Here is a 72089-nt window from a genome sequence, read left to right as displayed (position 1 = left end):
TCCGCAAGTAGAACAGAAACGCTCCGATTTTCTTTCCTTCTTTGCTGGACAAATATAGCAGCGCTTTCTTTTTTTTTCTCTTTGCTCTGGATGTTCCAGAAAGCGTATTCCACATCAGATCATTGCCTCTGTAATTTGCCTTGATAACATATCACGCTGCTTCTCTCCATCATAGTAGGCATCAAAAGTTCATAACAAAGTTCTGTCAAAAATAGACGTCTCTTGTCTTTCCTGTTGGCATGGAATTCTGGATTAGTTTGACAATAAACAATGTAGCTATTGAGGGCTGACACATCAAGGATATTGGAAAAAAGGGCAACAGGCCAACGTTTAGTCTGCCTTTTGCACGAATACTCTCCAATCATTTCGTCCATCTTGTCGACACCTCCTTTTGTCTTATTATAATGCAGTATGATTTCAGGTTTTTTTTCCTGTCATTGGTGTCAATACTTCCATCATGATGCCATTGTACTCAGTAATATCACGGATTTTTCTTTCTTGGCTTTATAAGACACCATTGTTGCTTGATTGCAGAAACCGAATACACTCTCGTAGATTGTTCGCTGTGCATTGTGCTTCATGATTGGAGGAAATTCGCGGCGGTTTGGCCTCATAGTACCAACAAGTGTAAGTTGCTTTTGAAGCAAAAAGTTGGCCATTTCAAAATTGGTAAAGTAATTATCCATTGTAATATTTTTATTCTTTTTTTTTCTTATTTTTCTTATTTTTATTATTTTTATGTTGTCATGCAGAATCCACACTCTTCCCTGCAATAGCAGAGTCATAAAAGTTCTTCCCCAGCAACAATACAGACAAAAAGACTGAGTATCACATGTAAACCTAGTACAGGCCTAAATGGCCCCAGGTGCGTGAATATGGGGTAGTCCCAAAAAAAGGTTGTTATACCGAAATGTCTGTAACATAAAAATATATGAATACCGTAACTGGAAATTACTAACAACTATATACCTGAGGATTACCTAGATTTTCAAAATTCTAACTAAAGTACTTTTACAGAAAAAAGAAAACAAGTAACCTGGCAGGCCTGCGAGGCCCCAGGTATGCGTTCTAGGGTTATAAGGAATCTGTCACCTCATTTTCACCCTATAAACTGTGGCCACTGCCATCAGGGGCTTATCTACAGCATTCTGCAATGCTGTAGATAAGCCCCCAATGTAACCTGAAAGATAAGAAAAGCAAGTTATATTATACTCACCCAGGGGCGGTCCCGGTTCAGTTCGGGTCCGATGGGTGTCGCAGGTCTGGGTCCGGCGCCTCCCATCTTCATATGATGTCGTCATTCTCCTTTCTTCTGTTGCGGCTCCTGCGCAGGTGTACTGATTTGCCCTGTTGAGGGCAGCGTAAAGCACTGCAGTGCGCAGGCGCCGGGCCTCTCTGACCTTTCCCAGCTCCTGCGCACTGCAGTACTTTGCTCTGCTCTCAACAGGGCAAATAACACATCACACGAAGATGGGAGGTGCCGGACCCGGACAGCGACACCCATTGGAACGGACCGCACCGGACCGCCCCCTGGGTGAGTATAATGTAACTTGCTTTTCTTATCTTTCAGGTTACATCAGAGGCTTATCTACAGCATTACAGAATGCTGTAGATAAGCCCCTGATGGTGGTGGCCTCAGTTTATAGGGGCAAAATGAGATGACAGTTTCCCTTTAATCTGTTTTCCCCTAGTCCAACAGCAGCACAAGACTCCCACCCTGAAAATTATGTGTTCTTCATGTCGTGCTATTATACTGATGGCTTCTGGGATGCTTCCCCCTTTATCCTGGGGGAGCTGAGGGGGTGGGACTACTAAAAATCATTAAATATTCCACTTTGTCCCTTAGCGCGCAGGGGCATGGTAACCCCATATTGTGCTGCTGTTGGACTAGGGGAAAACAGATTAACACAATAATCCAATCTTTCAATATGGCAATAAAAATGATTAAACTATTTTCAATCAAAATAACAAGATGTACCAAGTTTTTGTGAGCAGAAAACAGCAGGTGTGTGTATGGGAGTTGTAATTAAAATAATTGCATGTTTGCATTTTTAAATTATGCATCTAATCCTGCGCAATCTAGAATACCTACCTTCACTTTTGAAAGAGAATCTGTCAGCAGGATTTCATCCTCCATACTGTATGTGCATGCAGCTTTATTAAAGATAAGTCCAGCAATACTTAAACATGGCCGGTCCGTCCCTCTGATAGTGAGAAAATCTTGTGTGAATTGATATGTAAATGAGGGTGTAGATTTGAAGCCTCTGTCACTCAGACTCTATTTCCCACCAAGCGCTGCTTCCTACTGCTTCACTGACAGATCCTTGGCCTACAGTTACATAGCACATAAGTCAACCAGGAGGAGGCGGCACTGGGCAGGAAATTGAGCTGGCGTGTCACAGGCTTCAGATCTTTCACCCATTAACGTCCAATGATGGACATAGTCTTCATGGCCGGGTGGCAGTTCCCACACCAGGACGTGCTATGTCAGTCATGCATTTTATCTGTCACTGCGTGTTGGAAGAGGAAGAGGTGCAGGGACCCATGCCGACAGTCCCTTGACTGACCGATCACAGCATGATCGCGCAGGAGATGCTGGAATATCAGCGCTTCCTGCCCAATCAGTGCAGGAGCTCAGCGCTGCCCGTGGCCAAGCTTCTGTATTAACAGCCAGGAACAGTGTCAGCACCACCCCTCACTGTTAATCCCCTAAATGATGTGATCGTAACATTCAGGAGGCAGGTAGAGGGACAGGAACTCCCTCTGGCTTCAGATCGGTGCCCCTGAGACATCAACCCGGGGGCCCGATCGTTGCCCTAGTGACCCAGGGTCAACATGATGATTCCCGGGTCACCAAGCTATGGTATCACCAAGCTACAGTATCAAAAGCTTTCAGTACAGTTATAATGCATTGCAATGCATTATACCTGCAATCAAATTTTTTTAAAAAAAAGTATAAGTCCCATATAGAAACTAAGTAAAAAGTTGAAAAAATAGATAAAAAAATTACAAAATAATAAAAATAACCCAAAAATATTATACCAATAAATACACATTTTTATGCAATTTTTTTTTAACTAAACAAAAAAAGTACATATTTGTTATTGCAATCCAATCTATAAAAAGTGTCACACTAATTAACCCATTCAGTCAACACTGTAAAAAAAGAAACACACAAAAAAAGTGCTGCTTTATCATGATACCACTGGAAAAAAAGGGGAATAGAACGTGCTAAAAAACATGAATGTAAATAAATATGGTATTGCTGAAAACACCATTGTGTCCAGCAAAAAAACAAGCTGCCATACAGTTCAATTTGCAGAAAAATAAAAGTTATAGCTCTCAAAATAAAGCAATGCAAAATAATTATTTTTTCCATAAAAACTATATACGTAAATTGGGTATTGCTGTAATTGTACTGACCCAAAGAATAAAGCTGTCTTATCAATTTTGCCACATGCAGAACAGGGAGAAAAAAACTATTCCTGAATTGCTTGTTTTAGTTCATTCTGCATCTACAAAAATCGGAATAGAAAGCGATCAATAAATGTCATGTGGCCAAAAATAGTACCAATAAAAATGTCAAGTCAGCCTGCAAAAAACAAGCTGTCACATGGCTCTGTCAGTAGAAATATAGAAAACTAGATGTTTCCAGCCAGCTAACGCTCGGCACGCTCATTGCTATCTAATTAACGCTGCTGGTGATTAAACAAAAGTAAATAATGAGAACATTCACTAGCGCTTACGCAGGTGGTAAATTAACTTAAAATGAAGATAATAACAATAGTGTGGTGATGTGGTGGGGGTGGGATTATGTGTGGTAATGTGGTGGGGGCGGGATTATCTCTAGTAATGTGGTGGGGGGCGGGATTATGTGTGGTGATATTGTGGGGAGGGCGGGATTATGTGTGGTAAAGGGGTGGGGGGCGGGACTATGTGTGGTGATGTGGGGGGTGGGATTATGTGTGGTAATAGGGTGGAGGGGCGGGATTATGTGTGTGTGGTGGGGGGGCGGGATTATGTGTGGTAATGTGGTGGGGGGCTGGATTATGTGTGAAAATGTGGTGGGGGGGTGGGATTATCTGTAGTAATGTGGTGGGGGCGGGATTATGTGTGGTAATGTGGTGGGGGGCGGGATTATGTGTGGTAATGTGGTGGGGGCGGGATTATGTGTGGTAATGTGGTGGGGGCACGGGATTATCTGTGGTAATGTGGTGGGGGGCGGGATTATTTGTGGTAATGTGGTGGGGGGGCGGGATTATGTGTGGTAATGTGGGAGGCGGGATTATCTCTGGTAATATGGTGGGGGGCGGGATTATGTGTGGTAATGTGGTGGGGGCGGGATTATCTCTAGTAATGTGGTTGGGGGCGAGGTTATGTGTGGTAATGTTGAGGGGGGCGGGGTAATGTGTAGTAATGTTGTGGGGGGCAGGATTATCTGTAGTAATGTGGTGGGGGGCGGGATTATCTGTAGAAATGTGGGGGGCTGGATTATGTGTGGTAATGTGGTAGGGGCAGGATTATGTGTGGTAATGTAGTGGGGGCACGGGGTTATCTGTGGTAATGTGGTGGGGGGCGGGATTATCTGTGGTAATGTGGTGGGGGGCGGGATTATGTGTGGTAATGTGATGGGGGCAGGATTATGTGTGGTAATGTGGTGGGGGGCGGGATTATGTGTGGTAATGTGATGGGGGCAGGATTATGTGTGGTAATGTGGTGGGGGGCGGGATTATGTGTGGCAATGTGGTGGGGGTGGGATTATCTGTAGTAATGTGGTGGGGGGGCGGGATTATGTGTGGTAATTTGGTGGGGGCAGGATTATGCGTGGTAATGTGGTGGGGGGCGGGATTATTTGTGGTAATGTGGTGGGGGCCGGATTATCTGTGGTAATGTGGTGGGGGGCGGGATTATGTGTGGTAATGTGATGGGGGCGGGATTATTTGTGGTAATGTGGTGGGGGCCGGATAATGTGTGGTAATGTGGTGGGGGGTATAATTTAGTGTGATGATGTGGAGGGAGGCGGGATTATCTCTGCTAATATGGTGGGGGGCGGGATAATGTGTGGTAATGTGGTGGGGGCGGGATTATCTCTAGTAATGTGGTTGGGGGCGAGGTTATGTGTGGTAATGTTGTGGGGGGCAGGGTTATGTGTAGTAATGTTGTGGGGGGCAGGATTATCTGTAGTAATGTGGTGGGGGGTGGGATTATCTGTAGAAATGTGGGGGGCTGGATTATGTGTGGTAATGTGGTAGGGGCAGGATTATGTGTGGTAATGTGGTGGGGGGCGGGATTATCTGTGGTAATGTGGTGGGGGGGCGGGATTATGTGTGGTAATGTGATGGGGGCAGGATTATGTGTGGTAATGTGGTGGGGGGCGGGATTATGTGTGGTAATGTGATGGGGGCAGGATTATGTGTGGTAATGTGGTGGGGGGTGGGATTATGTGTGGTAATGTGGTGGGGGTGGGATTATCTGTAGTAATGTGGTGGGGGACGGGATTATGTGTGGTAATTTGGTGGGGGCAGGATTATGCGTGGTAATGTGGTGGGGGGCGGGATTATTTGTGGTAATGTGGTGGGGGCCGGATTATCTGTGGTAATGTGGTGGGGGGCGGGATTATGTGTGGTAATGTGATGGGGGCGGGATTATTTGTGGTAATGTGGTGGGGGCGGGATTATCTCTAGTAATGTGGTTGGGGGCGAGGTTATGTGTGGTAATGTTGAGGGGGGCGGGGTAATGTGTAGTAATGTTGTGGGGGGCAGGATTATCTGTAGTAATGTGGTGGGGGACGGGATTATCTGTAGAAATGTGGGGGGCTGGATTATGTGTGGTAATGTGGTAGGGGCAGAATTATGTGTGGTAATGTAGTGGGGGCACGGGATTATCTGTGGTAATGTGGTGGGGGGCGGGATTATCTGTGGTAATGTGGTGGGGGGCGGGATTATGTGTGGTAATGTGATGGGGGCAGGATTATGTGTGGTAATGTGGTGGGGGGCGGGATTATGTGTGGTAATGTGATGGGGGCAGGATTATGTGTGGTAATGTGGTGGGGGGCGGGATTATGTGTGGCAATGTGGTGGGGGTGGGATTATCTGTAGTAATGTGGTGGGGGGGCGGGATTATGTGTGGTAATTTGGTGGGGGCAGGATTATGCGTGGTAATGTGGTGGGGGGCGGGATTATTTGTGGTAATGTGGTGGGGGCCGGATTATCTGTGGTAATGTGGTGGGGGGCGGGATTATGTGTGGTAATGTGATGGGGGCGGGATTATTTGTGGTAATGTGGTGGGGGCCGGATAATGTGTGGTAATGTGGTGGGGGGTATAATTAAGTGTGATGATGTGGAGGGAGGCGGGATTATCTCTGGTAATATGGTGGGGGGCGGGATAATGTGTGGTAATGTGGTGGGGGCGGGATTATCTCTAGTAATGTGGTTGGGGGCGAGGTTATGTGTGGTAATGTTGTGGGGGGCAGGGTTATGTGTAGTAATGTTGTGGGGGGCAGGATTATCTGTAGTAATGTGGTGGGGGGCGGGATTATCTGTAGAAATGTGGGGGGCTGGATTATGTGTGGTAATGTGGTAGGGGCAGGATTATGTGTGGTAATGTAGTGGGGGCACGGGATTATCTGTGGTAATGTGGTGGGGGGCGGAATTATCTGTGGTAATGTGGTGGGGGGGCGGGATTATGTGTGGTAATGTGATGGGGGCAGGATTATGTGTGGTAATGTGGTGGGGGGCGGGATTATGTGTGGTAATGTGATGGGGGCAGGATTATGTGTGGTAATGTGGTGGGGGGTGGGATTATGTGTGGTAATGTGGTGGGGGTGGGATTATCTGTAGTAATGTGGTGGGGGGCGGGATTATGTGTGGTAAATTGGTGGGGGCAGGATTATGCGTGGTAATGTGGTGGGGGGCGGGATTATTTGTGGTAATGTGGTGGGGGCCGGATTATCTGTGGTAATGTGGTGGGGGGCGGGATTATGTGTGGTAATGTGATGGGGGCGGGATTATTTGTGGTAATGTGGTGGGGGCCGGATTATGTGTGGTAATGTGGTGGGGGGTATAATTTAGTGTGATGATGTGGTGGGGGGCAGGATTATGTGTGGTGATGTGGTGGGGGCGTGGGATTATGTGTGGTGGTGTGGTGGCGGGATTATGTGTGGTGATGTGGTGGCAGGATTATGTGTGGTAATGTGGTGGGGGGGCTGGATTATGTGTGGTAATGTGGTGGGGGGTGGAATTATGTGTGGTAATGTGGTGGGGGGCGGGATTATGTGTGGTAATGTGGTGGGGGGCGGGATTATGTGTGGTAATGTGGTGGGGGGCTGGATTATGTGTGGTAATGTGGTGGGGGGCGGGATTATGTGTGGTAATGTGGTGGGGGGGCGGGATTATGTGTGGTAATGTGATGGGGGGCAGGATTATGTGTGGCAATGTGGTGGGGGCAGGATTGTGTGTGATAATGGGGTGGGGGGCAGGATTATGTGTGGTGATGTGGTGGGGGCGGAGCTACTGTGCAGGGGGCAGGATTAGCGAGTAATCACGATGCCTCTATATAGATGTATAGCTCTCAAAATATGGGGATGCAAAAACGATGTTTTGCAATAAAAAGCGTCTTTTTAGTGTGTGACAGCTGCCAAACATAAAAACCTGATATAAATATGGTATTGCTGTAATTGCACTAACCCAAAGAATAAAGTCACCTAATCCCTTATACCACATGAGGAATGGTGTAAAAAAATAAATAAAACCAATTCTTCACCTGCTGTTGATTTGCTCATTCTGCCTCTCAAAGATCGCAGTAAGGCACGGCGCACAGTTATCCTGCTCTCTGAGAGCTTACACTGGGGTTTCCGTGTAAATCTCTGAAATATGTGATTCAGACTTTTTTCCTGTACTTTTGAAAAGAAGGACTCTGCTGAACAGAGGCCAGTCAGAGTCCAGTGTAACTCTGCTGCCTCATTATAGTGATTGGATCCCTTAGGGGTTTCATCTGTCACTTCACTCACAGATTTAGACGAAAGACACAAGGTAAGAGCTCAGCATAGAGCGCAGGATAAATATGATACCAAACATTATATAAAATGTTCCCAATAAAAGCTTCAACTCAAGCCCCAAAAAAGCAAGTCCCCACTCAGATCTGTCATCTGTCAATGGACATATAGGGGACTTCCATGTTACTGGTAGCACAAAGGCTCTGGAAAAGTGAAATGGCTTCTCGCCTCCCAAAAGATGTGCAGCAAATTCCAAATGCCCCATTCCCTTTTGAGCCCCAGTGTGCATAACCCACCTTTAGTGTCCACATGTTTGGCATAGGTATAATTTCCAAAATGGGGACACTTAAGAGGAGGATTCTCGCCCTGTGGCTAATCAGTACTCTATAGCCATATGTGGTATTTCTACATTCAGTAAAAATTGTCGGACAAATTTTGGTGCTACGTTTACCCATTTTCCTATATAAAAATGTAAAATCTGGGGCAAAAAGAAAACTTTTGTGGTTTAAATGCAATTATTTTTTCTACGCTGCCCAATGATATAAAATTCTGCGGTGTCAATATGATCACTGCATCCCTAGATGAATTCATTGAGAGGCTTAATTTGTAAAATGGGGTCACTTATGGGGGTTTCTGCTGTTCTGGAACCACAGGGGCTCTGCCAATGTGTTATGGCACCCTCAAACCATAACAATTGAATCTGTTCTATATTATGTCACTCCTTCCCTTTTGAGCATTGCACTGTGCTTCAAAAGTAGTTCCCGATCACATGCAGGGTATTGGCGCACTCATGAGAAATTGTGCAACAAACTGAGGGGTCCATTTTTCCTATTAGCCCTGTTCTGGCACCACAGAGGCTCTGCTAATGTGACAAGGCACCCACAGACCATTCCAGCAAAATCTGAACTCCAATATGGCGCTTCTTCCTTTCTGAGCTTTGCACTGTGACTCAAAATTAGTTTTCACCCACACATGGGGCATTGGCACCCTCAGAGGAGTTTGCACAACAAATTTTGCTGTCTATTTTCTACTGTAATCCTTGAGAAAAATAAGAAAAAAACTTCCAAACAAGAACAAAAAAATCTGTTTCAAAAATTGTGCTGATGTGAAGAAGACATGTGGAAAATATTATTTAATAACTATCTTGTGTGACCTATCTTTCTGATTTAAGGGCATAAGAATTAAAAGTTTCAATAATACTAATAATAATAATAATAATAATATAATGAGTATATGCCTCTATGGTTTAATAACAATTATGGAGAGTTTTAGAAATTAGAGGGATTCCAGAGTTGGGTGGAAAAAGGAATATATACAATACGTCATATACTATCTGAAGGGATACTTAAGTCCTTTGCTCAATTGAAGGTGGAATTTGGGTTGGTAAATTAACAATTCTATATGTATCTGCAGCTTAGGCATTCATTTACTGCACAATCAAAATAGACCCGTTTAAGAATAGATAATAACAATAAGCCTTTATTGATTTGATATTGTAAAAGGGAAACACTAATGGTCGTATTTCTGATATTTACAAACTCCTTCTCAATACTTATTTAACAACATTCCCTTCACCGGCCGAACAAAAATGGGAGGAGGATGTGGGCCGATCCCAGGGAATCAACGGAAATCGGTATTAGAGTTGGTGCCCCAGTATCATTAAATCAGACACAGAGATATTCCCAGATTATATTAATACATTGGACATATAAGACTCCTAGGTTCCTATGTGATATAGGATATTGAGCCTATGCTGAGTGTCCACAATATAAAATGGATGATGCAGGTCTACTGCATATGCTATGGGAGTGCCGAGAGTTGGGAAAATACTGGAAGGGAGTGCAGTCTATCATAAAAAGACATATACAGTTGATATACAACCAGATCCCCAAAAATATTTCTTGTGAATATTAGAAGATAACATGGAATTTCATGCGGTTATAATATGGATTTCAGGTATTTTATTCTAAACAGGGAAACATATTGCATCCAATTTAATGTATCCCTCACCTCCATCAATTAGTGAATTGAAAAATAGGATAAATAACAACCTGGAAAAGGGTATATACAAAAAGCAAAACACAATGAATACATTTGAGAGATTATGGGGTCCCTGGTTGGATACACCTGGAATGCCATCAAGAGGGCTATTGTTTGAGAGGCAATTTGGCCTACTGGGAGGGGTGAGGTCGATATTGAGGCCTGATACATCACTATAATGTGTATAGGATTCTTCAACATGTGTTGTGGGTGTTGTAATATGCCTATATATAGGATCAAAATGTTTATTATTATAATATTGTTTTGTAAGGGAAGTCAGGATCATAGATTTCTGCTTGTATGATATACTGCCTGCAAAGTATTAAATGGTACACAGCTAGCTTGAACGGTACAGTGTCTGGTGAAAGTATTCGGCCCCAAGGAGCTTTTCAACCTTTTCCCACATATCATGCTTCAAGCATAAAGATACCAAATGTAAATTTTTGGTGAAGAATCAACAACAAGTGGAACACAATTGTAAAGTTGAATGAAATGTATTGGTTATTTTAAATTTTTGTGGAAATTCAAAAACTGAAAAGTGGGGTGTGCAATATTATTTGGCCCCTTTACTTTCAGTGCAGCAAACTCACTCCAGAAGTTCATTGTGGATCTCTGAATGATCCAAAGTTGTCCTAAATGCCTAATGATGATAAATATATCCCCTGGTGTGTAATCAAGTCTCTGTATAAATGCACCTGCTCTGTGATATTCTCAGGGTTCTGTTTTGAAGCACAGAGCGCATTATGAAGACCAAGGAACATAACAGGCAGGTCCATGATACTGTTGTGGAGAAGTTAAAAGCCGGATTTGGATGCAAAATGATTTCCAAAACTTTAGACATCCCAAGGAGCACTGTGCAAGCAATCATATTGAAATGGAAGGAGTATCATACCACTGCAAATCTACCAAGACCCGGCCATCCCTCTAAACTTTCATCTCAAACAAGGAGAAGACTGATCAGAGATGCAGCCCAGAGGCCCATGATCACTCTGGATGAACTGCAGAGATCTACAGCTGAGGTGGGACAGTCTGTCCACAAGACAACAATCAGTCGTACACTGCACAAATCTGGCCTTTATGGAAGAGTGGCAAGAAAAAAGCCATTCCTCAACTATATCCTTAAAAAGTGTTGTAGTTTGCAACAAGCCACCTGGGAGACACACCAAACATGTGGAAGAAGGTGCTCTGGTCAGATGAAACCAAAATCAAACTTTTTGGCAACAATGCCAAACGATATGTTTGGCGTAAAGGCAACACAGCTCATCACCCTGAACACACCATCCCCACTGTCAAACATGGTGGTGGCAGCATCATGGTTTGGGCCTGCTTTTCTTCAGCAGGGACAGGGAAGATGGTTAAATTTCATGGGAAATAGGATGGAGCCAAATACAAGACCATTCTTGAAGAAAACTTGTTGGAGTCTGCAAAAGACCTGAGACTGGGACAGAGATTTGTCTTCCAACAAGACAATGATCCAAAACATAAAGCAAAATCTACAATGGAATGGTTCACAAATAAATGTATCCAGGTGTTAGAATGGCCAAGTCAAAGTCCAGACCTCAATCCAATCGAGAATCTGTGGAAAGAGCTGAAAACTGCTGTTCACAAATGATCTCCATCAAACCTCACTGAGCTCGAGCTGTTTGCCAAGGAAGAATGGGCAAGAATTTCATCCTCTCGATGTACAAAACTGATAGAGACATACCCCAAGAGACTTGCAGCTGTAATCGCAGCAAAAGGTTTCACAACAAAGTATTAAGTTAAAGGGTCCGAATAATATTGCACGCCCCACTTTTCAGTTTTTGATTTTCCACAAAAATGTAAAATGAGCAATTAATTTCGTTCAACTTCACAATTGTGTTCCACTTGTTGTTGGTTCTTCACCAAAAATTTACATTTGGTATCTTTATATTTAAAGCATGATATGTGGGAAAAGGTTCAAAAGTTCCAGGGGGCCGAATACTTTCACAAGGCACTGTATACTGGATTAATGTGTTTGTAGCCCCTATGTTAGGTTTTTTTGTTTTGTTTCTACCTGTTTATATAAAGAGAAGTTTTAATTATGATGATATATGTTGTAAAGAATTGAAAGGAAAAAAACCTTTTCAGTAAAAAAGTAAAAAATGATTTGATTAAAGAATATAGAGTTGCAACTTAAGTCAAATTTATGTATTAGATAGCCAATCAGTCTGGCTGCTCTTATGTCTCTTACAAGTTCTAAGATAACTTTACGTAGAAATTATATTGTTGGTACAATAGGAAATGTGACACGTGGTCCTTCCCGTACAGTTTTAGTGACACAGCCCTTTTCCAAGGCTGCATCTGCAGCGCCCCAGAGTCCTGGTCATTGCAGTAATGTTGTTCTTACACCAGGGGGAGCGATATTATGTCTGAAGGCAATAAAGGAGATCTTCTGTCCAGGTATCACAACCACACACAACACACTTCACACTCCAGCCACCAGGGGGAGCAAAGGTTCTATCTACTAGGCCACTCCTCACAGTTAGGTAAAACTGGTAGTTGGAGGGAAAGTTAGAAAGTTCCTGGCTGGAGACTGAGAGAGAAGGGTCTCCAGACCGAGCTGGCTGGAGCAAGGTCAAGTCAGATCCAGACTGCGGTCTGAGGAGGACGAGGGTCCACGGAGCTGCGCCTGCCCCACGTGCGGCAGCATCTTAGGAAAGAGACATTGAAAGGAAGTGTGTTGCTGTGAGTGAGAAATGAAGGCATAGCAACAAGTGGATACCAGAGAGGAGAGTAGCCGAGAGAAGCTGCATCCTTCTGGTGCGCGATCCGGTGGCCAGAATACCGAGGGAGTAAGGAGCTCTATGCTTTACTTCAGAGACTGGCAGGACAATCAATTCCAAGTTGGCTGCCCAACCTTTATACACAGGAGACACGGTGGCAACTTGTGGGGGCCGGGGCGTCTCTAGGGTCCCTATAAAAAGCCTCAGGCCATCAGTCATACTTGTTTTGTTCTATCCGACCATGGGGAACAGTGAGAGGAGTAATAACAGTGAGGACCTTATTAGAGCTTATGCAAGTGAGGACCTACTGTGTTACTGTGCGCATAGGAAGGCTATTGCATTCCACCTGGACAAGGGGACTCTGGATTTGCCTTCAGACCGGCCGGACTCTGCCTACCCTGTGATCGGTGCTCTGGACTGTGGATGCTGAAGCCCTCAGTAAAGGTAAAGAGACTGCAACCTTGTGTCCTCGTTATTCACTGCGCCTTGCACCATCCACCATCTACACTCTGGGAAGCCCTGGGGATACACTTCACCTGTGGGAAGGTATACCATCAAGCTGCCATAAACATCACCCCAGCGGACCCCTAAGCAGCGTCGGTCACACTGACCGAATACCACAGGTGGAGTCACAAACACTTCCCCCTTTTAAACGTTCGTCCCTAGGGCCACGGGCCGGGTCAGCCACCGTGACATCCCCCTTGAGAACTGAAGGGCCCGGCTCCGAGTGCCCCACTGCCCTACTGGGGGCGTTCCACATCCAGAATATCAAACAGCTGTCTTTAGAAGGGTCGCGTTCACCGGTAGTCGAGACCGTGGAGATATTCCTACACTGGGGGAGCTACACTGTAACCTTATTTCTCAGGGTTGTTAAAAAGCGGCACTGAGGAATAAGGACTAGTGTTGAGCATTCCGATACCGCAAGTATCGGGTATCGGCCGATACTTGCGGGTATCGGAATTCCGATACCGAGATCCAATACTTTTGTGGTATCGGGTATCGGTATCGAAACAACATTAATGTAAAAATGTGTAAAAGAGAGAATTAAAATAAAAAATATTGCTATACTCACCTCTCCGACGCAGCCTGCACCTTACCGAGGGAAGCGGCAGTGTTCTTTGTTTAAAATTCGCGCTTTTCTTTCCTTTACGTGAAGTCCCGGCTTGTGATTGGTTGCGTCGCAGTCACATGGGCGACGCAACCAATCACAGCAAGCCGTGACGTAATTTCAGGTCCTTAAGGATTTTAAAATTACGTCCCAGCTTTGTGATTGGTTGTGTCGCAGTCACATGGGCGACGCAACCAATCACAAGCCGTGACGTCACGGGAGGCTGGACACGCTCGCATTTTAAAATGCGCGCGTGTCCAGCCTCCCGGCTTGTGATTGGTTGACCGCGACGCAACCAATCACAAGCCGGGACGTCACGGGAGGCTGGACACGCGCGCATTTTAAAATGCGCGCGTGTCCAGCCTCCCGGCTTGTGATTGGTTGACCGCGACGCAACCAATCACAAGCCGGGACGTCACGGGAGGCTGGACAAGCGCGCATTTTAAAATGCGCGCGTGTCCAGCCTCCCGTGACGTCACGGCTTGTGATTGGTCGCGTCGCCCATGTGACTGCGACGCAACCAATCACAAAGCCGGGACGTAATTTTAAAATCCTTAAGGGCCTGAAATTACGTCACGGCTTGCTGTGATTGGTTGCGTCGCCCATGTGACTGCGACGCAACCAATCACAAAGCCGGGACGTAATTTTAAAATCCTTAAGGACCTGAAATTACGTCACGGCTTGCTGTGATTGGTTGCGTCGCCCATGTGACTGCAACGCAACCAATCACAAAGCCGGGACTTCACGTAAGGAAAGAAAAGCGCAAATTTTAAGCAAACAACGCTGCCGGTTCCCTCGGAGAGGTGAGTATAGCAATATTTTTTATTTTAATTCTTTCTTTTACACATTAATATGGTTCCCAGGGCCTGAAGGAGAGTTTCCTCTCCTTCAGACCCTGGGAACCATCAGGAATACCGTCCGATACTTGAGTCCCATTGACTTGTATTGGTATCGGGTATCGGTATCGGATTGGATCCGATACTTTGCCGGTATCGGCCGATACTTTCCGATACCGATACTTTCAAGTATCGGACGGTATCGCTCAACACTAATAAGGACCCTTAACTTCTGCCATTAAAAGGCATATCCGCGGTCGTTAAGGGGTTAACCACATCTTTTTTGGTGTCTCTAATAAAACCTTATTAATATTGATACACACTAGTCGTATTTATATTTTTGCTTATCTTTGTGCTCAAGTAGTTTATAGTTTCTGCTGTCTACTTGCACCTTATATAATACAATATGACTTTATATTGGGTTATTGAATCACTCCTTTCTTTTGGGGGGGTGCTAATGTGTCACTTACTGGCCTGCTTGTTGTAGTTTTGATAAAAGCAGTTTTATCAGAGGACTAGTAAACCTGCTGCCATTTAGTCCTTCATATTCGGGAGCTCTGTATAACCCCATCCCCACCACTGATTGGCGGCTTTCTGCCCATGCTCAGTGCACACAGAAAACTGACAATGATCTGGTTGAAGTGATACAGAGCTCAGCATGCAGAGATCTGATCAATATGCAACAGATAAAACATTTTTAATAAAATTTACAGCACTAGGCAAAGTAAAGGATATATTGCTGGAATCAGTGTCTCTGCCCCTACATTATGCTCTTAGACGGGGTAGCAAAACCCTCACAGAGTCCCTTTAAAAGTCTGCAAAAAGAAGACTAAATCAGTGTACTTACACATGCCACTTAGAAATAGAATTGTTAGTAGAGAAAACATAAACGCTCACAGGGTAAGGTGCACTGCAAAGTGATCATGTTACAGGCTATATGTTGGGATCTGGCATTGCATCACTTACTGGGCTGCTTGATGGCATCTGAATGAAATCAATGCTTCCTCTGCTGTAGATGTAGCAGGTCTCTGAATATTGAGCTGGGCCTCAATATACCAGTAATGCACACCATCATGCCTGAAGTGAAGAAATAGTGCCTCCACCATAACAATGACCACTTTTGTGCCCTCCCCCCATAGTAAAAACTACCCCTTCAATCACTGGGGCCAGGTTTAATTTCTTGCATATATATATATATATATATATATATATATATATATATATATATATATATATATATATATCTACCTAGACTATAGAAAGGCAGGCAGCATTCCAAATACAGTTTACATAAAAGTGGAAATAATTGTATTGTCCCATCTCAAATGTGATATTTCGACTCCAGAAAAAAACAATGGTGATTCTTACTTGAGAAAGGCTCACAACTCTTTTTTTTTGTTGAGCCTAAACGTCGCATGTAAGATGGTCCAATAAACATGCCCCACTATTTGTACAGCTTATTTGGAGTGCTGCCTGCCTCTTCTATCCTTTATACAGTGGTCCTCAGGTCGGTGTACAGGGGCTTGCACCCAATATTTCACGGTGCCGCTGTTACCATCTTATCCTATCTATGTACTGTAGTTCTCTTAGGGTATGTGCACAGCGTATTGTAGATGCCAACGTGTCCGCATCATTTTTGAAGCAGATGATGCTTCAGGAAAACACTGGCGGTGTCTCCTGAAGCACATTCTATGCCGCCTTTCTGGTCGTTTCTGTGGTGGCTTTGCTGTCCATGTCCTCTTTCTTTACTTTTATACATAAGATATTGGCTCCGCCGGAAGAATGGAGCGGTCACTTCTTTTAGCCTCTTCACTGCTGTTGAAGTCTGAAGCAGTTGTAAGAAGTGACAAAAGACAGAACATATTCTCAGCAAGTCGATTTGACTTTGCTGTGGATATGTTCATTCTGCTTGATGTTTCTCCAGCTCCTTTTCAGGAGGGTTTCAGGCAGAATCTGATTGTATATGACATTGTGCGCACAGACCTTTCCAGTCCAACATACACCAGCCCCGTACCCAATATTCTGTTGTGTAGCCTAATTCTATGCAGCAAAAGTAGCAGGCAGACATAAAGATGGTACATGATAATTATTTAATCAGGCAATGGAGTCCAAGGCTGCAGCGGTATCAATGCAGATGTTTTCCTGAGGCTTCAAAGGAAGCAGTGACTACGGCATAGCGGGCAGCGAGGGTTGGAGCGGAGCCATGTGGAGATGCAACTGGGATGGTAGCAATGGTTGCATGGAAGAACTACGACTTCCTCTCCAACCTCATAGTCCATTATGCAGATGGTGCAGGATTCTGCCTCTTCCTCAGAAGTTATCCTTCGTGTGGGGAAGCTCTTAGTGCACAGAGCTTGCCTTTGCTGCAGAATACGAAGCAGGTTATATTGGGCAGGTGGCGATGGTGGCCGCATATGTGGAGGAGGTGGATAGACTCCCATTCCCTGCAGGCGAATGATGCGGTTAAACAGATGGTTTGGCTGGTGAGGCTGTAGAGCAGATGGGTTTGGAGCTGGGACCTCCCTGGGTCTGGAAGGCTCTGCAGGGGCCGGTCTCAGTGGCGAGCGACTTCTTTCCCTGCTCTGGTCTGCTCTCTGCCGCAGAGAAGCTCTGGCCCTTCTCCCTCTCTCGGTGACTGCAGTGCGGTCTGTATGATGGCCATCATTGGTAATGAGCCTTCTCTGCTCCCTTAGGCGATGGTGGAGGATTATGGCCTGACCTATAAAGAGAAAGATTACTATAATTATGCTAATGTTTAAAAAAAACACTTTTGGGCTAAATGAATAGAACCAGCTGTTGCTTTGGGATTTAAGGATAGAAGGAAACATTGTTTCATCTTTGGCCTACATAAACCTGCTCAGTATCCCTTCTCTGCAGACATTACAAAGCAGGGAGCAAATATGTTAGCATTTTGGGCTCCACTTTTAACTTTTGCCCAGGGCCTCACTTTGTCTACAACTTTCCCTGACTGACCCCCAAGGAATATGAATGGAAGATGGAGGACGCACTGTGTGTCCTGAAACATCTTAGCCCAAAGAAAACCCTCAGAAAAGCTCCTATAAGGCAGAATAGTCTGTCACTTACCCTGGTTTTCAGGTCTGCTCAGCCATGTCTCATTGTCAGCATTGAGCTGACGCAGCTCCCGGGACGTCATGGCTGAGTTTCTCGGGGCTGAGATGGTAAAATGTAAAGAACTACGTTCTCTGATGGCACAGGTGTTATTGTGCCAAATAATAATAATAATAACTGTGGAAGTAAATACCAGACGTACAAACAATCTAGCGCGCGCTTCCAAAACCAAAGTGGAGTCTCCGCAAAGGCATCAACTCTGAAAATGGCGCTGATGTCACCGGGCGCAGAGATTGTATATACTCACAACATTCTGTGTCACTGTGACATCACATGTGAGAGCAACAACGCGCTGCCATAATGGCTGACTGTCCTATATGTGATATATCCTCCATATACACACATACACTCCTGGGGAAAAAATGTATACATTGTAAGAATATTACACACCTAGGAATAATAATCAGTGTTATCATTTATATCAGTGTGTGCATTATTCCCTAAACCTCAGCTGCTGCAGAACATGTTTCTCATGGTGGTCCTGAAGTAAAACAAAACACAAACTCAGCTACCAGTCCCCGCTGCTCCTCAGTACTGCTGCCAGGGTCCTCCTCTGATTTCCCAGCTTCCTCTTCCAGTAGATTTAATCACTCAAATTAATAGAAATCTCCCATTCATATGTTTTATCATGATACAAAATAAGCACTTTAAGAAAAGAAAACAGATAAATGAGATTTTCAGGAAACAGCATGTATGAAGGTGGATACTTATGGTATGATATATGCAGAGAGAGGAATGCTGTGAGGACAAAGATCATGTTAGTCCACCTGATTAACCCTCAGGAAAATAATCCGGTCATATTCGGACGTACATAGAAATCTCTGAATTGGGACCTCCCATTGGCCCCAGATGCTATTAAGCAACCTGGTGGAGATGACAGAGGCGTCCTTGTCTAACTGCTTTGATACCCTGTATGTAACCCCTTTTCTCATGTACAGCACCATGGAATTAATGGTGCTATATAAATAATAATAATAATAATAATACCATGATTGCTGGTCACTATTGAATCTAAGGGGTTATATTACTGCAATCAGAGCTAGCTAGTATTGAAGCAGTTACGGGTGGGTGTCAGATGTGTATAACAGCCGGTACCGACTGGGTATGGGGTGGGCTCAGCTTGTGAGTCTGCTCATTATAATAGTCCTAACTCGTGCTGTACATATACAGCTCTGGAAAAATTAAGAGACCTCTGCAAAATGTTCAGTTTGTCTGATTTTTCACTTTACATGTAAATTTTTGAGTAAAATGTAGATTGTTCTTTTAGTCTATAAACTTCTGACAACATGTCTCCAAAGTTCCAAGCAATACATTTTGTATTTTTTTTCTGACAAAGAAAAATGGTCAAAATTTTAAAAAAAGTGCTTTCAGATCGCAAATAATGCAAAGAAAACAAGTTCATAATAATTTATAAACAAAAGTACTAATGTTTTAACTCACGAAGAGTTCAGAAATCAATATTTTGTGGAATAACCATGATTTTTAATCACAGCTTTCATGCATCTTGGCATGCTTTCCTCAAGTCTTTCACCCTGCTTTTGGGTGACCTTATGCCACTCCTGTTACAAACATTTAAACAGTTCTTTGTTTGATGGCTTGTGACTATCCATATTCCTCTTGATTACATTCCAGAGGTTTTCAATGGTGTTCAATTATAACCTTGTATGCAGCTTCATTCATACGTCCTTCACAACGATTAACCTGCCCAATTCAAGCATTGCTGAAGAATCCCCAGATCATCACCGATCCTCCATCATCGCCGATCCTCCAGTGGGTGCAAGACACTTTGGCTTGTACGCCTCTCCAGGTCTCTGTCTAACCATTAGACGAACAGGTATTAGGTAAAGCTGAAAATTACACTCATCATTGAAGATTACCTTCCTATAGTCCGCTATGGTCCAATCTTTATGGTCTTTGGCAAACTTCAGCCTTGCTTTCCTTTACTTCTCATTATTGAAAGGCTTTTTTCTAGCTTTACATGACTTGAGCCCTGCCTCTAGGAGCCTGTTACGAACTTTTCTTGCCGCACACTTCACCCTAGCTGCCATTTGCTATTCCTTTTGTAGGTCACTTGTTGTCATGATGCAGTTGCTGAGTGACATTCGAATAGGATGACGGTCACCCCAGTCAGTGGAGAGCCATTTTTGCCTTCTGTCAGTCTGTAACTTCGTTGTCCCCAATGTCTGCTGCTTGACCTTGTTGTAATGGACTGCCATCTTAGAATTTCTAAAGGATGGAGGCAACATGACGCTCACTGTGTCTCTCTGCTAGTAAAGCCAGAATTGAGCCCTTCTTTTCCTCACTCAAGACTTTTCTTTCAACTCCATTGGCATGGTTAAAGTTATTTTTTCATTCCTACTGCTTTTGGGATATTACTAGCACTTGTTTTGCCGTCCAGCTTGTCCTATTGCAAGAGGATTGTGAACGCCACAGCAGTGTTTTTAGAGTTTTTTTCATTAAATAAGATTTGGTTCTGGTAATCACCTAATCAGTAGCACATTAAGTAGAATGAGGTGTACTCTGGTTAGAATTCAACTGACACTGGAATGGAATGGCTGTAAGACATGTAGAGAAGCTGATTGTTATAAAACTGTGCAATGGTCTCTTAATTTTTGCCAGAGCTGTATACGGTATAAGCAGAGGATGGGGCCATTTGGCACCAGGCTCCCCCTGTACATGGGCCCTATAGTGGTCTTGCAGCCTGCCGCCATTGGCTGCATGCTACTGAGGTCATACATATAAAGATGAAAGAAAAAAATATAAAATATTCTAAGGTAAAAAATGTAAATTCATCTCAGAAAAAACTAATTATTTTGCGTTCATTCACAGTAAAGCAAATTTATCTGAAACTTCTGATTTTGGTGGGAGAGGCTGATTTTTCTCTTTTGGAAAGCACATACACGCTCGGCTGAATCAGACATACATGTGTACTGGGTGAGGGGTCAGTGAGGAGAATAGAGAAAGAGAGATGACCATAATTGGTGAGTATTTTAATGTGCTTACAATACATTACATGGATATTTAGGATGGATTAGGAAAAAATAGCATGGAGTGCTTCTTTAGTAGTAGTTCCCGATCACATGCAGGGTATTGGCGCACTCAGGAGAAATTGTACAACAAACTGAGGGGTCCATTTTTCCTATTAGCCCTGTTCTGGCACCACAGAGGCTCTGCTAATGTGACAAGGCACCCACAGACTATTCCAGCAAAATCTGAACTCCAATATGGCGCTTCTTCCTTTCTGAGCTTTGCACTGTGCCTCAAAAATAGTTTTCACCCTCACATGGGGCATTGGCACCCTCAGAAGAGTGTGCACAACAAATTTTTCTGTCTATTTTCTAGTGTAATCCTTGAGAAAAATGAGAAAAAAACTTCCAAACAAAAAAAAATTATGTTTCAAAAATTGTGCTGATGTGAAGAAGACATGTGGAAATATTATTTATTAACTATCTTGTGTGACCTATCTTTCTGATTTAAGGGCATACGAATTAAAAGTTTCAATAATACTAATAATAATATAATAATAATATAATGAGTATATGCCTCTAAGGTTGAATAACAATTATGGAGAGTTTTATAAATTAGAGGGATTCCAGAGTTGGGTGGAAAAAGGAATATATACAATACATCATATACTATCTGAAGGGATACTTAAGTCCTTTGCTCAATTGAAGGTGGAATTTGGGTTGGTAAATAAACAATTCTATATGTACAGTGGGGGAAAAAAGTATTTAGTCAGCGACCAATTGTGCAAGTTCTCCCACTTAAAAAGATGAGAGAGGCCTGTAATTGACACCATATGTAGACCACAACTATGAGAGTCAAAATGAGAAAACAAATCCAGAAAATCACCTTGTCTGATTTGGCAATATTTATTTTGCAAATTATGGTGGAAAATAAGTATTTGGTCATTATCAAAAGTTCATCTCAATATTTTGTTATATATCCTTTGTTGGCAGCGACAGTGGTCATACATTTTCTGTAAGTCTCCACAAGGTTGGCACACACTGTTGGTGGTATGTTGGCCCATTCCTCCATGCACATCTCCTCTAGAGCAGTGATGTTTTGGGCCTGTCTCTGGGCAACATGGACTTTCAACTCCCTTCAAAGGTTTTCTATGGGGTTGAGATCTGGAGACTGGCTAGGCCACTCCAGGACCTTCAAATGCTTCTTATAAAGCCACTACTTAGTTGCCCTGGCGGTGTGCTTAGGATCATTATCATTCTGAAAGACCCATCCACGTTTCATCCTCAATGCCCTTGCTGATGGAAGGAGGTTTGCACTAAAAATCTTACGATACATGGCCTCATTCATTCTTTCATGTGCATGGATCAGTCGTCCCGGTCCCTTTGCAGAGAAACAGCCCAAAAGCATAATGTTGCCACCCCCATGCTTCACAGTAGGTATGGTGTTCTTTGAATGCAACTCAGTATTCTGTCTCCTCCAAAGACGATGAGTTTTTTTTCTACCAAACAGTTCTACTTTGGTTTCATCAGACCATATGACATTCTCCCAATACTCTTCTGGATAATTCAAATGCTCTCTAGCAAACTTCAGACGGGTCCGGACATGTATTGGCTTAAGCAGGGGGACACGTCTGGCAATGCAGGATCTGAGTCCCTGATGGCGTTGTATGTTACTGATGGTAGAATTTGTTACGGTGGTCCCAGCTCTCTGCAGGTTATTCGCTAGGTTCCCCTTTGTGGTTCTGGGATTTTTGCTTACCGTTCTTGTGATCCTATGAGGAGAGATCTTGCGTGGAGCCCCAGATCAAGGAAGATTATCAGTGGTCTTGTATGTCTTACATTTTCTTATTAATGCTCACACAGTGGGTTTCATCATCACCCCAAGCTGCTTGCCTATTGCAGATTCAGTCTTCCCAGCCTGGTGGAGGACTACAATTTTGTTTCTGGTGTCCTTCGACAGCTCTTTGGTCTCACCATAGTGGAGTTTGGAGTGTGACTGTTTGAGATTGTGTACAGGTGTCTTTTATTCTGATAGCAAGTTCTAACAGGTGCCATTACTACAGGTAATGAGTGGAGGACAGAGGGGCCTTTTAAAGAAGAAGATACAGGTCTGTGAGAGCCAGACATCTTGCATGTTTTTAGGTGACCAAATACTTATTTTCCACCATATGTTGCAGAAAAAATCTTGCCCAATCAGACAAGGTGATTTTCTGGATTTGTTTTCTCATTTTGACTCTCATAGTGCTAGTCTACCTATGGTGTCAATTACAGGCCTCTCTCATCTTTTTAAGTGGGAGAACTTGCACAATTGGTGGCTGACTAAATATTTTTTTTCCCCACTGTATCTGCAGCTTAGGCATTCATTTACTGCACAATCAAAATGGACCCGTTTAAGAATAGATAATAACAATAAGCCTTTATTGATTTGGCATTGTAAAAGGGAAACACGAATGGTCATATTTCTGATATTTACAAACTCCTTCTCAATACTTATTTAACCCCTTAACGACCGTCGGTACGCCTTTTAATGGCGGCAGTTAAGGGTACTTAAACCACAGCGCCGTTAATTAACGGCGCTGTGGAAAAAGTGAATAGCGACCCCCAGAGTCGGATTTTCTCTGGGGTCTTGGTTACCGGGGGTAGCCGAGACCCCAGAGAACATGATTCGGGGGTTTTCTACCGACCCCAGAGTTGCGATCACCGGTAATTAACCGTTTACCGGCGGTCGCAAAAAAACCCCAAAAAAACGTTATTTGCCATTTAATTTCTCTGTCCTCCGATGTGATCGCACATCAGAGGACAGAGAAATGGGGTCCTGTCATGATCTCCATGGCCAGAGAACTAGCATAAGCCTCTATAGGAACAAGCTCTTGGAAGATGTAACTATACTGACCATGAACTAAACCTACCGCATCATCTAGAAGTAGCCAGGTAGCATGTCCTACTTTTTATCCCTATATGCCCAGCGCCGGCCGGAGAACTAAATAATGCTAGCAGAGGGAAATATAAGACCTGACTCACCTCTAGAGAAATGCCCAAAAAAAGGAGACAGAAGCCCCCCACATATATTGGCGGTGATATGAGATGAAACAACAAACGCAGCAGGAAAATAGTTTTAGCAAATTTGAGGTCCGCTTACTAGATAGCAGAAGACAGAAAGCATACTTTCATGGTCAGTAGAAAACCCTAACAAAACACATCCAGAAATTACTTTAGGACTCTGGCATTAACTCATAATACCAGAGTGGCAATTCCTGATCAACAAGAGCTTTCCAGACACAGTAACGAAACTGCAGCTGTGAACTGGAACCAAAATACAAAAACAAAACATGGACGAATGTCCAACTTATCTAGTAGATGTCTGGGAGCAGGAACAAGCACAGAGAGGCTTCTGATAACATTGTTGACCGGCAAGCATCTAACAGAGAAGCCAGGTTATATAGCGACACCCAGATCTAATCAGAACAGGTGAACAGGGAAGATGATGTCACAAGTTCAATTCCACCAGTAGCCACTGGGGGAGCCCAGAATCCAAATTCACAACAGTACCCCCCCCTCAAGGAGGGGGCACCGAACCCTCACCAGAACCACCAGGGCGATCAGGATGGGCCCTATGAAAGGCACGAACCAGATCAGAGGCATGAACATCAGATGCAGTGACCCAAGAATTATCCTCCTGGCCATATCCCTTCCACTTGACCAGATACTGGAGTCTCCGTCTGGAAACACGGGAGTCTAGGATTTTTTCCACAACGTACTCCAACTCACCCTCAACCAACACCGGAGCAGGAGGCTCAACGGAAGGCACAACCGGTGCCTCATACCTGCGCAATAACGACCGATGAAAAACGTTATGAATAGAAAAGGATGCAGGGAGGTCCAAACGGAAGGAAACAGGGTTAAGAATCTCCAATATTTTATACGGACCGATGAACCGAGGCTTAAACTTAGGAGATGAGACCCTCATAGGGACAAAACGAGAAGACAACCACACCAAATCTCCAACACAAAGCCGAGGACCAACACGACGGTGACGGTTGGCAAAAAGCTGAGTCTTCTCCTGGGACAACTTTAAATTGTCCATCACCTGCCCCCAGATATGATGCAATCTCTCCACCACCGCATCCACTCCAGGACAATCCGAGGATTCCATCTGACCGGAGGAAAATCGAGGATGGAACCCCGAATTACAGAAAAACGGGGAAACCAAGGTGGCAGAGCTGGCCCGATTATTGAGGGCGAACTCCGCCAATGGCAAAAAAGCAACCCAATCATCCTGGTCAGCAGACACAAAACACCTCAGATATGTCTCCAGGGTCTGATTAGTCCGCTCGGTCTGGCCATTAGTCTGAGGGTGAAAAGCAGACGAAAAAGACAAATCTATGCCCATCCTAGCACAAAATGCCCGCCAAAATCTAGACACAAATTGGGTTCCTCTGTCAGAAACGATATTCTCAGGAATACCATGCAAACGAACAACATTTTGAAAAAACAGGGGCACCAACTCGGAAGAAGAAGGCAATTTGGGCAGGGGAACCAAATGAACCATCTTAGAAAAACGGTCACACACCACCCAGATGACAGACATCTTCTGAGAAACAGGCAGATCTGAAATAAAATCCATCGAGATGTGTGTCCAAGGCCTCTTAGGAATAGGCAAGGGCAACAATAATCCACTAGCCCGAGAACAACAAGGCTTGGCCCGAGCACAAACGTCACAAGACTGCACAAAGCCTCGCACATCTCGTGACAGGGAAGGCCACCAGAAGGATCTTGCCACCAAATCCCTGGTACCAAAAATTCCAGGATGACCTGCCAACGCAGAAGAATGCACCTCAGAGATGACTTTACTGGTCCAATCATCAGGAACAAACAGCCTATCAGGCGGACAACGATCCGGTCTATCCGCCTGAAACTCCTGCAAGGCCCGCCGCAGGTCTGGAGAAACGGCTGACAAGATAACTCCCTCCTTAAGAATACCTGTGGGGTCAGAGTTGCCAGGTGAATCAGGCTCAAAACTCCTAGAAAGGGCATCCGCCTTAACATTCTTAGAACCTGGTAGGTACGATACCACAAAATTAAACCGAGAAAAAAATAATGACCAGCGCGCCTGTCTAGGATTCAGGCGCCTGGCGGTCTCAAGATAAATCAAATTTTTGTGGTCAGTCAATACCACCACCTGATGTCTGGCCCCCTCGAGCCAATGGCGCCACTCCTCAAACGCCCACTTCATGGCCAAAAGCTCCCGATTCCCAACATCATAATTCCGCTCAGCGGGCGAAAATTTACGGGAAAAGAAGGCACAAGGCCTCATCACGGCGCAGTCAGAACTTTTCTGCGACAACACTGCCCCAGCTCCGATCTCAGAAGCGTCGACCTCAACCTGAAAAGGAAGAGTCACATCAGGCTGACGCAACACAGGGGCAGAAGAAAAACAGCGCTTAAGCTCCTGAAAGGCCTCCACAGCATCAGGGGACCAATTAGCAACATCAGCACCCTGTCTAGTCAAATCGGTCAATGGCTTAACGACATCCGAAAAACCAGAAATAAATCGACGATAAAAGTTGGCAAAGCCCAAAAATTTCTGAAGACTTTTAAGAGAAGAGGGCTGCGTCCAATCACAAATAGCTTGAACCTTGACAGGATCCATCTCAATGGAAGAGGGAGAAAAAATATATCCCAAAAAGGAAATTCTCTGAACCCCAAAAACGCACTTAGAACCCTTGACACACAGAGAATTAGACCGCAAAACCTGAAAAACCCTCTTAACTTGCCGGACATGAGAGTCCCAGTCATCCGAAAAAATCAGAATATCATCCAGATACACTATCATAAATTTATCCAAAAAATCGCGGAAAATATCATGCATAAAGGACTGGAAGACTGAAGGGGCATTAGAAAGACCAAAAGGCATCACCAAATACTCAAAGTGGCCCTCGGGCGTATTAAATGCGGTTTTCCACTCATCCCCCTGCCTGATCCGCACCAAATTATACCCCCCACGGAGATCAATCTTAGAGAACCACTTGGCCCCCTTTATGCGAGCAAACAAATCAGTCAGCAACGGCAATGGGTATTGATATTTAACCGTGATTTTATTCAAAAGCCGATAATCAATACATGGTCTCAAAGAGCCGTCTTTTTTTGACACAAAGAAAAAACCGGCTCCTAAGGGAGATGACGATGGACGAATATGTCCCTTTTCCAAGGACTCCTTTATATATTCTCGCATAGCAGTATGTTCAGGCACAGACAGATTAAATAAACGACCCTTTGGGTATTTACTACCCGGAATTAAATCTATAGCACAATCGCACTCACGGTGCGGAGGTAGTGAACCAAGCTTGGGTTCTTCAAAGACGTCACGATAGTCAGACAGGAACTCAGGGATTTCAGAGGGGATAGATGATGAAATGGACACCAAAGGTACGTCCCCATGAGTCCCCTTACATCCCCAGCTCAACACAGACATAGCTCTCCAGTCAAGGACTGGGTTGTGAGACTGCAGCCATGGCAATCCCAGCACCAAATCCTCATGTAGATTATACAGCACTAGAAAACGAATAGTCTCCTGGTGATCCGGATTAATACACATAGTCACTTGTGTCCAGTATTGTGGTTTATTATTAGCCAATGGGATGGAGTCAATCCCCTTCAGAGGAATAAGAGTTTCCAAAGGCTCTAAATCATACCCACAACGATTGGCAAAGGACCAATCCATAAGACTCAAAGCGGCGCCAGAGTCGATATAGGCGTCAGTAGTAATAGATGACAAAGAGCAAATCAGGGTCACAGACAAAATAAATTTAGACTGTAAAGTGCCAATGGAAACAGATTTATCAAGCTTTTTAGTACGTTTAGAGCATGCTGATATAACATGAGTAGAATCCCCACAATAGAAACACAACCCATTTTTCCGTCTAAAATTCTGCCGCTCGCTTCTGGACAGAATTCTATCACACTGCATGCTTTCTGGCGTCTTCTCAGTGGACACCGCCAGATGGTGCACTGGTTTGCGCTCCCGCAGACGCCTATCGATCTGAATGGCCATTGTCATGGACTCATTCAGACCCGCAGGCACAGGGAACCCCACCATAACATCCTTAATGGCATCAGAGAGACCCTCTCTGAAAGTAGCCGCCAAGGCACACTCATTCCACTGAGTAAGCACAGACCATTTACGGAATCTTTGGCAGTAAATTTCAGCTTCATCTTGCCCCTGCGATAGGGACATCAAAGTTTTTTCTGCCTGAAGTTCCAAATGAGGTTCCTCATACAGCAAGCCCAAGGCCAAAAAAAACGCATCCACATTGCGCAACGCAGGAACCCCTGGTGCCAATGCAAAAGCCCAGTCTTGAGGGTCGCCGCGGAGCAAGGAAATCACAATCCCAACCTGCTGTGCAGGGTCTCCAGCAGAACGAGATTTCAGGGACAAAAATAGCTTACAATTATTTCTAAAATTCTGAAAGCTAGATCTATTCCCTGAGAAGAATTCCGGCAAAGGAATTCTCGGCTCAGATACCGGAGCATGAATAATAAAATCTTGCAAATTTTGTACTTTCGTGGTGAGATTATTCAAACCTGCAGTTACACTCTGAAGATCCATTATTAACAGGTGAACACAAAGCCATTCAAAGATTATAAGGAGAGAGAAAAAAAAGAAAGACTGCAGCATAGACAGACTGGCAAGTGATCCAATTAAGAGCACAGAAAAAAAAAAAAAAAAAAAAAAAAAACTCTCAGCAGACTTCTTATTTCTCTCCTTTCTCAGCCAAGGATTTTAACCCTTTAGTGGGCCGGTCAAACTGTCATGATCTCCATGGCCAGAGAACTAGCATAAGCCTCTATAGGAACAAGCTCTTGGAAGATGTAACTATACTGACCATGAACTAAACCTACCGCATCATCTAGAAGTAGCCAGGTAGCATGTCCTACTTTTTATCCCTATATGCCCAGCGCCGGCCGGAGAACTAAATAATGCTAGCAGAGGGAAATATAAGACCTGACTCACCTCTAGAGAAATGCCCAAAAAAAGGAGACAGAAGCCCCCCACATATATTGGCGGTGATATGAGATGAAACAACAAACGCAGCAGGAAAATAGTTTTAGCAAATTTGAGGTCCGCTTACTAGATAGCAGAAGACAGAAAGCATACTTTCATGGTCAGTAGAAAACCCTAACAAAACACATCCAGAAATTACTTTAGGACTCTGGCATTAACTCATAATACCAGAGTGGCAATTCCTGATCAACAAGAGCTTTCCAGACACAGTAACGAAACTGCAGCTGTGAACTGGAACCAAAATACAAAAACAAAACATGGACGAATGTCCAACTTATCTAGTAGATGTCTGGGAGCAGGAACAAGCACAGAGAGGCTTCTGATAACATTGTTGACCGGCAAGCATCTAACAGAGAAGCCAGGTTATATAGCGACACCCAGATCTAATCAGAACAGGTGAACAGGGAAGATGATGTCACAAGTTCAATTCCACCAGTAGCCACCGGGGGAGCCCAGAATCCAAATTCACAACAGGGTCCCCGATCGCCCCCGATACTCACTTGTCTCCCCCGGTGCTCCTCGTGGCTTCCGATGGGCGTCGCCATCTTCCCGGCCGGCACCTGGGAGATCTTTGGGGTCTCGGCTGCCGGGGGTAGCCGAGACCCCAAAGAACATGATCGGGGTCGGTTTTTACCGACCCCTGTTTTGCGATCGCCGGTAATTAACTGTTTACCGGCGACCGCAAAAAAAAAAAGTGATGTGTAATTCTCTGTCCTCTGATGTGATCACACATCAGAGGACAGAGAAATAGGGGGATTCAGGGACCCTATCATACTTACCGGTGTCCCTGGGTCCTCCTGTGTCCTCTCCTGGCCGCCGGCTTCTTCCTTCGGTAAGAAAATGGCGGGCGCATGCGCAGTGCGCCCTCTATGATCTGCCGGCCGGCAGCTAGAGGAGTTGGGGATAAATTTAGTGTTAGGGTTAGGGTTAGGGCTAGGGTTAGGGTTAGGGCTAGGTTTAGGGTTAGGGCTAGGGTTAATGTTGGGGCTAAATTTAGGGTTAGGGTTGGGGCTAAATTTATGGTTAGTGTTAGGGTTGGGACTAAATTTAGGGTTAGGGTTGGGGCTAAATTTAGGGTTAGGGTTAGGGCTAAATTTAGGGTTGGGGCTAAATTTAGGGTTAGGGCTAGGGTTAGGGTTGGGGCTAAAGTTAGGGCTAGGGTTAGAGTTGGGACTAAATTTAGGGTTAGGGTTGGGGCTAGGGTTGGGGCTAAAGTTAGGGCTAGGGTTGGGGCTAAAGTTAGGACTAGGGTTGCAGCTAAAGTTAGGGTTAGAGTTGGGATTAGGGTTGGCATTAGGGTTACGTTTGGGATTATGGTTAGGTTTGGGATTAGGGTTAAGGTTAGGGTTGGGATTAGGGGTGTATTGGGATTAGGGTTAGGTTTGAGGTTAGGGTTGAGAGTAGGATTAGGGGTGTGTTGGATTTAGGGTTCTGATTAGGGTTATGGTTGTTTTGGGGTTAGGGTTGTGATTATCGTTAGGGTTGTGATTAGGATTATGGATCAGGTTGGCATTAGGGTTAGGGGTGTGTTGGTGTTAAGGTTGGAGTTAGATTTGGGGGTTTTCCAATGTTTAGGTACATCAGGTGGTCTCTAAACGCCACAGCCAAGTTTGCGCTCAAAAAGTAAAATGGTGCTCCCTCCCTTCCGAGCTCTGCCGTGCGCTCAAACAGTGGTTTACCCCCACAAATGGGGTATCAGTGTACTCAGGACAAATTGAACAACAACTTTTGGGGTCCAATTTCTCTTGTACCTTTGTGAAAATAAAAACGTGGGGGCTAAAAAATCTTTTTTGCGGAAAAAAAATATATTTTTTATTTTCACCACTCTGCATTATAAACTTCCGTGAAGCACTTTGGCATTCAAAGTTCTCACAACACATCTAGATAAGTTCATTGGGGGTCTAGTTTTCAAAATGGGGTCACTTGTGAGGGGTTTCCACTGTTTAGGTACATCGGGGGATCTGCAAACGCAACATAACGCCCGCAGACCATTCTGTCAAAGTCTGCATTCCAAAACGGCGTTCCTTCCCTTCCGAGCTCTGCCGTGTACCCAAACAGTGGTCCCCCCCCCAATTGGGGTATCAGTGTACTCAGGACAAATTGGACAACAACTTTTGGGGTCCAATTTCTCTTGTACCCTTGTGAAAATAAAAACTTGGGGGCTAAAAAATCTTTTTTGTGGAAAAAAAAATATTTTTTATTTTCACGACTCTGCATTATAAACTTCTGTGAAGCACTTGGGCATTCAAAGTTCTCACCACACATCTAGATAAGTTCCTTGGGGGGTCTAGTTTCCAAAATGGGGTCACTTGTTGGGGGTTTCTACTGTTTAGGTACATCAGGGGCTCTGCAAATGCAACATAATGCCCACAGACCATTCTATCAAAGTCTGCTTTCCAAAACGGCGCTCCTTCCCTTCCAAGCTCTGCCATGCGCCTAAACAGTGGTTTACCCCCACATATGGGGTATCAGCCTACTCAGCATAAATTGCACAATAAATTTTGGGGTCCAATTTCTCCTGTTACCCTTGTGAAAGTAAAAATTTGGGGGTGAAAAATCATTTTTGTAGAAAAAATATGATTTGTTTTATTTTCATGGCTCTACGTTATAAACTTCTGTGAAGCAGTTGGGGGTTCATAGTGCTCACCACACATCTAGATAAGCTCTTTGGGGGGTCTAGTTTCCAAAATGGGGTCACTTGTGAGGGGTTTCCACTGTTTAGGTACATCGGGGGATCTGCAAACGCAACATAACGCCCGCAGACCATTCTGTCAAAGTCTGCATTCCAAAACGGCGTTCCTTCCCTTCCGAGCTCTGCCGTGTACCCAAACAGTGGTCCCCCCCCCAATTGGGGTATCAGTGTACTCAGGACAAATTGGACAACAACTTTTGGGGTCCAATTTCTCTTGTACCCTTGTGAAAATAAAAACTTGGGGGCTAAAAAATCTTTTTTGTGGAAAAAAAAATATTTTTTATTTTCACGACTCTGCATTATAAACTTCTGTGAAGCACTTGGGCATTCAAAGTTCTCACCACACATCTAGATAAGTTCCTTCGGGGGTCTAGTTTCCAAAATGGGGTCACTTGTGGGGGGTTTCTACTGTTTAGGTACATCAGGGGCTCTGCAAATGCAACATAATGCCCGCAGACCATTCTATCAAAGTCTGCTTTCCAAAACGGCGCTCCTTCCCTTCCAAGCTCTGCCATGCGCCTAAACAGTGGTTTACCCCCACATATGGGGTATCAGCCTACTCAGCATAAATTGCACAATAAATTTTGGGGTCCAATTTCTCCTGTTACCCTTGTGAAAGTAAAAATTTGGGGGTGAAAAATCATTTTTGTAGAAAAAATATGATTTGTTTTATTTTCATGGCTCTACGTTATAAACTTCTGTGAAGCAGTTGGGGGTTCATAGTGCTCACCACACATCTAGATAAGCTCTTTGGGGGGTCTAGTTTCCAAAATGGGGTCACTTGTGGGGGGTTTCTACTATTTAGGTACATCAGGAGCTCTGCAAATGCAACATGACGCCCGCAGACCATCCCATCAGTCTGCATTCCAAGCGGCGCTCCTTCCCTTCCGAGCCCTGATGGATGCCCAAACAGTGCCCCCCCCACATATGGGGTATCAGCGTACTCAGGACAAACTGGTCAACAGATTTTGGGATCCAATGTCTCCTGTTACCCTTGAGAAAATAAAGAATTGCAGGCTAAAAAATCATTTTTGAGGAAAAAAAAGGATTTTTTATTTTCACGGCTCTACGTTATAAACTTCTGTGAAGCACCTGGGAGTTTAAAGTGCTCATCACACATCTAGTTAAGTTCCTTAAGGGGCCTAGCTTCCAAAATGGTGTCACTAATGCAGCGTTTCCACTGTTTAGGCACATCAGGGGCTCTTTAAACGTGACATGGCATCCGATCTCAATTCCAGCCAATTCTGCATTGAAAAAGTCAAACGGCGCTCCTTCTCTTCCAAGCTCTGCGGTGCACCCAAACAGTGGTTTATCCCCATATATGAGGTATTGGCATATTCAGGAGAAACTGCACAACAACATTTATGGTTAAATTTCTGTTTTTACACTTGTGAAAATAAAAAAAAATGGTTCTGAAGTAAAATGTTTGCAAAAAAAAGTTAAATGTTCATTTTTGCCTTCCACATTGTTTCAGTTCATGTGAAGCACATAAAGGGTTAATAAACTTCTTGAATGTGGTTTTGAGCACCTTGAGGGGTGCAGTTTTTAGAATGGTGTCACACTTGGTTATTCTCTATCATATCGACCCCTCAAAATGACTTCAAATGTGATGTGGTCCCTAAAAAAAATGGTGTTCTAAAAATGAGAAATTGCTGGTCAACTTTTAACCCTTATAACTCCATAACAAAAAAAAATTTTGTTTCCAAAATTGTGCTGATGTAAAGTAGACATGTGGGAAATGTTATTTATTAACTATTTTTGTGACATATCTCTCTGATTTAAGGGCATAAAAATAGAAAGTTTGAAAATTGCAAAATGTTAAAAATTTTTGCCATATTTCCGTTTTTTTCATAAATAATCGCCAGTAATATCGAAGAAATGTTACCACTATCATGAAGTACAATATGTCACGAAAAAATAATCTCAGAGTCAGCAGGATCCGTTGAAGCGTTCCAGAGTTATAACCTCATAAAGTGACAGTGGTCAGAATTGTAAAAATTGGCTCGGTCAGGGCCGAGAGTTGGGAAAATACTGGAAGGGAGTGCAGTCTATCATAAAAAGACATATACAATTGATATACAACAGATCCCAAAAAATATTTCTTGTGAATATTAGAAGATAACATGGAATTTCATCCGGTTATAAAAGGGATTTCAGGTATTTTATTCTGAACAGGGAAACATATTGCATCCAATTTAATGTATCCCTCACCTCCATCAACTATTGAATTGAAAAATAGGATAAATAACATTATTAGCCTGGAAAAGGGTATACACAAAAAGCAAAACACAATGAATACATTTGAGAGAATATGGAGTTCATGGTTGGATACACCTGTAATGCCATCAAGAGGGATATGGTTTGAGAGGCAATTTCGCCTACTGGGAGGGGTGAGGTCGATGTTGAGGCCTGATACATCACTATAATGTGTATAGGATTCTTCAACATGTGTTGTTAATGCTTTGCAGGCAGTATATCATACAAGCAGAAATCTATGATCCTGACTTCCCTTACAAAACAATATTATTATAATGAACACTTGATCCTGTATATATAGGCATATTACAACATCCACAACACATGTTGAAGAATCCTATACACATTACAGTGATGTATCAGGCCTCATCATCAACCGCACTCCTCCCAGTAGGCCAAATTGCCTTTCAAACAATAGCCCTCTTGATAGCATTACAGGTGTATCCAACCAAGGACCCCATAATCTCTTATATGTATTCATTGTGTTTTGCTTTTTGTATATACCCTTTTCCAGGCTAATAATGTTATTTATCCTATTTTTCAATTCACTATTTGATGGAGGTGAGGGATAAATGTAATTGGATCAAATATGTTTCCGTGTTTAGAATAAAATACCTGAAATCCCTATTATAACCGGATGAAATTCCATGTTGTCTTCTAATATTCACAAGAAATATTCACTGTCCATTTTCTTGTGGCTCAGTCATCAGGGGAGAAGCCACTTCAAAAGATAAAGTGTGTGCTGTCCATTCCACATCGCACAAGAGGGTCGGGACCGAAGTGGCTTCTCCCCTGACGACTGAGCCACAAGAAACACGTCGGGAGAATCTCTAAGGATGGAGGATGCAACTAGAGTTGGGATGCAGTCCGGAGGAATGAGGCTTTGAACGGGCACGCAGAGGGTCTTCCTCATAAGTTCGGGCATCTTGGACCATCCTACTCCACGCTGTGAAGGAAGGAACTCACATCTCGGGTGAGATTGTTCCTTTATGTACCTAGGCAGTAATCTTTAGCTGCTTTCATAGGATCTGCTTTAATTTTATAGTGCAGACTGTAGCAGTGAAAAGGCCTAAGGGTATTATGCTATATGGTGTAAAAGTTTCCAAGAGAAAAGGTGTCTCTTGTTCACCGTGCTAGAGCTTTGCTGCGCTCGGGAGGAGCGTCTGACAGGATATGTATATTATGTGTTATGCTTTTGGTATTTACGTTTGTCTATTGGGCCCAAGGGCTCTTTTAACAGATATAATTAAAAGTTATTTTTTATGATTTAACTACAGTCCTACCTTGCTACACGTGCTATATAAATAATAATAATACCATGGTTGCTGGTCACTATGGAATCTAAGGGGTTATATTACTGTAATCAGAGCTAGCTTGTATTGAAGCAGTTACGGGTGGGTGTCAGATGTGTATAACAGCCGGTACCCACTGGGTATGGGGTGGGCTCAGCTTGTGAGTCTGCTCATTATAAATCATCCTAACTCGTGCTATACATATACAGCTCTGGCAAAAATTAAGAAACCTCTGCAAAATGTTCAGTTTGTCTGATTTTTCTCTTTACAGGTAAGTTTTTGAGTAAAATGTAAATTGTTCATTCATTCTATAAACTTCTGACAACATGTCTCCGAAGTTCCAAGCAATACATTTTGTATTTTTTTTTACAAAGAAAAATGGTCAAAATTAAAAAAAAATTGCTTTCGGACCTCAAATAATGCAAAAAAAAACAAGTTCATAATCATTTATAAACAAAAGCACTAATGTTTTTACTCAGGAAGAGTTCAGAAATCAATATTTTGTGGAATAACCATGATTTTTAATCACATCTTTCATGCATCTTGGCATGACATTAGGGTATCCGTGAGTCAAAAGTAGCTTAGATGTTAGTTAACCTACTCACCATCCATCCACCATACCCACCTCTTTCTCTGAATCCTTGCCCAAATACCTGATGCGGTGACTATTGCCGAATAAAAACTTTACACTGAAATTAGATTAAATGGCCACAGCAGCCTTTTATTAACATTTAATAAAACGATTTAACAATAAAGACCAAAAGAGGGGGTGTGGTCCTCGAAGCCCCAAAACCTAGTCTTAAGTATCCACAGCCCACCGTGGCCCCAGGTCAAGTCTTGCACCAGCTCAGGGGCAGATGATAACCAACCTGTCCAAACCACTAAACAATTGACGGGTCCCTTGATTAACCCTTCTATAGGATTGAACAGACCCCGTCCAACCGAAATTCCTTAGGGGAGTCCAGGATCTCATGAGATCCCCACGCCACCAACATGAATGTTCTGACCACTCAAACATTCATGTCCCCCCACACTTTCAAAGCTGTCTCGATACCTTCCTGTATGGCCAAGCACCACATATCTGTGCCCACTGCGTTTAAATGGATGCCATCCGCTCTCCAATAACTTCCTTCCCCGATTTCCAAATCCACGTGCCTAACTACCACCGCGCCATTCCTTCCCATAAAATGAGAGACTGCTTTATTCAACTTAATCTTCGCTTTATTAACCCCCGCCACTGATCTTGCTCCTCGCCATACCTTCCTCGGGATAATATCGGACCAAACTACCACCACTTTTGGAAACATCACCCACAGCCTTAGTATGCCAAACTTAATGTCTTTTATCAACTCTCTGCAAGGCCTCTTACCCAGTTCATTCCCTCCTAAATGTATTACAACTATGTCAGGAACACGGTCCAACCGGACGAAACGAGAAATTCAGACAAAAACTGACCCCAAACCATCCGTCTTTTACCAATCCACCGTAGGGTTGCTGATTCCTGAGGAAAGCCCAATTGATGCCCCGACGGGCGCACAGCAGCCCTCAACGCTGCCCAGAAGACAAATGAGTGTCCCATAATCCAAATTAACCGATGATGATGATCTGCAACAGAAAAAGGAGGGGAGACAAACATCTCAGATCAGGTTTGTCTGAACATAAGACCGAAATCTCTCGGATTCTCAGCGACCAATTTTCTTTATCACATCCTCATGCAAACCCAATCTAGCAGCTTCCGTTGCTGCCCCAATCCTGAACGAATGACAATTATATTCCGCGGTTGGTAAACCCCCTTTCTCCAAACAACGTCTAAAAACAGCTATAAATTGGAACTGGGACAAAAAGGAGCCGTCAGCATGAACCAACAACGGTTCCCTTAAGGGCCCCCCGTGTTGCATAAAATTCCTCAAAACACTGGACACAAGGGAGAACCCCGAACCTCAAACAGTACAACTTTACAACCTCTCCCATTCACATCTGTTTTTGAGGAGCGAAGGAACACCACCACCCTATCGTCATAGACGTCCACGTCTTCCCTCAGCAAGCCCCCACTCATAAATCTGAATGGGCTAATGAGTTCCCCTAGGCGGAACGTGCCAAAAACGCCAAAGAAAACGCGGCACTAAACAAATCAATTTCCCATGCAGAAGAGCATATGACGATCATTTTCTTCCAATTACCAGCAACACTTCATATGAAACAGGCCGCATGCCGTCAACTGACTTCCTCCCTCTCTTCATACCTTTTACCACTTGCTGCACCAAAAATGATTTGGTTTCATCCGTCACTCCTCTGACTTTAAAGCCAAATGATAACCCCGCCACAAACTTACCCAGTTTGGACACTGACCAGCCTGACTCCCAGCCATGACCCAAGAACAACAACAATTTACTCTCGTCCTCAATCTCAGTGCTGACTGATGCCCTCCAAGCCTCCCAAATATTCCATGCTTGGCCGTACTGCCTCCAAGACTTGTCTGCCAACGACCTAGAAAAAGATGCCTCACGGCCCGCAAGGCAGGTTCCATAATTCCGCTGGACACTCCGTGCCCTGCGAGTCCGACTCCGAGCGACGCTCCCACTGTGAACAAAAAAGAGAATCAGCAACAGAGTTAAAAGAGCCGAAACCAACTTCCGCTACAATCCATAAATTAAATTTCAAATCTACAAACACCAAGTGCTGCAGTACTTTCACGACTGCTGGTGATGCCGACGATAGAGTATTTATTGCCACCACTGCTCCTGCATGTTCACAAAGAAAACGGATTTTTCTGTTTTGAACCATCTCCCCCCACCGAGCCAGCGCTACCACCCTGGCCTGACACATTATGGGTAACTATTGTCTGTAACTTTGTATCGCTGTGGCTTACATTTTTGTCATTAGCAGCTTGTTACATCGGCTGATGTAGGCTTTATACGCTTTGGGGGTGGTCAGAGCGGATGAGATTAGGAGCGGTCAGTATTCACATGGATCTGAACCGCGTCCTCCGCTCACTGACTACACCATCCTAGCCATATATACCCTCACAATTGTGGCAGTATACTGTGCATAGGTATGCCACAGTGATTTTTTCTTTTTTCTACCATATTACATTATGTAAGCCCATTTGTGGAGGCAGGTTGTATCGGAACTCACTTAGTTGGGTTTTTTGTCATGTACCTCATATTGTTACATTGCACATTGATTGCTCAATGAACTGTGTGCACATATATTTATGGTTTTAAACTTCATTTATATTTGATATCTAATAAAGTTTGTTTACTTTTGTTAACTATTGGCATTTGACTCATTTTTCTCCTGTTTTCCCATATATTTTTGAGTCGTTCTGCTCATTGAAATATGCAATCTAGCATATATATGCGATTATACGCATGGTAACATTTTGAGATTAATATGTCTTCGGGACTATTTGTTTAACACAAAGTGCTGCAGTACTTTCACGACTGCCGGTGATGCCGACGATAGAGTATTTATCGCCACCACTGCTCCTGCATGTTCACAAAGAAAATGGATTTTTCTGTTTTGAACCATCTCCCCCCACCGAGCCAGCGCTAACACCCTGGGGAACAACTGAAGCAAAGTGCGGTTTGACACCAAACCCCAATCACTCCATGACTGAGGCCACATCGACACCATCGAGTTGCCGCGAAAATACAGACTGAAACCGCTGCTTTCATCTACCTTGATGAACAAACCCAAAATGTCAGCATCCACGATTGGGCGAATCCAAATTGAACGGCCATCATAATTCTCCAAAAACCGTTCCCACACTTTCAAATCATCTCTCATCTCCTTTATTAATCTGATAAAATGCAGAGGGGATTTTACCCCCGACGTCGCCAACGATAGCCGCCGACAAAAAACACGACCCATCGGCAAAATCCTGCACGTAAAATTCAGTTTGCCTAATAAGGACTGTACCTCCTTCAAAGTTAATTTACGTGCACTCGCTGCTCTCCTTACCTCAGCCTTCAAAGCCATCACTTTTTCTTCTGGCAATCTGCACTCCATAGCCATTGTATCGATCTCGATTCCCTAAAAAACTGAGTGCAAACAATCGGCCCAACTGTCTTGTCAGCCGCTAAAGGAATCCCAAATTTTTGAGCCATTCTCTCCATGGTATGCAATAAAATTGAACAGTCGGCTGCCTGTGCTGGACCAATAAATAAGAAGTCGTCGAGATAATGGATACAGGAGTTTAAGCAAGAAACATCTTTAACCACCCATTCTAAAAACTTACTAAAAGTTTCAAAGTATGCACACGAAAGCGAACAACCCATCGGAAGACAACGATCCACAAAGTATCCTTTATCCCAAAAACAACCTAACAAATGCATGCGCTCTGGGTGCACTGGTAATAAACGAAATGCTGCTTCAATATCTGTTTTTGCTAGCAGTGCCCCTTTTCCACATAATCTCACCCAGTCTACAGCCGCATCAAATGACTTATATAAAACTGAACACAACTGAGGATCAATCCCGTCATTCACTGATGAACCTTTTGGGAATGATAAATGATGAATAAGTCTAAATTTATTGGGCTCTTTTTTCATAACTACCCCAAGTGGCAAAACTCTCGGGTTACTGAAAGGGGCCGATTCGAAGGGGCCGGCCATCCTGCCCAAGGTGACCTCCTTTTTCAACTTTTCCGAGACCATGTCTGGAAACTGCAAAGCTGATTTTAAATTCTTCTTTGACAACCTAATCTGTTGTACAATAAATGGGATCCTAAAACCTTCCCTAAAACCGTCTCTCAACAACAATGCCGTCGCTATGTCAGGGTACCTATTTAGATAAGCTTCCATCTCTTCCAGTCGAACTGGAGTCACCCCTTTTTTCAATTATATCACTTCCCTTCTGCCTGCTTCCCCGAAAACATTTTGTGGCCCCATGCGTTCCCCCACAAGATGAGCATTCGTGCCTAAACTTACATTTTCCCTCGAATCTACAGTTCCCTTCATTAAAGGAGAAACACAGTCCTTTTTGCATAGCCACTGAGTGTCCTGACTGCCCTGAACCCCCAGTGCCCCCCTGAAAAGACTGACCTAACCTAGAAGGAATCATCACCTTCATCCATAATGCAATATCCTTGTAGTCCCATCTAACTGCTTTACACTGGCGAAAACTGTTTGTCGTATCTTAACCAGCCTTGTCCCCCATAGACCCAATATGCCTCACCTATTGCATTCATGTAACAAAATAGGCCTGAACAATTCTCTGGTGGCTTGTCCCCAATTACACTTGCCAAAATGGTGAACGCTTGTAACCAATTCGAGAAAGTTCTAGGGATTAACCGGTACCTCCTCCTTTATTCGTCCTCTTCTTTAGTATCCTCCTTCCTAACCCTATCCAAGTTGAAATGTTCTAACGGCACCAGAGAAAAAAAATCTCTATATATTCCCCTTTCCATATCTTGTCTCTCACCTAGCTTTTTAAGTGAGCCCACAAGGGGCCTTCAAAACATACATATACCTCTCCTTTTGCCGCATCATCCAGGCGCACCGTGTCATCCTTCTCTTTCTCACCCCCCGCCCCTGTGCTAAAACTAGTACTAGCCGAGTCATCCATAACTGTGTTGCCTCCAGACACCCTACACCCTCCTGTTACAGACTGAGTACTACTAGCATCAGCAACCACTGTATTTGAAATTCCCCCATTGTCAGCAAAACCTCTAGTGCCTAATACGGAATTCCCATCCCCCAACCAAGCTGCCGATGCAGATGCTCCTCTCACACCTCCTCCAGACCCCAGTAAAAAGGCTAAATCCCTAAGTCCATGTAACAATAAACCCATGCCCCTGCTCACCCCACCAGACAATAACTCCCGCCCCATATTCTCAATAAGCGGTAAACAGGGATTAACAAGAAAAATACGCTCACTCTCACCTGCCTGCCTGGGTGTTGTAACCCCACCAGCCATAGATCCTGCATCATGAAGAAAACGTCCTGTAGCACTCAGAGATAGATAGATCCTCTGCTCCAGTTGTAGCCGCTGGGTCGACCTGTAGGCTCGGCTGCTGGACATTTTCAGCTGGTGATGTAGCTGCCAGGCCAGGGACCCCTGAGGCTGATGCTGTGCTGTAAGTGACTCCTGTCATGTTTTGTGCTGCCGCACATGAGCTTTCCTGCGCTTGTGCAGGGAATCCAGAATCGCCACCTGAGGCTGCTGATCGCTGCCCGCCTCCCAGGAAGGCCATGGGAATCGATCCCCCAACTCGGCCTGCGCTGCTCCTCTGCCTACCGTGTGGCGCCATCACTGACCGTGCACTGCTGCCTGGGCCGGCCGGCTGCCGCCCGCTATGACTACCACGCTGAGGGGCTGAAAGGTAAGGCCCCCGCCTCCTGGTCTCCTGCTCTTGACTTCGCAGAGCAGGCCTTGCTGCCGCGCAAGTGCCCGCCGTCCCTGGTCCCGACTCCCGCTGGGGGACACTCACCGCCACAAGGGAAGCGGATGCCTCCCCCTGCTGCAGGTCCCGCCACGTCTGCTCGGATTCCTCCCGGTTCTCTGACGAGGAGCAGGCTGCCTGCGGCCAGTGTCATGAACCGGAGGGCCCCTGGAGGGGCTCAGTACTCAGCGCCGGACCCTGGGGGTGGCATCTGGGCTAAGGCGTGCCAGAGGCCTAGCTCTCCGTGGCCATCTGCCGACAGATGGGGTTTGTGAGCTTCCTGCTGCCGCCCCCTGCAATAGGCTGCTGATGGAGGTCTGCAGCCATGCTGTTCCTTGGGTGCCCGCAGCCTTCCTCAAGCTTTGAAGCAGGGCTTCCAACTCCATATCTGCCATGTGATAGGGAGCTTCTGCTAACAGATGGGTACCTGACTGTTTGTATCAGCAATATGGCTGCACTATTTATAAACCCACCTTTTTCGAATCCCTCTGCCCCTCCCATACAGTGATCTCATCACCTCAGCATTCCCATTAACCCTTTATTTACTTTTAAAACCAAAATGCTCCTTATGCTCCCACGTCTCCTTGTCATGCCGGCCTCCCTTTAAAGTACGGCCTCACTTGCTTTCCACCAGTCTTTCACATTGCTTTTGGGTGACCTTATGCCACTCCTATTACAAACATTTAAACAGCTCTTTGTTTGATGGCTTGTGACTATCCATATTCCTCTTGATTACTTTCCAGAGGTTTTCAATGGTGTTTAATGATAATCTTGTATGCAGCTTCATTCATACGTCCTTCACAACGATTATCCTGTCCAACTCAAGCATTGCTGAAGCATCCCTAGATCATCACCGATCCACCATCAAATTTCACAGTGGGTGCAAGACACTCTGGCTTGTACACCTCTCCAGGTCTCCATCTAACCATTAGACGACGAGGTATTAGGTAAAGCTGAAAATTAGACTCATCAGGGAAGATTTCCTTACTCCAGTCCTCTCTGGTCCAATCCTTATGGTCTTTGGCAAACTTCAGCCTGGCTCTTCTTTACTTCTCATTGATGAAAGGCTTTTTTCTAGCTTTACATGACTTGAGCCCTGCCTATAGGAGTCTGTTACGAACTGTTCTTACCATGCACTTCACCCCAGCTGCCATTTGCTATTCCTTTTGTAGGTCACTTGTTGTCATGCTGCGGTTGCTGAGTGACATTTGAATAGGATGACGGTCATCCCGGTCAGTGGAGAGCCATTTTTGCCCTCTGTCAGTCTGTAGCTTGACCTTGTTGTAATGGACTGCCATCTTAGAATTTCTAAAGGAAGGAGGCAACATGATACTCAATGTGTCTCTCTGCTAGTAAAGCCAGAATTGGGCCCTTCTTTTTTTCTCTCAAGACTTTTCTTTTAACTCCATTGGCATGGTTGAAGTTATTTTTCCATTCCTATTGCTTTTGGGATATTATTAGCACTTGTTTTGCCATCCAGCTTGTCCTATTGCAAGAGGATTGTGAATGCCATAGCATTGTTTTTCTTCATTATATAAGATTTGGTTCTGGTGATCACCTAATCAGAAGCACATTAAGTAGAATGAGATGTACTCTGGTTGGAATTCAACTGGCACTGGAATGGAATGGCTGTAAGACATGTAGAGAAGCTGATTTTTATAAAACTGTGCAATGGTCTCTTAATTTTTGCCAAAGCTGTATACGGTATAAGCAGAGGATGGGGCCATTTGGCACGAGGCTCCCCCTGTACATGGGCCCTATAGTGGTCTTGCAGTCTACCGCCATTGGCTGCATGCTACTGAGGTCATACATATAAAGATGAAAGAAAAAAAATATAAAATATTATAAGGTAAAAAATGTAAATTCATCTCAGAAAAAACTCTAATTCTTTCGTGTCCATTCACAGTAAAGCAAATGTATCTGAAACTTCTGATTTTGGTGGGAGAGGCTGATTTTTCTCTTTTGGAAAGCACATACACGCTCGGTTGAATCAGACATACATGTGTATTGGGTGGGAGGTCGGTGAGGAGGAGACTAGAGGAAGAGAGATGACCATAATTGGTGAGTATTTTAATGTGCTTACAATACATTACATGGATATTTAGGATGGATTAGGAAAAAATAGCATGGAGTGCTTCTTTAGTAGTAGTTCCCGATCACATGCAGGGTATTGGCGCACTCAGGAGAAATTGTACAACAAACTGAGGGGTCCATTTTTCCTATTAGCCCTGTTCTGGCACCACAGAGGCTCTGCTAATGTGGCAAGGCACCCACAGACCATTCCAGCAAAATCTGAACTCCAATATGGCGCTTCTTCCTTTCTGAGCTTTGCACTGTGCCTCAAAAATAGTTTTCACCCTCACATGGGGCATTGGCACCCTCAGAAGAGTTTGCACAACAAATTTTTCTGTCTATTTTCTACTGTAATCCTTGAGAAAAATGAGAAAAAAACTTCCAAACAAAAACAAATTATGTTTCAAAAATTGTGCTGATGTGAAGAAGACATGTGGAAATATTATTTAATAACTATCTTGTGTGACCTATCTTTCTGATTTAAGGGCATAAGAATTAAAAGTTTCAATAATACTAATAATAATATAATAATAATATAATGAGTATATGTCTCTATGGTTGAATAACAATTATAGAGAGTTTTATAAATTAGAGGGATTCCAGAGTTGGGTGGAAAAAGGAATATATACAATATGTCATGTACTATCTGAAGGGATACTTAAGTCCTTTGCTCAATTGAAGGTGGAATTTGGGTTGGTAAATAAACAATTCTATATGTATCTGCAGCTTAGGCATTCATTTACTGCACAATCAAAATGGACCCGTTTAAGAATAGATAATAACAATAAGCCTTTATTGATTTGATATTGTAAAAGGGAAACACTAATGGTCATATTTATGATATTTACAAACTCCTTCGCAATACTTATTTAACAACATTCCCTTCACCGGCCGAACAAAAATGGGAGGAGGATGTGGGCCGATCCCAGGGAATCAACGGAAATCAATATTAGAGTTGGTGCCCCAGTATCATTAAATCAGACACAGAGATATTCCCAGATTATATTAATACATTGGACATATAAGACTCGAAGGTTCCTATGTGATATAGGATATTGAGCCAACGCTGAGTGTCCACAATATAAAATGGATGATGCAGGTCTACTGCATATGCTATGGGAGTGCCGAGAGTTGGGAAAATACTGGAAGGGAGTGCAGTCTATCATAAAATGACATATACAATTGATATACAACCAGATCCCAAAAAATATTTCTTGTGAATATTAGAAGACAACATGGAATTTCATGCGGTTATAATAGGGATTTCAGGTATTTTATTCTAAACACGGAAACATTTTGGATCCAATTACATTTATCCCTCACCTCCATCAAATAGTGAATTGAAAAATAGGATAAATAACATTATTAGCCTGGAAAAGGGTATATACAAAAAGCAAAACACAATGAATACATTCGAGAGAATATGAGGTCCATGGTAGGATACACCTGTAATGCTATCAAGAGGGCTATTGTTTGAGAGGCAATTTGACCTACTGGGAGGGGTGAGGTCGGTGTTGAGGCTTGATACATCACTATAATGTGTATAGGATTTTTCAACATGTGTTGTTGGTGTTGTAATATATCAAAATGTTTATTATAATAATATTGTTTTGTAGGGGAAGTCAGGATCATAGATTTCTGATTGTATGATATACTGCATGCAAAGTATTAAGTGGTACACAGCTAGCTTGATAGGTACAGTGTCTGGCGAAAGTATTCGGCCCCCTGGAACTTTTCAACCTTTACCCACATATCATGCTTCAAACACAAAAATATTAAATGTAAATTTTTGGTGAAGAATCAACAACAAGTGGAACACAATTGTGAAGCTGAATGAAATTTATTGGTTATTTTAAATTTTTGTGGAAATTCAAAAACGGAAAAGTGGGGCGTTTAATATTATTCGGCCCCTTTTCTTTCAGTGTTGCAAACTCACTCCAGGAGTTCATTGTGGATCTCTGAATGATCCAAAGTTGTCCTAAATGCCTAATGATGATAAATATAATCCACCGGTGTGTAATCAAGTCTCTGTATAAATGCACCTGCTCTGTGATAGTGTCAGGGTTCTGTTTAAAGCACAGAGAGCATCATGAAGACCAAGGAACACAACAGGCAGGTCCGTGATACTGTTGTGGAGAAATTTAAAGCTGGATTTGGATACAAAATGATTTCCAAAACTTTAGACATCGCAAGGAGCACTGTGCAAGCTATCATATTGAAATGGAAGGAGTATCATACCACTGTAATTCTACCAAGACCCGGCCGTCCCTCTAAACTTTCATCTCAAACTAGGAGAAGACTGATCAGAGATGCAGCCAAGAGGCCCATGATCACTCTGGATGAACTGCAGAGATCTACAGCTGAGGTGGGACAGTCTGCCCACAGGACAACAATCAGTCGTACACTGCACAAATCTGGCCTTTATGGAAGAGTGGCAAGAAGAAAGCCATTCCTCAAATATATCCTTAAAAAGTGTTTTTTAAAGTTTGCAACAAGCCACCTGGGAGATACACCAAATATGTGGAAGAAGGTGTCTGGTCAGATGAAACGAAAATCGAACATTTTGGCAACAATGCCAAACGATATGTTTGGCGTAAAGACAACACAGCTCATCACCCTGAACACACCATCCCCACTGTCAAACATGGTGGTGGCAGCATCATGGTTTGGGCCTGCTTTTCTTCAGCAGGGACAGGGAAGATGGTTAAAATTGATGGGAAAATGGATGGAGACAAATACAGGAGCATTCTTGAAGAAAACCTGTTGGAGTCTGCAAAAGACCTGAGACTACGACCTGAGACTAGGCGGAGATATGTATTCCAACAAGATACCAAAGATAAAGCAAAATCTACAATGGAATGGTTCACAAATAAATGTATCCAGGTGTTAGAATGGCCAAGTCAAAGTCCAGACCTCAATCCAATCGAGAATCTGTGGAAAGAGCTGAAAACTGCTGTTCACAAACGATCAAACCTCACTGAGCTCGAGCTGTTTGCCAAGGAAGAATGAGCAAGAATTTCAGTCTCTCGATGTACAAAACTGATAGACATGCCCCAAGAGACTTGCAGCTGTAATCACAGCAAAAGGTGACGCAACAAAGTATTAAGTTAAAGGGGCCAAATAATATTGCACGCCCCACTTTTCAGTTTCTGATTTTCCACAAAAATTTAAAATAGCCAATACATTTCGTTCAACTTCACAATTGTGTTCCACTTGTTGTTGATTCTTCACCAAAAATTTACATTTGGTATCTTTATGTTTGAAGCATGATATATTGGAAAAGGTTGAAAAGTTCCAGGGGGCCGAATACTTTCGCAAGGCACTGTATACTGGAATCATGTGTTTGTAGCCCCTATGTTAGGTTCTTTTGTTTTGTTTCTACCTGTTTATATAAAGAGAAGTTTTGATTATGATGATATATGTTGTAAAGAATTGAAAGGAAAAGAACCTTTTCAATAAAAAATTATTTGATTAAAGAATATAGAGTTGCATGTCAAATTTATGTATTAGATAGCCAATCAGTCTGGCTGCTCTTATGTCTCTTACAAGTTCTAAGATAACTTTAGGTAGAAAGTATATTGTTGGTACAATAAGAAATGTGACACGTAGTCCTTCCCGTACAGTTTTAATGACACAGCCCTTTTCCAAGGCTGCATCCAGAATATCAAACAGTAGTGTTGAGCGATACCTTCCGATATTTGAAAGTATCGGTATCGGATTGTATCGGCCGATATCCGAAAAATATCGGATATCGCCGATACCCGATACCAATACAAGTCAATGGGACACAAATATCGTAAGTGATCCTGGATGGTTCCCAGGGTCTGAAGGAGAGGAAACTCTCCTTCAGGCCCTGGGATCCAAATTCATGTGTAAAATAAAGAATAAAAATAAAAAATAGGGATATACTCACCCTCTGACGTGCCCTGGTTGTAACCGCTGCAACCGGCAGCCTCCGTTCCTAAGAATGAGCGATTGAAGGACCTTCGATGACGTGGCGGCTTGTGATTGGTCGCGTCACCGCTCATGTGACCGCTCACGCGACCAATCACAAGACCGCGACGTCATCGCAGGTCCTTCACTCGCTCATTTGTAGGAACGGAGGCTGCCGGTTGCAGCGGTTACAACCAGGGCGCGTCAGAGGGTGAGTATATCCCTATTTTTTATTTTTATTCTTTATTTTACACATGAATATGCATCCCGATCCCGATTCCCGATATCGCAAAAATATCGGAACTCGGTATCGGAATTCCGATACCGCAAATATCAGCCGATACCCGATAATTGCGGTATCGGAATGCTCAACACTATCAAACAGCTGTCTTTAGAAGGGTCACGATCACCGGTAGCCGAGACCCTGGAGATTCTCCGACGCAGGGGGAGCTACACTGTAACCTTATTTCTCAGGGTTGTTAAAAAGCGGCACTGAGGAATAAGTAGCCTTAAGTGCTGCTGTTAAATGGCATATCCGCGGTCGTTAAGGGGTTAACCACATCGTTTTTGGTGTCTCTAATAAAACCTTATTAATATTGATACACACTAGTCGTATTTATATTTTTGCTTATCTTTGTGCTCAAGTAGTTTCTTTATAGTTTCTGCTGTCTACTTGCACCTTATATAATACAATATGACTTTATATTGGGTTATTGAATCACTCCTTTTTTTGGGGGGTGCTAATGTGTCACTTACTGGCCTGCTTGTTGTAGTTTTGATAAAACCAGTTTTATCAGAGGACTAGTAAACCTGCTGCCATTTAGTCCTTCATATTTGGGAGCTCTGTATAACCCCATCCCCACCACTGATTGGCGGCTTTCTGCCCATGCTCAGTGCACACAGAAAACTGACAATGATCTGGTTGAAGTGATACAGAGCTCAGCATGCAGAGATCTGATCAATATGCAACAGATAAAACATTTTTAATAAAATTTACAGCACTAGGCAAAGTAAAGGAAATATTGCTGGAATCAGTGTCTCTACCCCTACATTATGCTCTTAGACAGGGTAGCAAAACCCTCACAGAGACCCTTTAGAAGTCTGTGAAAAGAAGACTAAATCAGTGTACTTACACATGCCACTTAGAAATAGAATTGTTAGTAGAGAAAACATAAACGCTCACAGGTTAAGGTGCACTGCAAAGTGATCAAGTGATCATGTTACAGGCTATATGTGAAGATCTGGCATTGCATCACTTACTGGGCTGCTTGATGGCATTTGAATGAAATCAATGTTTTCTCTGCTGTAGATGTAGCAGTTCTCTGAATATTGAGCTGGGCCTCAATATACCAATAATGCACACCATTATGCCTGAAGTGAAGAAATAGTGCCTCCACCATAACAATGATCACGTTTGTGCCCCCCCCCCCATAGTAAAAACTGCCCCTTCAATCACTGGGGCCAGGTTTAATTTCTACCATACCTATATATGTATATATATATATATATATATATATATATATATATATATACATATATATATATATATACACTCACCGGCCACTTTATTAGGTACACCATGCTAGTAACGGGTTGGACCCCCTTTTGCCTTCAGAACTGCCTCAATTCTTCGTGGCATAGATTCAACAAGGTGCTGGAAGCATTCCTCAGAGATTTTGGTCCATATTGACATGATGGCATCACACAGTTGCCGCAGATTTGTCGGCTGCACATCCCAAAGATGCTCCATACAAGGCAGGATGGATCCATGCTTTCATGTTCTTTACGCCAAATTCTGACCCTACCATCCGAATGTCGCAGCAGAAATCGAGACTCATCAGACCAAGCAACGTTTTTCCAATCTTCTACTGTCCAATTTCGATTAGCTTGTACAAATTGTAGCCTCAGTTTCCTGTTCTTAGCTGAAAGGAGTGGTACCCGGTGTGGTCTTCTGCAGCTGTAGCCCATCTGCCTCAAAGTTCGACGCACTGTGCATTCAGAGATGCTCTTAGGCCTACCTTGGTTGTAACGGGTGGCGATTTGAGTCACTGTTGCCTTTCTATCAGCTCGAACCAGTCTGCCCATTCTCCTCTGACCTCTGGCATCAACAAGGCATTTCCGCCCACAGAACTGCCGCTCACTGGATTTTTTTTCTTTTTCGGACCATTCTCTGTAAACCCTAGAGATGGTTGTGCGTGAAAATCCCAGTAGATCAGCAGTTTCTGAAATACTCAGACCAGCCCTTCTGGCACCAACAACCATGCCACGTTCAAAGGCACTCAAATCACCTTTCTTCCCCATACTGATGCTCGGTTTGAACTGCAGGAGATTGTCTTGACCATGTCTACATGCCTAAATGCACTGAGTTGCCACCATGTGATTGGCTGATTAGAAATTAAGTGTTAACAAGAAGTTGGACAGGTGTACCTAATAAAGTGGCCAGTGAGTGTATATAGGTTTGGTAGAAATTATATATATATTATATATATATATTATATATATACCTACCTAGACTATAGAAAGGCAGGCAGCATTCCAAATACAGTTTACATAAAGGTGGAAATTCTTGTATTGTCCCATCTCAAATGTGATATTTCGACTGCAGAAAAAAACAATGGTGATTCTTACTTGAGAAAGGCTCACAACTCTTTTTTTTTTCTTGAGCGAAAACGTCGCATATAAGATGGTCCAATAAACATGCCCCACTATTTGTACAGCTTATTTGGAGTGCTGCCTGCCTCCTCTATCCTTTATACAGTGGTCCTCAGGTCGGTGTACAGGGGCTTGCACCCAATATTTCACGGTGCAGCTGTTACCATCTTATCCTATCTATGTACTGTAGTTCTCTTAGGGTATGTGCACAGCGTATTGTAGATGCCAACGCGTCCACATAATTTTTGAAGCAGATGATGCTTCAGGAAAACACTGGCGGTGTCTCCTGAAGCACATTCTATGCCGCCTTTCTGGTCGTTTCTGTGGTGGCTTTGCTTTCCATGTCCTCTTTCTTTACTTTTATACATAAGATATTGGCTCCACCGGAAGAATGGAGCGGTCACTTCTTTTAGCCTCTTCACTAGTGTTGAGCGATACCGTCCGATATTTGAAAGTATCGGTATCGGATTGGATCGGCCGATATCCAAAAAATATCAGATATCGCCGATACCGATACCTGATACCAATACAAGTCAATGGTACACAAATATCGGAAAGTAATAGCGAGCGATCCTGGATGGTTCCCAGGGTGTGAAGGAGAGGAAACTCTCCTTCAGGCCCTGGGATCCATATTCATGTAAAATATAAAGAATAAAAATAAAAAATATGGATGTACTCACCCTCGGACGGCCCCTGGCTGTCACGCAGCAAGCGTCTGCCTCCGTTCCTAAGAATGCAGAGTGAAGGACCTTCGATGACATCGTGGTCACATGAGCGGTCACATGAGCGGTCACGCGACCAATCACAAGACCGCGACGTTATCGCAGGTCCTACACTCACTGCATTCTTAGGAACAGAGGCTGCCGGTTGCACTGCTGAGAGACAGGGGCCGTCGGTGGGTGAGTATATCCATATTTTTTATTCTTTATTTTTTACATGAATATGGATCCCGATTCCGATTTCCGATAACGCAAAAATATCAGAACTCGGTATCGGAATTCCGATACAGCGATTATCGGCCGATACCCGATATTTGCAGTATCGGAATGCTCAACACTACTCTTCACTGCTGTCGAAGTCTGAAGCAGTTGGAAGAAGTGACAAAAGACAGAACATATTCTCAGCAAGTCGATTTGACTTTGCTGTGGATATGTTCATTCTGCTTGATGTTTCTCCAGCTCCTTTTCTGGAGGGTTTCAGGCAGAATCTGACTGTATATGACATTGTGCGCACAGACCTTTCCAGTCCAACATACACCAGCCCCGTACCCAATATTCTGTTGTGTAGCCTAATTCTATACAGCAAAAAGTAGCAGGCAGACATAAAGATGATACACAATAATTATTTAATCAGGCAATGGAGTCCAAGGCTGCAGCGGTATAAGCACTGTTGCCATTAGATCACTGCTGAATGGACTGATGGTTTCTTCCAATATCACTGCTATAATCTTACACTTCCTCTTTGAATCTCTACGATGTTCTTCTGAGGCTTCAAAGGAAGCAGTGACTACGGCATAGGGGGCAGCGAGGGTTGGAGCGGAGCCATGTGGAGATGCAACTGGGATGGTAGCAATGATTGCATGGAAGAACTACGACTTCCTCTCCAACCTCATAGTCCATTATGCAGATGGTGCAGGATTCTGCCTCTTCCTCAGATGTTATCCTTCGTGTGGGGAAGCTCTTAGTGCACAGAGCTTGCCTTTGCTGCAGAATACGAAGCAGGTTATATTGGGCAGGTGGCGATGGTGGCCGCATATGTGGAGGAGGTGGATAGACTCCCATTCCCTGCAGGCGAATGATGCGGTTAAACAGATGGTTTGGCTGGTGAGGCTGTAGAGCAGATGGGTTTGGAGCTGGGACCTCCCTGGGTCTGGAAGGCTCTGCAGGGGCCGGTCTCAGTGGCGAGCGACTTCTTTCCCTGCTCTGGTCTGCTCTCTGCCGCAGAGAAGCTCTGGCCCTTCTCCCTCTCTCGGTGACTGCAGTGCGGTCTGTATGATGGCCATCATTGGTAATGAGCCTTCTCTGCTCCCTTAGGCGATGGTGGAGGATTATGGCCTGACCTATAAAGAGAAAGATTACTATAATTATGCTAAGTTTAAAAAAACACTTTTGGGCTAAATGGATAGAACCAGCTGTTGCTTTGGGATTTAAGGATAGAAGGAAACATTGTTTCATCTTTGGCCTACATAAACCTGCTCAGTATCCCTTCTCTGCAGACATTACAAAGCAGGGTGCAAATATGTTAGCATTTTGGGCTCCACTTTTAACTTTTGCCCAGGGCCTCACTTTGTCTACAACTTTCCCTGACTTACCCCCAAGGAATAAGAATGGAAGATGGAGGACGCACTGTGTGTCCTGAAACATCTTAGCCCAAAGAAAACCCTCAGAAAAGCTCCTATAAGGCAGAATAGTCTGTCACTTACCCTGGTTTTCAGGTCTGCTCAGCCATGTCTCATTGTCAGCATTGAGCTGACGCAGCTCCCGGGACGTCATGGCTGAGTTTCTCGGGGCTGAGATGGTAAAATGTAAAGAACTACGTTCTCTGATGGCACAGGTGTTATTGTGCCAAATAATAATAATAATAACTGTGGAAGTAAATACCAGACGTACAAACAATCTAGCGCGCGCTTCCAAAACCAAAGTGGAGTCTCCGCAAAGGCATCAACTCTGAAAATGGCGCTGATGTCACCGGGCGCAGAGATTGTATATACTCACAACATTCTGTGTCACTGTGACATCACATGTGAGAGCAACAACGCGCTGCCATAATGGCTGACTGTCCTATATGTGATATATCCTCCATATACACACATACACTCCTGGGGAAAAAATGTATACATTGTAAGAATATTACACACCTAGGAATAATAATCAGTGTTATCATTTATATCAGTGTGTGCATTATTCCCTAAACCTCAGCTGCTGCAGAACATGTTTCTCATGGTGGTCCTGAAGTAAAACAAAACACAAACTCAGCTACCAGTCCCCGCTGCTCCTCAGTACTGCTGCCAGGGTCCTCCTCTGATTTCCCAGCTTCCTCTTCCAGTAGATTTAATCACTCAAATTAATAGAAATCTCCCATTCATATGTTTTATCATGATACAAAATAAGCACTTTAAAAAAAGAAAACAGAGAAATGAGATTTTCAGGAAACAGCATGTATGAAGGTGGATACTTATGGTATGATATATGCAGAGAGAGGAATGCTGTGAGGACAAAGATCATGTTAGTCCACCTGATTAACCCTCAGGAAAATAATCCGGTCGTATTCGGACGTACATAGAAATCTCTGAATTGGGACCTCCCATTGGCCCCAGATGCTATTAAGCAACCCGGTGGAGATGACAGAGGCGTCCTTGTCTAACTTCTTTGATACCCTGTACGTAACCCCTTTTCTCATGTACAGCACCATGGAATTAATGGTGCTATATAAATAATAATAATAATAATACCATGGTTGCTGGTCACTATTGAATCTAAGGGGTTATATTACTGCAATCAGAGCTAGCTTGTATTGAAGCAGTTACGGGTGGGTGTCAGATGTGTTTAACAGCCGGTACCGACTGGGTATGGGATAGGCTCAGCTTGTGAGTCTGCTCATTATAATAATCCTAACTCGTGCTGTACATATACAGCTCTGGCAAAAATTAAGAGACCTCTGCAAAATGTTCAGTTTGTCTGATTTTTCACTTTACATGTAAATTTTTGAGCAAAATGTAAATTGTTCGTTTAGTCTATAAACTTCTGACAAAATGACTCCGAAGTTCCAAGCAATACATTTTGTATTGTTTTTCTGACAAAGAAAAATGGTCAAAATTAAAAAGAAATGCTTTCAGACCTCAAATAATGCAAAGAAAACAAGTTCATAATCATTTATAAACAAAAGTACTAATATTTTAACTTAGGAAGAGTTCAGAAATCAATATTTTGTGGAATAACCATGATTTTTAATCACAGCTTTCATACATCTTGGCATGCTTTCCACAAGTCTCTCACACTGCTTTTGGGTGACCTTCTGCCACTCCTGTTACAAACATTTAAACAGTTCTTTGTTTGATGGCTTGTGACTATCCATATTCCTCTTGATTACATTCCAGAGGTTTTCAATGGTGTTCAATGATAACCTTGTAAGCAGCTTCATTCATACGTCCTTCACAAAGATTAATCTGCCCCATTCAAGCATTGCTGAAGCATCCCCAGATCATCACCGATCCTCCATCATCACCGATCCTCCAGTGGGTGCAAGACACTCTGGCTTGTACGCCTCTCCAGGTCTCTGTCTAACCATTAGACGAACAGGTATTAGGTAAGGCTGAAAATTAGACTCATCATTGAAGATTACCTTCCTACAGTCCGCTATGGTCCAATCCTTATGGTTGTTAAGTCCTTCTCAGTCCCTGGCTTACTGGAGGTAAGCTTCCAGGTAAATGACACGCAAACAAAGTATTGTGTGATCATATACAGGGGAAGCTCAGGAGCGCGTCTGACTCTCTGGGCTTTACCCCTCCTTTATAAAGAAAAAAGAGTTATGCATTTGCAGACATGCGCACAAGCGCTCATTATTTCACATTCTCTTACAAAGCTTATCTATACTGTGAAATTTACAACCTCTAGTATTTGGCTAAAAGGCTATAATAACAGAAGGAATGCGTGCATAAAAAGGAAATGTCAACTTGCTCAAGTTTCTTGATATGAGCCAGATGTTTCAGGAGAAAGATACAATGGATTCTTTCAGTCTAATCTCTACAATTCCCCCCTTTGACATATTCCTTTTATTTATTACCATAGGGCCAAAGACAAAGCCTTTATTTTTGGTATTACACATACACACACTTATATTATTAATAAGAGAATCAAATCTAGTATTAATTCTTCTATTGCAAATTATTTTCTTCTTTAGCAGTATACTAAAATATAAAAACAAAAATTAGTACAGTAATATTAATTAGAATCACTAGAGGATAACATAAGAATAAAGGAGGAAAAAAAAACTTTATACTCTTGCATCTATTACACAAAGGTTATCTGTGCATACTGAGATACCCTTGAGCACAATCTGGAATAGTACGTATATGACTACAATAATCATAACTATATGTATTATGCTCTGCATAATCCCAGCAACCCACCCACCGATTCCTCTGAACCAGTTGGCTGGGTTAAGAAAAGAAAAGGTATCTGACCACCAGCTATCCTTATTCTGGTCATTATCTTTGTCATACTGATCTCTGAGTCGTTGTACATCCTTTAATTTAAATGTCATACTCATAATACTATTAACATCAATATCATGAGTTTTGTACTGCTTTTTTGCAGTGGCTTGCATGTATCCATGATGCCTTTCCTTCAAGCTTGACTGATGTAGGTGTTGTCAACAGGACTTGGAAGGGTCCGTCAAATCTTGGTTCAAGAGCCTTTCTGGTGTGTCTTTTTACATAGACTTGATCACCTGGTTCCAACTTGTGACTTCCTTCAGTGTTGTCAGGATCTGGAAGGGAAGCAAAAACTTGTGCATGCACCTTAGTTAATTGTTTCTGAAGATTTTGCACATAAGAAGTCAATGACTCAATATTTAACACAAGTTGTTGTGGAAAATAACATCCTAAATTGGCAGTCCTGCCAAACAAAATTTCATATGGAGACAGTTTAGTCTTACCCCTTGGGGTATTGCGTATTGAGTAAAGGGCCAGTGGAAGGCATTCTGTCCAAGGCTTTCCTGTTTCAGCCATGGCTTTCTGTATTTTTAATTTTAAAGTTCCATTCATGCGTTCCACCTTACCGGAACTTTGAGGATGGTATGGAGTGTGTAACTGACTTTCAACACCCAACATTTTCAGTACATTTTGAAATATTTCTCCAGTGAAATGAGTACCCCTATCTGACTCGATCACTTCAGGGAGACCGTAACGGGGTATCAGTTCGGCAACTAGCTTTACAGCAGTGTTTTTAGCTGAAGCCTTCCGAACTGGATAGGCCTCTGGCCACCCTGAGAACATGTCCACACACACCAACACATACTCATACCCATTACTTTTTGGCAGCTGGATAAAGTCTATTTGTAATCGCTGAAACGGATAGAGAGGTCGGACGTGGTGCTTCATAGGGGTCTTTGTCGTCTGTCCGGGATTATGTGCCAGGCATATAACGCATGCAGCACAATAGTCTCTTGCGTAGTTGCCAAAACCTGGAGCCAACCAGACTTTGTTTGCCAGTAGTGTCATTGCATTTGCAGACACATGAGTAGGGTGGTGCAGTCCACCAACTACAATCGGGTACCAGGCTCTAGGTAGACATATTAGTCCATCTTTCTTCCAAATTCCTGCTTGTTCTTCTGCCCCTTCCTTTTTCCACCTGTCCCTCTCCTCTTCTCCTGCATCTTCCTGTGCTTGTCTCAGTCTATCTTCAGTATTTTCTGTGGGGTTTACAGTATGAACCTGCTGTAAGGGTTTGACCGCTGCTGCCTTGGCTGCTTTATCAGCCCTATCATTTCCCCTAGATTCCCTAGTGTCGAGTCTCACATGTGCAGCTACCTTAATTACTGCTACTTCTTTTGTTTCTTGTGCAGCCTCTAAGATCTGTTTGATCAGAGAAGCATGTTTTACAGGTTGGCCTGACGCTGTCATGTAACCTCTAGCTCTCCAGATTACTCCAAAGTCAAACACAATATCATGTGCATACCTAGAATCAGTGTATATATTAGCTGTCTGATTCTCAGCTATTTTTAGCGCTTCAATCAATGCTGTTAGTTCTGCTTCTTGTGCAGACTGTTTCGGTGGAAGAGGTTCTGCTTTGAGAGTTTCAGATTCTGACACAACTGCATACCCTGTATGGAAATTACCTGTGTCATCTGCAAACCTACTACCGTCTATAAACAGCTCTAAATCTGGATTTTGAAGTGGTGTTTCGGATACATTGGGTAAGCCTACCGTTTCTTGTAAAATGAGCTCTGTACAATCATGTGTGTCTGTAGGGAAAAAATTTGCGTGTGGATCAGTGTCCTTATTCCCCCCTTCAGACTCGAGAGGTAGCAGTGTTGCTAAATTGAGAGTCTGAAGCCTTGCAAATGTGATAGTAGAGGGGAGCAGCAAAGAACACTGTAGCCGCAAATGTCTGGCCATGGAAATGTGTTTTGGTTGGACCTGGTTTAATATCCCATAAACATCATGTGTAGTTTGAACTGTGAGTGGATGCTCTAGGACAATTTCTGATGCTTTGTCCAACAATAGCGAGACAGCAACAACCACACGTACACAGGTTGGCGCTGCCCTGGCTACTGGATCTAACCTTGCTGAAAGATATGCAATTGGTCTTTGTTTCCCTGCATGCTTCTGGGTAAGAACTCCTGTAGCATGAGAATCAACTTCTGCAGCCATAAGCTGAAATGGTTTTGTGTAGTCTGGTAGCCCTAACGCTGGAGCTGAAACAAGGGCATCTTTTAATTGTTGGAACGAAATCTGACCTTCTTTTGTCAACAAATAAGGTTCACTTTTTACACAGTCATACAGTGGTTGCATTAGTTGACTGGCATGTATAATCCATTGTCTACAATGAGACACTATTCCTAAAAATGCTCGTAGCTGTTTATGATTTCTAGGCTCATTCATCTGTCTTATTGCTTCAGTTCTTTGAGGTGTAAGATGCTTTTTACCTTGAGAAATGCAATGACCTAGAAAGACCACTTTGGTCTGACAAACTTGTAGCTTTTGTCTATTCACTTTACACCCTTCTTTTTCTAGAAAACATAGTAAACTCACAGTGGACCTTTCTGCAGTTTCTAGATCTGGGCAGCAAAGTAGTAGGTCATCCACATACTGCAAAATTACTACCTGTGATTCAGGTTCAAACCTTTGAAGAACTGTTTGTAGGGCATTTGAATAAAGAGTAGGGGAGTGTATCATTCCCTGTGGAAGGCGTGTCCACGCCAACTGTTTGCCCTTAAATGTAAATGCAAACAAATGCCAACTATCTTGGTGTAAAGGAACCGAGAAAAATGCATTTGAAAGATCTATTACAGTAAACACTTGAGAACTGGCTGGTATCTGTGATAGTAACGTATGAGGATTGGGTACAACTGGGGTGATTGGATCTAGAACTTTGTTTATTTCTCTTAGATCATGTACCATACGATATTTGGGCATAGAACCCTTATCAAGAGTTCTCTTCTTGACTGGATACAGAGGAGTGTTAGCAGGTGATTGTATCTCTACCAGAACTCCTTTCTCTCTATATCCCTCTATCTGTTTTGTAATCGCTAATTCCTGCTGGGCACTCACAGGGTATTGTCTGAGCTGTGGGAGAACAGCTCCTGGTTGCACAGATAATTTTACAGGAGAAATATGCAATAATCCCACATCAGTGTCACCCTGTGCCCACAGTGTTTCTGGGACCGTTGAGAGGTCTAGATCTGTGGTGTACTCTTTTTCTTCAGTATAATCCTCAAAAGCCTGAATTCTGACATATTGTTCTAATGATTCTGCATCATCAGGGATAGTCAACATAACTGTGCCATCTTCCCTAAAATTGATGTTAGCTTCTAATTTCTTTAGGACATCAGTTCCTAACAGACATGTTGGGGCACCTCTGGCATACAAAAATCTGGATGCAAAACATTTAGGTCCTAATGAGACCTCTAGGGGCACAGTATATGGTAGTGTTCGAATTACCCCATCATAACCCTCAGCAAAAGTTGTTTGTTCTGAAATATCTTCCGGATTCGGAAGAAAATCTTGATTCAAAATTGAGGAAGTTGCACCTGTATCTATCAAAAATGGAATCTCTCTCCCCCCCACATTCACCTGTATCATAGGTCTTCTAGCTGGTAGGGAAGTTTGTAACACATCGAGTCAATCTGAATCTGGTATGGGACCATCTATGATGGTAGATTTCTGCTGGTTGTCCGTTTGGGAAGGGTTATTTCTGGGAACAAATTTGCCTGACTTTATATCTGCCAACTTCTTCCTGCACTCTCTTTGGAAATGACCTGGCTTTTTACAGTAGTGGCAAAGAAAATTGTGTCTCACTCTTCCTCCTGTATTAGCTTGTGCTATTCTAACAGGCTTACGATTCTCTCTCATATCCATGGCTATTCCTAAACATCGTTGTTTCACAATATTTGGTTGTTCAATTGTTCTCCAATCTGGAGTAGAGGATTTAAATTTTTCTCTGATTTTTGGATCTAGCCCCTCTATTAATTGTTTTGTAAAAAGTCTCCTTACTGAAGCATCAGTCAAATCCAATCCTTCATCCCTAAAGTTATTTTCTAGTTCTTGACTATATTCTTCAATACTTTGCCCAAATTTCTGCATAATCACACCTGTAGACCCCCTTTCCCTCTGTTTTCCTCTCATGAAAATTATTAATGCCTCTGTGAACTGGGTACCTGATGCTTCTGTCTGTAAGGCACCCCCTTCTGCCACTGGTCTATTTGAGTCTGCATGATTTGTTGTATATACTGCGCAAATCGGATAGGATATTGAGTGGGATCAGGCGCATTATGCAGGAGGGACATACCCTCGGCAGGGGACCAAGGAAAGTATTGTCTGGTCTGATGATATCTGGTGTTCATTACCCCGTCAGCACCAGCTTCTCTAAAAGGTCTTGGTACTACCCTAACAGGGGCAAGTACAGCGCCATATCTAGGTGTACCACAGGCTAGGCAATCATTTCTCCAATCTGGATTTTGTTGTCCACAGTGTGAACATTCCCATCCTCCTACCCCACCAAGATTGGGATACAAGGCTGGAAATTGTTTTCCTCCTTCTGCTCTTCCAGATGGTACAAATGATTGGGCTTTTGGATCTAGGTAAGGTGGCGGGATTATGTCACAACTTTTTCCCTTCCCCATGATCCATTTGGAAGTGTCTGGATCGTACTTCCAATTCTCCTCTTTAGCTGTTTTTGAGACCTCTATCATACAATGTATGATTTCTTCCCACCCATTGTCTTTGATAATTCCACCTCGTTCTTTACTCAGTCTTTCCCATTCTGTACTAAACATAAGTGCTTCTGAAATTCCCAATTTTTCTCTTACCCTTCTAATCTGCCTTCTGACTGTCTTTCCACATCTTTCCTGTATGATATCTGCTGCTTCCACTTGTCCTAAGACAGTTTTGGTCTGTTTATTTCCCATTTTTCTTTTCAATATTAGCTATGACTACCCTAGGTGACGTTTGGACAACCACTTACTCTATGGTGATGTCTCGTTGCCTTCTCTCCTAGGGAGCTAAAATATTGAAGGGCTGATCTGCTCCGTTCCCATTTTCCTTTTCAATATTAGCTATGACTACCCTAGGTGACGTTTGGACAACCACTTCCTCTGTTGGTGGCGTCTCGTCGCCTTCTCTCCTAAGGAGCTAAAATATTGAAGGGCTGATCTGCTCCATTTCTTCTAATATGCAGGACGTACTTAAATGCTATTATGCACGCAAACAGACCCATCAACACCATACAGATCACAAAACTTTCTGTGTCAGTTAGCATACTTGTCCCAGGCTCATGAAACCGCGTCCTGGGCTCATTCTATCAAACCTTATCCAGAAATGAAGGAGGTTAAGCACTTAATTGAGAGTCAAGCATGGGCGGAGGTCTCCCAGAAGGACGCAACAACATGACCCAGTTAGGCTGACTTCCATGTATAAGGCTTATACCCCAACTATTTCGGCTTATTTTTCTACGCACTTTTGCTCTTCTTTCACAACATACCACAACCTTCACACTGTTCACACACTGCCAGGGACAGGACTCATAAGTCTATACAATATGGTAACCCGAGTTTTATAGGTATCTACTCACTACTAGACTAACCCAGCGTGACACGGCTCATAGAGATCTTTCGGATAATACAGGGCAGATAAAAGAGAACTAATAATGTCTCTTACCTGGCCAGGTTTTTCAGTTCATTTGCCGTCCATTATCCCAGATCTCCGTTGTCCGTATCCGCAGGTAAATCTCGAGCAAATACTCTTATCTCAGGTCCCTGTTCGATGCGCCAAAGAAATGTTAAGTCCTTCTCAGTCCCTGGCTTACTGGAGGTAAGCTTCCAGGTAAATGACACGCAAACAAAGTATTGTGTGATCATATACAGGGGAAGCTCAGGAGCGCGTCTGACTCTCTGGGCTTTACCCCTCCTTTATAAAGAAAAAAGAGTTATGCATTTGCAGACATGCGCACAAGCGCTCATTATTTCACATTCTCTTACAAAGCTTATCTATACTGTGAAATTTACAACCTCTAGTATTTGGCTAAAAGGCTATAATAACAGAAGGAATGCGTGCATAAAAAGGAAATGTCAACTTGCTCAAGTTTCTTGATATGAGCCAGATGTTTCAGGAGAAAGATACAATGGATTCTTTCAGTCTAATCTCTACATGGTCTTTGGCAAACTTCAGCCTCGCTTTCCTTTACTTCTCATTGATGAAAGGCTTTTTTCTAGCTTTACATGACTTGAGCCCTGCCTCTAGGAGCCTGTTACGAACTTTTCTTGTCGTGCACTTCACCCTAGCTGCCATTTGCTATTCCTTTTGTAGGTCACTTGTTGTCATGGTGCGGTTGCTGAGTGACATTCGAATAGGATGACGGTCATGCCGGTCAGTAGAGAGCCATTTTTGCCCTCTGTCAGTCTGTAGCTTTGTTGTCCCCAATGTCTGCTGCTTGACCTTGCTGTAATGGACTGCCTTCTTAGTTTTTCTAAAGGATGGAGGCAACATGACGCTCACTGTGTCTCTCTGCTAGTAAAGCCAGAATTGAGCCCTTCTTTTCCTCACTTAAGACTTTTCTTTCAACTCCATTGGCATGGCTAAAGTTATTTTTTCATTCCAATTACTTTTGGGATATTACTAGCACTTGTTTTGCTGTCCAGCTTGTCCTATTGCAAGAGGATTGTGAAAGCCACAGCAGTGTTTTTAGACTTTTTTTCATTAAATAAGATTTGGTTCTGGTGATCACCTAATCAGTAGCACATTAAGTAGAATGAGATGTACTCTGGTTAGAATTCAACTGACACTGGAATGGAATGGCTGTAAGACATGTAGAGAAGCTGATTCTTATAAAACTGTGCCATGGTCTCTTAATTTTTGCCAGAGCTGTATACGGTATAAGCAGAGGATGGGGCCATTTGGCACGAGGCTCCCCCTGTACATGGGCCCTATAGTGGTCTTGCAGCCTGCCGCCATTGGCTGCATGCTACTGAGGTCCTACATATAAAGATGAAAGAAAAAATATAAAATATTATAAGGTAAAAAATGTAAATTCATCTCAGAAAAAACTCTAATTCTTTTGTGTCCATTCACAGTAAAGCAAATGTATCTGAAACTTCTGATTTTGGTGGGAGAGGCTGATTTTTCTCTTTTGAAAGCACATACACTCTCGGCTGAATCAGGCATACATGTGTATTGGGTGAGGGGTCAGTGAGGAGAATAGAGAAAGAGAGATGACCATAATTGGTGAGTATTTTAATGTGCTTACAATACATTTCATGGATAATTAGGATGGATTAGGAAAAAATAGCATGGAGTGCTTCTTTAGTAGTAGTTCCCGATCACATGCAGGGTATTGGTGCACTCAGGAGAAATTGTACAACAAATTGAGGGGTCCATTTTTCCTATTAGCCCTGTTCTGGCACCACAGAGGCTCTGCTAATGTGACAAGGCACCCACAGACCATTCCAGCAAAATCTGAACTCCAATATGGCGCTTCTTCCTTTCTGAGCTTTGCACTGTGCCTCAAAAATAGTTTTCACCCTCACATGGGGCATTGGCACCCTTGGAAGAGTTTGCACAACAAATTTTTCTGTCTATTTTCTACTATAATCCTTGAGAAAAATGAGAAAAAAAACTTCCAAACAAAAAAAAATTATGTTTCAAAAATGGTGCTGATGTGAAAAAGACATGTGGAAAATATTATTTATTAACTATCTTGTGTGACCTATCTTTCTGATTTAAGGGCATAAGAATTAAAAGTTTCAATAATACTAATATTATTATTAATAATAATAATAATAATAATAATAATAATAATAATAATATAATGAGTATATGCCTCTATGGTTTAATAACAATTATGGAGAGTTTTAGAAATTAGAGGGATTCCAGAGTTGGGTGGAAAAAGGAATATATACGATACGTCATATACTATCTGAAGGGATACTTATGTCCTTTGCTCAATTGAAGGTGGAATTTGGGTTGGTAAATAAACAATTCTATATGTATCTGCAGCTTAGGCATTCATTTAATGCACAATCAAAATGGACCAGTTTAAGAATAGATAATAACAATAAGCCTTTATTGATTTGATATTGTAAAAGGGAAACACTAATGGTCATATTTCTGAAATTCACAAACTCCTTCTCAATACTTATTTAACAACATTCCCTTCACCGGCCGAACAAAAATGGGAGGAGGATGTGGGGCCGATCCCAGGGAATTAATGGAAATCGGTACTAGGGTTGGTTCCCCAGTATCATTAAATCAGACACAGAGATATTCCCAGATTATATTAATACATTGGACATATAAGACTCCAAGGTTCCTATGTGATATAGGATATCGAGCCTATGCTGAGTGTCCACAATATAAAATGGATGATGCAGGTCTACTGCATATGCTATGGGAGTGCCGAGAGTTGGGAAAATACTGGAAGGGAGTGCAGTCTATCATAAAAAGACATATACAATTGATATACAACCAGATCCCCAAAAATATTTCTTGTGAATATTAGAAGATAACATGGAATTTCATCCGGTTATAATAGGGATTTCAGGTATTTTATTCTAAACAGGGAAACATATTGCATCCAATTTAATGTATCCCTCACCTCCATCAATTATTGAATTGAAAAATAGGATAAATAACATAATTAGCCTGGAAAAGGGTATATACAAAAAGCAAAACACAATGAATACATTTGAGAGAATATGGGGTTCATGGTTGGATACACCTGGAATGCCATCAAGAGGGTTATTGTTTGAGAGGCAATTTCGCCTACTGGGAGGGGTGAGGTCGATGTTGAGGCCTGATACATCACTATAATGTGTATAGGATTCTTCGACATGTGTTGTGGATGTTGTAATATGCCTATATATAGGATCAAGTGTTCATTATAATAATATTGTTTTGTAAGGGAAGTCAGGATCATATATTTCTGCTTGTATGATATACTGCCTGCAAAGTATTTAATGGTTCACAGCTAGCTTAATAGGTACAATGCCTTGCGAAAGGATTCGGCCCCTTTGATCTTTTGAACCTTTTCCCACATATCATGCTTCAAATATAAAGATACCAAATGTAAATTTTTGGTGAAGAATCAACAACAAGTGGAACACAATTGTGAAGTTGAACAAAATGTATTGGTTATTTTAAAATTTTTGTGGAAATTTAAAAACTGAAAGTGGGGTGTGCAATATTATTCGGCCCCTTTACTTTCAGTGCAGCAAACTCACTCCAGAAGTTCATTGTGGATCTCTGAATGATCCAAAGTTGTCCTAAATGCCTTATGATGATAAATATAATCCCCTGGTGTGTAATCAAGTCTCCGTATAAATGCACCTGCTCTGTGATCTCAGGGTTCTGTTTGAAGCACAGAGCGCATCATGAAGACCAAGGAACACAACAGGTAGGTCCGTGATACTGTTGTGGAGAAGTTTAAAGCCGGATTTGGATACAAAATGATTTCCAAAACTTTAAACATCCCAAGGAGCACTATGGGAAAAAGAGCGCGATCTGCGCTATTCCCCTGGTGATTGGTGGGGGCGGCCATCTTCCTGAGACCGCGCATGCGCAGATGGAGCGCTCTGCTACCCGGGGCTTCAGGAAAATGCCTGCCGCGATCTCCATCTGCACACACGCGGCATCCCGTGGCCATTTTCCTGAAGCCCCGGGCAGCAGAGCGCAGCAGATCGCGCTCTTTTTCCTCACCTGTGCAGTGGATTCGGCAGTTGGGCATGCGCAAACCACTACGCCACCAACGGAAAAATAAGCAAGATCTGGGGGAAGAAACAGCGATGTCACCACGCCCATTTGACCAGACCAGCCTGATTGACAGGCGAAAACGGCGACTTTGGCAATGTATTTCGGCAGCATAGGTGGGGAATCAGGGTACACAAAATACACTATTGTAATGCACAGCTCAGGCCCTATTTAACGGTATTTTTTATCTCATACGGAAAAAACGGGGTGACAGGTTCCCTTTAAAGGGGCCGAATAATATTGGACGCCCCACTTTTCAGGTTTTGATTTTCCACAAAAATGTAAAATAACCAATAAATTTCGTACAACTTCACAATTGTGTTCCACTTGTTGCTGATTCTTCACCAAAAATTTACACTTGGTATCTTTATGTTTGAAGCATGATATGTGGGAAAAGGTTGAAAAGTTCCAGGGGGTCAAATACTTTTGCCAGACACTGTACCTATGAAGCTAGCTGTGTACCATTTAATACTTTGCAGGCAGTATATCATACAAGCAGAAATCACGATCCTGACTTCCCATACAAAACAATATTATTATAATGAACATTTTGATCCTATATATAGGCATATTACAACACCCACAACACATGTTGAAGAATCCTATACACATTACAGTGATGTATCAGGCCTCATCATCAACCTCACCCCTCCCAGTAGGCCAAATTGCCTTTCAAACAATAGCCCTCTTGATAGCATTACAGGTGTATCCAAACAAGGACCCCATAATCTCTTATATGTATTCATTGTGTTTTGCTTTTTGTATATACCCTTTTCCAGGCTAATAATGTTATTTATCCTGTTTTTCAATTCACTATTTGATGGAGGTGAGGGATAACTGTAATTGGATCCAATATGTTTCCCTGTTTAGAGTAAAATACCTGAAATCCCTATTATAACCGGATGAAATTCCATGTTGTCTTCTAATATTCACAAGAAATATTCACTGTCCATTTTCTTGTGGCTCAGTCATCAGAGGAGAAGCCACTTCAAAAAATAAAGTGTGTGCTGTCCATTCCACATCGCACAAGAGGGTCGGGACCGAAGTGGCTTCTCCCCTGACGACTGAGCCACAAGAAACACGTCGGGAGAATCTCTAAGGATGGAGGATGCAACTAGAGTTGGGATGCAGTCCGGAGGAATGAGGCTTTGAACGGGCACGCAGAGGGTCTTCCTCATAAGTTCGGGCATCTTGGACCATCCTACTCCACGCTGTGAAGGAAGGAACTCACATCTCGGGTGAGATTGTTCCTTTATGTACCTAGGCAGTAATCTTTAGCTGCTTTCATAGGATCTGCTTTAATTTTATAGTGCAGACTGTAGCAGTGAAAAGGCCTAAGGGTATTATGCTATATGGTGTAAAAGTTTCCAAGAGAAAAGGTGTCTCTTGTTCACCGTGCTAGAGCTTTGCTGCGCTCGGGAGGAGCGTCTGACAGGATATGTATATTATGTGTTATGCTTTTGGTATTTACGTTTGTCTATTGGGCCCGAGGGCTCTTTTAACAGATATAATTAAAAGTTATTTTTTATGATTTATCAACAGTCCTACCTTGCTACACGTGCTATATAAATAATAATAATACCATGGTTGCTGGTCACTATGGAATCTAAGGGGTTATATTACTGTAATCAGAGCTAGCTTGTATTGAAGCAGTTACGGGTTGGTGTCAGATGTGTATAACAGCCGTTACCCACTGGGTATGGGGTGGGCTCAGCTTGTGAGTCTGCTCATTATAAATCATCCTAACTCGTGCTATACATATACAGCTCTGGCAAAAATTAAGAGACCTCTGCAAAATGTTCACTTTGTCTGATTTTTCTCTTTACAGGTAAGTTTTTGAGTAAAATGTAAATTGTTCATTCATTCTATAAACTTCTGACAACATGTCTCCGAAGTTCCAAGCAATACATTTTGTATTTTTTTCTGACAAAGAAAAATGGTCAAAATTAAAAAAAAGTGCTTTCAGACCTCAAATAATCCCCCCAAAAAAACAAGTTCATAATCATTTATAAACAAAAGCACTAATGTTTTAACTCAGGAAGAGTTCAGAAATCAATATTTTGTGGAATAACCATGATTTTGAATCACAGCTTTCATGCATCTTGGCATGATATTAGGGTATCCATGAGTCAAAAGTAGCTTAGATGTTAGTTAACCTACTCACCATCCATCCACCATACCCACCTCTTTCACCGAACCCTTGCCCAAATACCTGATGCGGTGACCATTGCCGAATAAAAACTTTACACTAAATTGAATTAAATGGCCACAGCAGCCTTTTATTAACATTTAATAAAACAATTTAACAATAAAGTCCAAAAGAGGGGGTGTGGTCCTCGAAGCCCCAAAACCTAATCTTAAGTATCCACAACCCACCGTGGCCCCAGGTCAAGTCTTACCCCCAGCCGCTATGCACCAGCTCGGGAGCAGATGATAACCAACCTGTCCGAACCACTAAACAATTGACTGGTCCCTTAATTAACCCTTCCATAGGATTGAACAGACCCCGTCCAACCGAAATTCCTTAGGGGAGTCCAGAACCTCGTGAGATCCCCCCCCTACCAATTCACCATTTCCACCAACTTCGAGGACCTTCCCCCCCCACGCAACACTGCCATGACATGATATTAAAATTTACAAGCAAAAAGTAAACAACCACCCCAATAATCTTTGACATCTCGACCCCAAATAAGCATGACACAAACACTGACTAAATTACAGGGAGCGTGGGTGGGAGCTTCTTCTAACAGGTGGGTACCTGACTGTTTGTCCCACCAATATGGCTGCACTATTTATAAACCTGCCTTTTTTGAATCCCTCTGCCCCTCCTGAACAGTGATCTCATCACCTCAGCATTCCCATTAACCCTTTATTTACTTTTAAAACCAAAACACTCCTTATCCTCCCATGTCTCCTTGTCATGCCAGCCTCCCTTTAAAGGGCAGGTGGCCCAGTACGGCCTCACTTGCTTTCCACCAGTCTTTCACACTGCTTTTGGGTGACCTTATGCCACTCCTGTTACAAACATTTAAACAGTCCTTTGTTTGATGGCTTGTGACTATCCATATTCCTCTTGATTACTTTCCAGAGGTTTTCAATGGTGTTCAATGATAATCTTGTATGCAGCTTCATTCATACGTCCTTCACAACGATTATCCTGCCCAATTCAAGCATTGCTGAAGCATCCCCAGATCATCGCCGATCCTCCATCAAATTTCACAGTGGGTGCAAGACACTCTGGCTTGTACACCTCTCCAGGTCTCCGTCTAACCATTAGACGACCAGGTATTAGGTAAAGCTGAAAATTAGACTCATCGGGGAAGATTACCTTATTCCAGTCCTCTCTGGTCCAATCCTTATGGTCTTTGGCAAACTTCAGCCTGGCTCTCCTTTACTTCTCATTGATGAAAGGCTTTTTTCTAGCTTTACATGACTTGAGCCCTGCCTATAGGAGTCTGTTACGAACTGTTCTTACCGTGCACTTCACCCCAGCTGCCATTTGCTATTCCTTTAGTAGGTTACTTGTTGTCATGCTGCGGTTGCTGAGTGACATTCGAATAGGATGATGGTCACCCCAGTCAGTGGAGAGCCATTTTTGCCCTCTGTCAGTCTGTAGCTTTGTTGTCCCCAATGTCTGCTGCTTGACCTTGTTGAAATGGACTGCCATCTTAGGGTACGTTCACACAGGACTTTTTTGCTGCAGATTTTTGCTGCAGATTTTTGCTGCAGATTTTTGCTGCTTTTTTTATGCCAATTTTCAGCTGCTAGGACACCTCACAATGGCTCTTCACACCTCACAATGGCTCTTCACACCTTACTACCAGGAACTCCCTCACAATAGATCACAATCAGGACACCCCACAATGGCTCTTCACACCTCACAATGGCTCACAATGGCTCTTCACACCTCACTAACCACACCCCTAAGCTCTTGGCTGTGAGATCCCTTCCTGCTGGCCATGATTTTCTGCACAAAAAACGCAGCAAATAATGCTACATGCGTTTTTTCAGCGTTTTTTCAGCGTTTTTTTCATCACCCATTCAAGTCAATGGGTGAAAAAACGCTGCAAAAACGCAGCAAAAACGCTGAAAGAAGTGACATGCCCTATGTCCAAAAAAAGCAGCAAAGCAGAAAATACTGATCAAACAAAAAACCAACGTGTGTGCATGAGATTTCTGAAATCTCATAGGCTTTACTGGTACTGTAAAAAGCAGCTGAAAATTAGCATAAAAAAAAGCAGCAAAAAAAAGCAGCAAAAAAGTCCTGTGTGAACGTACCCTTAGAATTTCTAAAGGAAGGAGGCAACATGATGCTCACTGTGTCTCTCTGCTAGTAAAGCCAGAATTGGGCCCTTCTTTTTTTCTCTCAAGACTTTTCTTTTAACTCCATTGGCATGGTTGAAGTTATTTTTCCATTCCTATTGCTTTTGGGATATTATTAGCACTTGTTTTGCCATCCAGCTTGTGCTATTGAAAGAGGATTGTGAATGCCATAGCACTGTTTTTTAGACTTTTCTTAATTAGAAGCACATTAAGTAGAATGAGAAGTACTCTGGTTGGAATTCAACTAGCACTGGAATGGAATGGCTGTAAGACATGTAGAGATTTTTATAAAACTGTGCCATGGTCTCTTAATTTTTGCCAAAGCTGTATACGGTATAAGCAGAGGATGGGGCCATTTGGCACCAGGCTCCTCCTGTACATGGGCCCTATAGTGGTCTTGCAGCCTGCCGCCTTTGGCTGTATGCTACTGAGGTCATACATATAAAGATGAAAGAAAAAAAAAAAATATAAGGTAAAAAATGTAAATTCATCTCAGAAAAAACTCTAATTCTTTTGTGTCCATTCACAGTAAAGCAAATGTATATGAAACTTCTGATTTTGGTGGGAGAGGCTGATTTTTCTCTTTTGGAAAGCACATACACGCTCGGTTGAATCAGACATACATGTGTATTGGGTGGGAGGTCGGTGAGGAGGAGACTAGAGGAAGAGAGACAACCATAATTTGTGAGTATTTTAATGTAACAATGAAGAAAAAAGTTGATTCCAGCTCCACAGAGATGCCTTGAATAAAATTGAATCCTTTATTGGTGCATTTTTAAAAGGGCAAAAGTTGTCATGCTCTCCATAATTAACGGGAAACGAGCTACGCGTTTCGATCTGTTACAGATCTTTTTCAAAGCTGCACAAACACAGACAAAACAGCATTTTAAAGCTACCACCAACCAATCAATACAAAACAAAAAAACATGTGACTAAAGGTCCTTCTAGTACGATACAAAATGATTCTTCTAAAACCAACACGTTTATATAAAAATTCATTTCAATATGAATATGCATGAAAAAGAATGAAAACAAAAAATATATAAACAGCTCATGATATGATATTAATAATGGTACATTAACTCGTTACGTTTATTAAGACCGGCTGGAAACCGGGTATTTAAATGATAGATCCAAAAGGCTTCACGTGTGAGAAGACAACGTTTGAAATTTCCACCTCGCTGAGGTTTATTAACACGTTCAATGCCATATGCCAAGAAATATTTGGTACTACACGCATGTTGAGTTTGCCGTTGCTCCCGAACACTGCTCCCATATTTTAAATACATAGAAATTTAATTTATATATTTTGAAAGCATTTACGGGACTGTTTGCACAGTACTTGGATTTATTATTTCCATGGCCACCATCCTATCTCGTGATAGATCTCAGAAGGCAGCACGTGTGTTCTCACAAGACGGTACAGATCCCAAAACCGCACCGGATTTACAGGACAATGTGAATAATCTGGAAAAACTCCTGTCACAGGAGACAAAAGTTTGGTGGGATCAAACCACTATGAGTAATTATTTGGCAAAGGATATGATCCCACGTGGACTACGTATTAAAAAAATTCCTACTACCATTTTTTCATCAGAATTCCAGGAAGAATGGAATAATGTGCTGAGCAATTGCTCTTTGAATTTGATGAGGCTCATTGTCAAATATGAGGACACAAAATTGAAGGAAATACAGAAACAAATGGAAGATGTTAATGCGTTACTAGTACAATATAAGGACTTGTCTCAGTTTGACTCTCTCGTGGAGAAAATGCATGAAAATATCTCTATATTAGAGGATGAGATCATGGAGAGAAAAAAGAGAAAGTTTACTAGAGATATGAATGACTATGCTACTAATAAAGTCTATGAATGGGGACAGTGGGAGAATATAAATAGAACTCCTAGATCCATTCTGAAAAGAAACCAGTCTCACTTCAGACAAACGGCAGCAAAAATGCATGTGAATTTTACTTCCTCTGATCCAGATTCTTCGGACAATAACCGCAGCTTATCGGATGTATCTGTTAATGATGCAGGAGCGGGTGGAAGGAAAAAGTTTTTTCGGCATTCAAAAAACGCCAAAGACGTGGGGGCAGAAAACATCGTGGTAACTCAAGGTGTTACAACACGCAACAGGAGACGCATGTTCAAGTGAACAATAATGACAATGTTTTGAATTTATCATCTAGAGTCCTAACCAATGATCAACTAGCGGTTTTATCCCTTGGTTTGAATTTCGTCCCCAGCCAGAGATTTGATTTATTTTCCACCCTCCTGGACATCAACAAGTTTATCCGTAATTTAACAGTCAAGAAACATTTTTTGACCAATGTGGATAATGAAGGAGATGTTGAACAACAACAACAGGAGATCTTTTCCTCAACTAATGAATTTTATGGAATGGATTTTTTGGATCAGGTTTCTTTAGTTTCTTTACAATCTTTACATAATGAAAACCAGGTAGAGGCAATGACAACTAACCAATCTTATAATTTTGCAACAAAAAACCCTAACTTTTATCCCATCCAGTCTAGATCTGAATGTATGGACAGATTCCAGGAGGTGATGGAGCGAGAATTGCGCAATTTGGATCAGGATGTAACGCTTAATAGGTCTGAATTTGACAATAATTTTTCAAGGAAAC

General features: G+C 42.8%; 2 protein-coding genes across 2 annotated transcripts; both read right to left on the bottom strand.

Moving 5' to 3' along the window:
• Window positions 1–16802: 16802 nt before the first annotated feature.
• On the bottom strand, window positions 16803–18060 carry LOC143781053 (uncharacterized). Its single transcript, XM_077267607.1, has 2 exons — window positions 17806–18060; window positions 16803–17440 (listed from the first exon to the last, which is right to left on the bottom strand). Exons 1-2 carry the CDS (start codon window positions 17873–17875, stop codon window positions 16872–16874), a joined length of 639 nt encoding a protein of 212 aa, XP_077123722.1. The 5' UTR covers window positions 17876–18060; the 3' UTR covers window positions 16803–16871.
• Window positions 18061–51495: 33435 nt separating this feature from the next.
• Window positions 51496–52838, bottom strand: LOC143781052 (uncharacterized). Its single transcript, XM_077267606.1, has 2 exons — window positions 52584–52838; window positions 51496–52220 (listed from the first exon to the last, which is right to left on the bottom strand). The coding sequence occupies exons 1-2, from the start codon at window positions 52651–52653 to the stop codon at window positions 51652–51654; spliced, it is 639 nt and encodes a 212-aa protein (XP_077123721.1). The 5' UTR covers window positions 52654–52838; the 3' UTR covers window positions 51496–51651.
• Window positions 52839–72089: the final 19251 nt, after the last annotated feature.

Source organism: Ranitomeya variabilis, chromosome 6 (assembly GCF_051348905.1).
Source record: "Ranitomeya variabilis isolate aRanVar5 chromosome 6, aRanVar5.hap1, whole genome shotgun sequence".
NCBI classification, from domain to species: Eukaryota; Metazoa; Chordata; class Amphibia; order Anura; family Dendrobatidae; genus Ranitomeya; species Ranitomeya variabilis.
This window is presented reverse-complemented; position numbering and strand designations above follow the sequence as displayed.

What these genes read in the sequence shown, in the direction of transcription:
- LOC143781052 (XM_077267606.1), bottom strand. Translation starts at nt 52,653, where the DNA reads ATGACGTCCCGGGAGCTGCGTCAGCTCAATGCTGACAATGAGACATGG. An exon ending in GAGCAGACCTGAAAACCAGG is followed by an intron (nt 52,221 to 52,583) that starts GTAAGTGACAGA and finishes TTCTCTTTATAG; the next exon opens with GTCAGGCCATAATCCTCCAC.
- LOC143781053 (XM_077267607.1), bottom strand. Translation starts at nt 17,875, where the DNA reads ATGACGTCCCGGGAGCTGCGTCAGCTCAATGCTGACAATGAGACATGG. An exon ending in GAGCAGACCTGAAAACCAGG is followed by an intron (nt 17,441 to 17,805) that starts GTAAGTGACAGA and finishes TTCTCTTTATAG; the next exon opens with GTCAGGCCATAATCCTCCAC.